We start from the raw sequence: 71,579 nt of genomic DNA, 5'->3' as shown, positions 1-71,579 counted from the left end.
GGAAGGTGTGGAGCCTTCATCCTAGAGCAACAAGTATAATCATATCTCAAGCATAGTTGCCTAGCATACCAATTCAATATATGAATTTGATTCCATAATAGTTTCCCTTTTTGTGTCAAGCGGTAATCCCTAAAGTATTCACGTTGATCCAACATTACTCCCATTACATAATTCAATGGGGTTTTCTCAGGATTATTAAAGTAGTACATAATATCTTTCACATAACTAGCATCGAGGGTTTTAGGAGGTTCCCCATCTCCATGAGCAGAAAGTACACCTAATTTTTTTGGTATTTCGTGTTCCATATCCATAACTAAAGATAAAGAACAACTAAGAACAGCAAATAAAAATTACTTAGTAATAAAGCAAACAAGAACACACGAGAATATTCACCCCATGCTATTGCTCCCCGGCAACAGCGCCCGAAAAAGGTCTTGATAACCCACAAGTATAGGGGATCGCAACAGTTTTCGATAAGTAAGAGTGTCAAACCCAATGAGGAGCTAAAGGCAGAACAAATATTCCCTCAAGTTCTATCGACCACCGATACAACTCTACGCACGCTTGATGTTCGCTTTACCTAGAACAAGTATGAAACTAGAAGTACTTTGTAGGTATTTTTGGATAGCTTTGCAAGATAAGAATGGCTATGGCTCCCACCCCCTCCCTCCCTCGGGAGACTCCAAGGGCGACTCCGAGGACCCCTGCGGCGATCCATGGCATCTCATCCGCGTAAGCTCCTCCAGCCATCATGGCGCCCCCTCTCCTAGATCTCTCATCAGGGGTGGGTTTTGCAGATCAGGTCAGAGCCAGATTCTCCACTCATGTTCATTGCCTCGATCCTCAACTTGCTTTTCATCTAGTTGTCTCATTTAGTCATTCGACCTTCCCTCTCTCTATTGAGAATGTTAGCCACGCCCTTCAATCTTGTCTAGGTGGTTTACCATCTGGACTTCATGTCACCCTCATTCGTGGGAGAGTTTTCAAGTTTTCTGTCATCTCTAAGGTTGCGGGATTTATGATCTACCGCCTTAGATCTTTTAGATGCCCACATTTCTTCTGCCATTTTCACCTATGGGGATTCGGCAGACCGGCATGGATCAGAGAATTTAATCAATGGCTCTATGAGCATGATCAAGAATGGACTATGGTGACCAAAAAACCCCGTCGTACCCTCACCAGTGCAAATTCCATCCCCGTCGGCCGCCGGAACCCACCTCCTACTACGACGGCCAGTTCAGCCTTCCATGCAAACCAACGTGCGCCTTTCTCGGATCACGGGCCATCTTCGGGCGCAATCGTTTCCATTCAAATTTCAAGTCCCATCACCACCCCCACGGCCCACTCATCCAACCTCCAGCCCGCTGACCCACCCCCAACCTCTTTTGCTCATGCTGATCCATCCCGGCAGGCCTCGGCCCATCCTACCCCCACCATCCCAAATTCCCCAAACCATCTTTCGCAGCCCAACATTATCCCACTAAAACAACACGATCTCAATCCTAACCTCCCTGGAATTATTTTCTGCGGTAAATGCTTATCATATGGTCATCTTCGTGCGGATTGCACTAATCAGTTCAGATGTCGTGGTTGTTATAGATACGGCCATATATCTCGTTTTTGTTACAACTCCAAAAAATATGCTCCCATATATCGGGTAAAAACCCACCCACCCTCCAGCCCTACACCCATGCCCAACAACCCGTGTGATGACTCGTCTCCCCCAAAACCCCCCTTCCCCCCCCCCCCCCGTCCAGCCAACTCGCCCTGCCATTTGCCCTGCTCTGCCTCGAAACCCTGCTCTGCTCCTTCATCTTTCTCCATCTCCACCGCTCCTCCTCTCAACAACGAAGCCATGGCCACCTACCCCTGTGACCCATTACCACTTCTCCCACCAGGCACTGCCATTATGGATGCTCATGGCAACCGACGTCGGCGCACCTACCACTACCTCGGCGGCGAACCTCTGGTCCAGTCAGGTGATTGGGCCATCGTCTCCCTTGCCCCACCGCCGGACCCCAATCAATTTGATACTGATGCCATGCTCATCAACCACTTCCTCGACCACAAGCACGGCTTTCGCATAGCTGAGATCTCTCGCTGCGGGATGGGAGCTGCACTCGTCCATTTTCGCCATGCTTGCGACATCGACACTGCCATCGCCAACAGCCCCTACTTCGTCGGTGACTCTGTGCTGCGCATCATCCACCATGACCGAGGTATCAACCACAGAGATTGCACTTTTACTCATGATGCTTGGATTATGATGGTGAACTTCCCACTTGAGGCATGGAGACTAGATAAAGTTAGAGAATCAGTTAGTGGTTTTGCCAAACTCCTAGTATGGAATAGAGACATGTCCAACAGAGCACGTATCCTTGTTAAAGTCAGAGTGCATGATCTGCTTGAAATACCTGTTAGCCATGTGATTTGTGAAAGTCTAGAAGATTATGGTCATGGTCAGTCTTGGACATGTGTCATTTACATTTTGCATGTTGAATTGCTCGGTGCCATGGTGGGGACGAGGACCCAATCCCACCTGACGGTGTTATGCACCCCATGCCATTTTCCCCATTTGGTGGTATTTGGCATGATGCTGATAACAACAATGATCAGAACCCAATTGCTGCACCTGCTGCTCACCATGCGCCAGAGGATGGCAATGAGGCTGAACCTATGGTCCAGACTCCACCTCAGAGCCCAAAAGAGGGTCATGACATGCCCTTCCAGCTTGCCATGGAAGCTGCTGATTCTTTTATGGATCTACATGACATGATGTCAAAAATTATGGCAGCAGCACCTGCATTACTTGAAAATCTTGCAGACACCAAAGTGATCAGTACCAAATGCCAGCTAGTTAATGTGCAAGATGAACATGGCACCGTCAAGAAGTGTCTGCTCACCATCACTACAGAGCACCCATATGATCCTGTGGCTACCTCTGTCCAAATTGAGGAGCTATCTGACCAATCTGAACTTTGCAACACCCAAGCTGAAGAACAAGTCCAGTCACCTGCTATGCTTGATTTCATTGCCAGCACCCATAACTCACCAGCAGATGTGGAACCACAAGCTCCTGAGAATATGATACCCACTGCTCAAACCAACCCTGCTGTTAACAACAAGAGAAAGAAGATCAATGCTCCTCTGGATGTTAATGATCTTCGCCGCAGTCGTCGACTGGCGGGACTTAGTGTGGGATTTAAGAATGAAGCTGCTGCTGTCAAGGCCAAGGAGATGGCTCATTGCAAGAAGAACTTGTCCTCTGAATTTGAACATGAAGTCTACAACCCTGAAGCAGGTCCACCACCTGAGCTGCCACTCGAGACTATCCAAGCAATCTTTGTCCAACAGTGTCTGATCCCTCCCGAGGAGGTGTCTGGGGAGAAGTTGATGGCACCAGTTATCCATGAATAAGTGTCATTTTATCTGCTTAGGGCCTTGCTATACCAAGACCTACTATGGCCTTATGCCTCCCTTAGTTTTATTTTCGCTCAGGACATTTACTTTTGCTCTATCTATGAACTTGGTTTGTAAGGAGTTAAACTCCATTATTTTCTTATGTTGCTGGGATCTTATGATACACTTATTTTGTTATCCAAGAAGTCTGAATGGTTTGCTTGGTTATGGTCAGTATTGTTTCTATGTGATAGCAAGTATATGTTATTGGCATGACCTGTCTGCATCCACCAATGTGATGAGATCTGTTATTTATAAATGATTAGGTCATTTTTATATAGAACCTCTTCCCCCAGTTTTTTCAATGAATAGAAAATGGAGTATATTAAATTGGAATGTCAGAGGTATAAACTCCCAAACCAGATGGGATGATTTAAGGGACAAAATTGATGAAAGCAATTGTGGTATTATTTGCGTACAAGAAACAAAAAAGATGAATTTGACCAATATTATCTCAGAAATTTCTCTCATAGGAGATTTAATCAATATGCATATACCCCTTCAGTGGGACTATCTGGTGGGTTGATAACTATATGGAATGGCAGCCTTTTCAGTGGTACAATTATTAGCCAATCCTCATTTCAGATCACGGTCAAGCTTTTATGCAATCTATCAGGCCACATTTTTTATGTCAGCAATATTTATGGACCCTGCCAAAATGAGAACAGATCAGATTTCTTTGACTGGTTGGACAATATGGATGCCTCACAAATGGATCATTGGATACTTATTGGAGATTTTAACTTAATCAGGAGTCCACATGACAGAAATAGACCTGGGGGAGATACAAACAATATGCTTAGATTCAACAGTCTTCTGCAACAACTTGATTTGGTGGAAATTCCACTCAAAGGAAGAAACTATACATGGAGTAGCATGCAAGACTTACCACTTCTGGAAAAACTAGACTGGATATTTACCTCAACTAATTGGACTATAACTTTCCCAAATACTCTGGCACATCCTCTTGATAGAGTATCATCTGATCATATTCCAATTCATATTCAAATTGGCAGTGATATTCCAAAAGCTTCTATATTCAGGTTTGAAAAATACTAGCTTGAGTTTGATGGATTTTATGAAACAATATTACAATGCTGGAACAGAAACCAACAGAGGTCAAATTCTACAAACGATATTACTGCTAGATTCAAATGCCTCAGATTAGGACTCAAGAAATGGAGCAAAAACCTATCCAAACTCAATACTAATATCTCTGCTTGTAATTATATCTTATCTATGATGGATGGTATTGAAGACCAAAGAGCCCTGAGTACTATGGAAGCAAATTTCAGGGACATTCTGAAGCAACACATCCTCAAATTATTGGAAGTTAAAAGGATCTACTGGAAATCTAGATTTAAAATGAGAAGTGTGAGACTGGATGATGAAAATAGTAATTTTTTTCATGCCATGGCCACCCAAAGCTATAGGAAAAATTATATTACCTCTATTGTTGGAGAGGATGGAAACACTTACTAAAATCATGATCATAAAGCTGCAATTATTTGGAAATCTTACAAAGACAGATTGGGCACATCCATTGATCCTTCCATGCTATTCAATCTTGAGGAACTTATCCAACGACAAGACCTGTCAGACCTTGAGGCACAATTTACAATGGAGGAAATTGACCAAGTTATCAAGGAATTCCTTACTGACAGAGCACCTGGACCTGATGGTTTTAATGGCATTTTTTAAAAAAAATATTGGGATATTATTAAACAAGATTTCTATACCATGATCTGGGATTTCTTTGAAGGAAACTGTGATATTCATAGTATTAATACTGCTTTCATTACTCTCATCCCAAAGATTACTAATCCAGAGAATATGAATGATTTCAGGCCAATCTCATTGGTCAGTCTACCACTCAAAGTTATTACTAAACTTTTGGCCAACAGAGCTCAAAAGATCATCACTTCTATTATTCACCAGAACCAGTATGGATTTATTAAAGGCAGAAATATTTAAGATTGTCTGGGATATGCATTTGAATATATCCATTTATGCCATCAGTCAAAAAACCCATCATCATATTGAAACTAGATTTTGAAAAGGCATTTGACAAGATTGAATATAAGACCATTATTGCTATGTTGAAGGCTAAAGGATTTGGACCTAGATGGATAAATTGGGTAACAAACATTCTTTAATCTGCATCAACTTCTGTTCTGCTTAATGGAGTGGCTGGAAAAAGGATTATTTGCAAGAGAGGAGTCAGACAAGGTGATCCACATTGATGCAGACATAGCTATCATAAAAACGTCTGTGAATATTTCACGGCAAATAAAAGACCAGGTACTTTTGTTCCTCGGTGCATGTGATTTAACTAATAAGAAGTTGATACTGCCTTCATGTTATGATCTGCTTGTACTCAGGAACAAAGGTGTTGAAGAGAGGACAAGAGAAGATTACAAGGATTTAGATGCATGCACACAATCAACCGAGGCATACATATTGCATGCTACGTGCTCAATGTCCAAATACAAGACAAGAGAAAGAGGACCAGGCTTAATGGACTAGAGCCACGTACACACCAGCCCATCTCAGCCCATCTCATTAATTAATAATGAAGGGATTCGGTCACCTTGTGGGCTGGCTGGTGATTCCTTCGACCGTACGTACCTGTCCATATTGGGCACGACTGCGCGCAGTACCGACCGTCAACGGCGGCGCCATCTACAATAAATACTTAGCCTTTGTTAGGGTTTAGACTCGGGTTTTGTTTAGAGAAGTTTAGCTATATTGCTACTTTTATTTGTCTTCGCTCGTAGCGGCTAGTGCGACCGTCAAGACATCCTATCGGAACCCCATCTTGTGAGATTAATCCCATTTAGCATATTCGCAATTTTGAGATTGCTTGGCTATTATTTTCTTGCATGTTCTTCGATTTGCTTGCAGGAAAAATCCTTCGTGGATAGGTCGATCGCGCTGTTGGCTCGGTCGATAACGCCGTGGAGTTGGTTCAGCGATTGCCGTGGTTATCAGTCGTGTACGGTTCTCCCTGTACGGTTGTTAGCCGGATCGTGAGGGTCAAATCCCACCCAAAATCGTAGTTATCTTCCTCTCATCGAAAGATCGGGTTCCCGGTGCACATCAAGTGGAGCTGATTTTGAACTTGTTGGGAGTGCACCATTGTTCGAGATATGTGGTGTTGCCTCGGTAGTGGGTGGGATAGTGGGATAGTGTGTCCATGGTGAGTGACGACCTGCAGAAAAGTTACCTCGTCCCTTGTTGTGTCGTCCCTGTACTTCTCTTTCAGCTTTACAAGCAAAATGAAACAAACGAGTAATAGAATTGTACTCCTTATAGTCCAATATATCCTGAATATCACGATTCAAACCACCTAAAAATCTAGCCATCATAGCATCTTCGGTTTCAACTAATCCACATCGCACTAAACCAGTTTGCAATTCTTGATAATAATCCTCTACAGAGCTACTACCTTGTTTCAAATGTTGCAATTCATTGAGTTTATCACGAGCATAATATGAAGGAACATAATGCTGTCGCATAGCTCGTTTTAAAGCATCCCAAGTAGTAGGTATATTATTCACATTAGTACGACAATATTCACTCCACCACATGGAAGCAAAGTTTGTAAATTCACTAGTGGCAGCCCTAACTCTTTGGTTCTCAGGAATATCATGACATGCAAATTTTTGTTCAACTGAAAGTTCCCAATCTAGATAAACGTCTGGATTATATTTACCATTGAAAGCAGGCATAGTAAATTTAATTTTAGCACTAGAGTGGTCGTAATCTCGAACATCATACCTGTGTGGACCTCGTGCCATACCTTGACGGTTGAAACGCAGTTGTCGATGAGCACGGTCATTGTGGTGGTTGACCATTTGGTCGTCTTCGGTGTCACCAGAATAATCCTCGTAGTTGTCCCCATGTCGCTCGTGGACGCGAGGAGGAATTTGTGGGTGCTGGTCTATGGTGGCAGCATCGGTGGCAGTAGCGGGGTGCTCTGGATGACCCATGGGCACATGTCGAGCTCGCGAAGTAGCGGCAACACCCGTGGAATTGTGAGGAACATCGTTATTGTTGACGGGGGGTGTAGTCCGCAGCTCGTCCAAACGTAACAAGATGTCCTGTAATTGTGTGTTGGCAACACCTTGTGCATCCGCAATGGCCTTGAGCCTCTCTTCTGCCACAATCTGAGCACCCTCAAGTTGGGCGAGACGCTCGCTGGTGACTTTCACATCCGCGGTGAGGCCCTCAAGTGTGGGTTGATCCTGTGCCATTGTTAGCGAAAGAGAAAAAACACACAGTGTATAATCCCTATCAACTAGTAGGACGTGGTGGAGAAAAATCGCTCACACTCAAGCTTAGTATCAAATTCTTACTTGTTCTTACCAATGCAACAGGTGGTGATCGGCTTGTTGGTGTTGGCTTCAAACTACCGATGAAGATTGGATGGAGTGATAACCAGGAATCAGTAGAGCCGGAACCTGTACTTATTGGTAGAAAAAGTGTAGCTTGGCAAAGGCTTCTCAACTCACAATATCAGTGGCACAATTTAGCAAAAAGCAATGCAAGTTGAATAATTGCTCAAACTCCTAACTAGTGCTGGCAGTCGACTAGTAAGAGATAAAACAATCTAAACCCAGATACTGAATCAAGGAAGTGGAAACCGAATGAAAATATGTGACAGCTCTAAGTAGCTAGATATAAGTGAAGTACAGACGAGTGTATGACAAAGCTCGAAATATATAATAGATGGAGCGGCGATCGCAGCAAAATAATGTCCTGTGTAGCTAAACAGTCCCAAAAAATATGCTAGCCGGCCAGATTTTTTTTCTCTCAACTTTTTTTTTGCTCTTTTTTTGTCTCTCTCTCTCTTTTTTATTCTGTTTTTTTTGCTCTTTTTTTTACTTTTTTTATCAAGCCGGTTAGTGAATATACACAAGTTGGCTACCAGGGGAAAAAATTTGCTGCAATGTACGGGTGCTATGGAAGCTAGGCAGGAAAGCACACCTAGGAAAGCTAGCTAGATCTGATTGCACGGGTGCTAGGATACGGTGTAGCACCGAACTACGGCAGACACAGCGGCGCTGGCTAGTAGATACAGATGGGCAGAGCAGGCGCAGGATGTGTATGCGGCAGAGCAGTAGGCGTGCGGCCCGCTGAAAAAAACATGTATGCGCGTGAGGCAAACAGGCGATGGATGGCAGGCGCGATAAAGCGGCGGACAGGACGGACTTGACTGATGGGACCTCGGATTGCACGCACAAATCGGCAAAACTAGAAACAATCTGACGGAATCTCTGTTTCCTTTTTCAAAATACAGATAAGCTTGCGGCAGAAGATATGATGGACAAAAAAAAAGGTTCGATCAAGTAGACAAATTTTTTCCCAAACGAATCTAAACGAGCACTAGTATTAGATGAATGCAACCAAAAATTCAACTACACAAATACTAGATGCAAAAATTGCTAAAGGCTAAAAAGATAGGTGCAGCGGATAAGCTAATCTAATTTTTTTTGGCTTTTTGTGGGTTGTAGGACTAAAATCAATCTAATCTAATAAAACTGTAAATCTCTCATCGATGAACCTGAAAACTGATATCACTTGATGTGCACTGGGATCCCGATCTTTCGATGAGAGGAAGATAATTACGATTTTGGGTGGGATTTGACACTCACGATCCAGCTACCAACCGTACAGGGAGAACCGTATACGACTGATAACCACGGCAATCGCTGAACCAACTCCACGACGTTATCGACCGAGCCAACAGCGCGATCGACCTATCCACGAAGGATTTTTCCTGCAAGCAAATCAAAGAACATGCAAGAAAATAATAGCCAAGCAATCTCAAAATTGCGAATATGCTAGATGGGATTAATCTCACAAGATGGGGTTCCGATAGGATGTCTTAACGGTCGCACTAGCCGCTACGAGCGAAGACAAATAAAAGTAGCAATATAGCTAAACTTCTCTAAATAAAACCCGAGTCTAAACCCTAACAAAGGCTAAATATTTATTGTAGATGGCGCCGCCGTTGACGGTCGGTACTGCGCGCAGTCGTGCCCAATATGGATAGGTACGTACGGTCGAAGGAATCACCAGCCAGCCCACAAGGTAACCGAATCCCTTCATTATTAATTAATGAGATGGGCTGAGATGGCTGGTGTGTACGTGGCTCTAGTCCATTAAGCCTGGTCCTCTTTCTCTTGTCTTGTATTTGGACATTGAGCACGTAGCATGCAATATGTATGCCTCGGTTGATTGTGTGCATGCATCTAAATCCTTGTAATCTTCTCTTGTCCTCTCTTCAACACCTTTGTTCCTGAGTACAAGCAGATCATAACATGAAGGCAGTATCAACTTCTTATTAGTTAAATCACATGCACCGAGGAACAAAAGTACCTGGTCTTTTATTTGCCGTGAAATATTCACAGACGTTTTTATGATAGCTATGTCCGCATCACACATTCCCTTTTACTTTATATCATCACTGCGGATCTCTTACAATCTGTGGTTAATGCTGCTTGGGCCAATGGAGAAATCTCTCTACCTATCAACCATGCTTATGGACAGGACTACCCTATTATCCAATATGCAGATGACACCCTAATGATCATGCCAGCTAATGAAGACCAGATTATGCACCTCAAATATTTGCTCAACATATTCAGTCTCTCCACTGGTCTGTTTGTCAACTAAAGCAAATCATCCATGATTCCCATCAACATTGATCAACAATCGGTTACTATACTTGCAAATTCATTCGGATGTAAGGTGGAAAGTCTGCCATTCACTTATCTGGGCTTACCCATGGGCACCACCAAACCCTCTGTTATGGATCTCATCCCTGTCATATCCAAAATTGACAAAAGACTATCTAGAGTGACTAGATTCATGAATTACTCTGGCGGACTCACATATGTTAACTCTATTGTTGCCTCCATGCCCATTTTCTCAATGTGCTCTCTAAAAGTTCATTATACCATATTGGATCATGTGGACAAATCCAGCAGAAACTTTCTCTGGTATGGAAAAGAGATCAATAGAAAAGGCAAATGCCTTGCCAGCTGGGATATGATTTGCAAACCAAAAAATCAAGGAGGACTTGGAGTATTAAACTTGAGAATGCAGAACAAAGCCCTGCTTATCAAACATCTCTACAAATTTTACAATAAGATGGATATTCCCTGGGTTAAACTACTTTGGGATGCACACTATCAGAATAATGAAGCTCCACACACAAACCCCAACAAAGGATCCTTTTGGTGGAAAGATTGCATGAAAATGTCTGATCTATTTAAAGAGATGACAACATGTGAGATAAAAGCTGTAAACTCTTGCAAACTTTGGGATGATAGCTGGAATGGAGAAGTCATGAAATTAAAATACCCTAAACTTCATTCTTTTTGCCTTCAGGAAAATATCTCAATTTGTAGAGCCAAAGATACTGGAAACCTCTACAACTTATTCCAGGTACCATTGTCCATTACTGCACACCAACAATTTCATCTTCTAGCAGAGCAATTACATAACATCAGATTCAACAATGAACATGATATATGGAGTTTCCAGTGGGGTAATAGTATAAATATGACCAAGAAAATTTATAACTTCTTATTGAGGAATGAAGATGCTGAAGTAACATTCAAATGGATATGGAAATCATGCTGCCTGACAAAGCATAAATTCTTTTGTTGGCTTCTACTTCATGATAGAATAAACACATGTGACCTCCTGACCAGGAAAAACATGCATCTTGACTCCACTCAATGTGTATTATGTGATGATGAAGATAATGAAAATAGAACGCATCTACTATTCTCATGTCCATTCAGCCAGGGTTTTTGGTGGAACATTGGTATTGAATGGAACACAGACCTGAATATTCATGATATGATTATTGAAGCTCATCAAAGATATCGCCAACACCATTTCATGGAAATTATGATTGTTGGATGCTGGAGTATATGGGATCAAAGAAATGGACTGATATTTGAAGGAATCCCATGCTCTATCGATGATTGCAGATATGAATTTATCAAAACTTTCAAGTTGACTATGCTTAGAGCCAAACCTAGTCTAAAGGAGGGCATGTCATCCTAGATTGACAACATTTAATAATTTTATTTCACTCTTTTGTACTTCTCAATAATCTGCCCTGGTTGTCTCCCCAACAATCATTGTAAAGACTATGTTTACTCCTTATTTATATGAAAAAGATCTACAGTGAGGCTTTTGCCTTACTGTTTTATGGTCAAAAAAGGTTTGCAAGATAATAAAGAGCATGTAAATAAAAAGTAGGGGCTGTTTAGATAAAGACACAACTAAGTTAGGTTTAGTAGAGAGCTTTTTGTTATGAGAAAGTTATTTGTCCCTAGGCAATCGATAACTAGACCGGTAATCATTATTGCAATTTTATTTGAGGGAGAGGCATAAGCTAACATACTTTCTCTACTTGGATCATATGCACTTATGATTGGAACTCTAGCAAGCATCCGCAACTACTAAAGATCATTAAGGTAAAACCCAACCATAGCATTAAAGTATCAAGTCCTCTTTATCCCATACGCAAACAACCTACTTACTTGGGTATATGCTTCTGTCACTCACGCCACCCACCATAAGCAAATCATGAACATATTGCAAACCCTACAGCGGGAATCCCTCACGCTTGCGCGACACAGAGAGCACCATAGGACAGCACCAATAATAAAACATGCAACTCAAACCAATCACGATCATCAAATAACCCATAGGACAAAACGGATCTACTCAAACATCATAGAATAGCCATACATCATTGGGAAATAATATATAGCATTGAGCACCATGTTTAAGTAGAGATTATAGCGGGTAAAAGAGGGGTTACACCACTGCATAGAGGGGGGAAGAGTTGGTGATGATGGCGGTGAAGTTGTTGGTGAAGATTGCGGTGATGATGATGGCCCCGGTGGCACTCCGGTGCCACCGGAAGCAAGGGGGGAGAGCCCCCCTCCTTCTTCTTCTTCCTTGACCTCCTCTCTAGATGGGAGAAGGGTTTCCCCTCTGGTCCTTGGTCTCCATGGCATGGGAGGGGCGAGAGCCCCTCCGAGATTGGATCTGTCTCTCTGTCTCTCTCTCTATTTCTGCGTTCCCATATTCTTCCCTTTCACCGTTTCTTATATTCTCGGAGATCCATAACTCCGATTGGGCTGAAATTTTAACACGGTCTCTATCCGAATATTAGCTTTCTTGTGGCTAAAGAAGGGCATCAACCACCTTACGGGGTGGCCACGAGGGCCCTGGGCGCGCCCCCTTGCCTCGTGGCCCCCTCGGGCATCGTCTCGTGTTGATTTTTCTTCCCAAAAATCACATATATTCCAAAAAAATCTTCGTCAGTTTTTATCCCGCTTGGACTCCGTTTGATATGGATTTACTGCGAAACAAAAAACATGCAACAAACAGGAACTGGCACTGGGCACTGGATCAATATATTAGTCCCAAAATAGTATAAAAAGTTGCCAAAAGTATATGAAAGTTGTAGAATATTGGCATGGAACAATCAAAAATTGTAGATACGACGGAGACGTATCAGTCACCTAGCGGTGCTTCAAGGACATATGCTTTCTTGGAAGCTACGAGGATGATCCTCAAGTTACGGGCCGAGTCCGTATAGTTGCTTCCATCATCTTGCAGCTTGGTTTTCTCTAGGAACGTGTTGAAGTTGAGGGCAACCTTAGCGTGGGCCATTGGATCTACAATGTTGATTGTAAAGACAATTTTTAGACTAAGTTCATGATAATCAAGTTCATCTAATCAAATTATTTAATGAACTCCCACTCAAATAGACATCCCTCTGGTCATCTAAGTGATACATGATCCAAATCGACTAGTCCGTGTCCGATCATCACGTGAGATGGACTAGTCATCAATGGTGAACATCTCCATGTTGATCGCATCTACTATACGACTCATGTTCGACCTTTCGGTCTCTCGTGTTCCGAGGCCATGTCTGTACATGCTAGGCTCATCAAGTCAACCTAAGTGTTTCACATGTGTAAATCTGGCTTACACCCATTGTATGCGAACGTTAGAATCTATCACATCCGATCATCACATGGTGCTTCGAAACAAGGAACCTTCGCAATGGTGCACACTTTAGGGGGAACACATTTCTTGATATTTTAGTGAGGGGTCATCTTATTTATGCTACCTTCATTCTAAGCAAATAAGATGTAAACATGATAAACATCACATGCAAATCATAAAGTGACATGATATGGCCAATATCATCTTACGCCTTTGATCTCAATCTTCAAGGCACAGCATGATCACCATGGTCACGGGCATGACACCATGATCTCCATCATCGTGTCTTCATGAAGTTGTCTCGCCAAACATTTCTTCTACTACTATGGCTAACGATTTAGCAATAAAGTAAAGTAATTACATGGCGTTTATATTGACTCACGGGTCATACAATAAATTAAGACAACTCCTATGGCTCCTGCCGGTTGTCATACTCATCGACATGCAAGTCGTGATTCCTATTAAGAAACAGTATAATGGAGCGAGTTACCAGCCACCACAGCGTTTCGAGCTCCCTAACCGTCCGATCATACCTACGAATGCGCTGGATTTGCTCGGTCCTTACGCATGTAAGAAACACCATTTTGCGGGCCGCTGCTCCGCAGAATTAGTTGCGGTTCCCGTCGATAATCGGGCCATAAGATACAAGCCCATGTCTAGCCTAACTTGCAAATCATATCATTCGTCCAGGTCCAGGTCTCTTCATCTATTCTTCTGAAAGAAAGAAAAAGTCTCTTCGTCTATCTCCGAGTGGCGGCGCTATCCCCATCCCCGAGATCTTATGTTCGTCGACGTTGTACAGTCGCCGTACCCGCGGCGAGCTTCAGCACTAGGTCTGCTTCAGCGTCGGCCCGTCCACTACCCATCTATTATTCCTCAACAGGGCCCATGGTGGCTCTCTTCTTTACTTTTTTTCTTAATGTCGTCTCCTGCAGCGCTCTGCCTTGGCGGCTGCGGCGGCTGCACGTGGTGTCGGCGTCCATCGCCGGCTGTCTTCCTCCTGCGCCCGCCTCCATGCCCTTGCATCTGTAATGCACGTCTCTCCCAATTCCGTACCTGAGACGCCTCTTCGTTCGAGCCTCCCTTCCCCTCAGGCGGCGGCTGTGGTAACGGGATGACAGTGAAGGAGATTCGACAGAGCGAAGGAGAGAGAACTCGTAGTGAGTCGCCAACACCTCATCCTCCTATATTCCGCAGGATCAGCGTCCCCTCTTCTTTTGTGCCTGACCAACAAGGTACGCGAACAATGTGTCCCTGCCAACAGGCTTTACAAATTAGATTCGGATCTACAACATCTGATTTTATGGTTGATTTAATTATACTTTTAGTTGGCTTCATAATCTCCAAGTAGGATGATGTTGTTGATTTGTTGTGCTGTTGCGTGATGGGCATCTCGGAAGGATGTAATTGGAACAGTAGGTGTACTATTTTGTAGGTATGACAGATTCCTTGACTTTGTTTCTCAATCCTGAAAAGCGGGCTTTCAGTAATTGGATCAGATGACAAGCTTAACTTGGAACATTGGAATTCATGTATTATGCATAGTTTTTGTCAAAGCGTATTATGTACATGTAGTTGTATACATGCATTAGCTTTATTGGTTATATATGAATTTACTAACAGATTATTCGGGACAATTTTCATTTTTAAAGTGTTCTTTGAATAACTTTGATACTTTAGCTCCATGTGACTATTATAGTTCAGTGTGGTGCTACTTTTTGTTAGTTATTTGATCAAATGCTCATGTACTTTAAAAATTTACCGTACGTCTGCATTTCTGTTCTGGTGCATTGCATGTTTTAGTACACTTAAATTCTTGATATGCTTGACGGCGAGGCCATGGACAACACATTTTAGAGGCCATTAATTAGGTGGTGCAAGCCATTTTATGAGGTCGTCGTTGACAACAATGTTATGCTCAACTCTGAGAGGCAATCTTCTTTTATCCGTATTCAACTCTTGTCGGTCATGTATTCATCTCTTGTTAGCCACGCTTATGCGCTGATGTTAAAGTTTGTGGGATTTTCATGTTTGTGCTTTGGAGAAGTTCCTTGATGGTGGCATTACCTTGGAAGTTGTTGCTTTTCAAAGAACTCTAGGAAACATATCTTTGACAAGGCACATATAATTATACAGAAGAATAGTAACCGTTAGTGGTGCTAAGATGCTTTATATTCAATTATTTTTCTTCTTCCAAACTATTTTCGATTTAATTCAGTAAATTTCCCCAAAGGTACTATAGAAAATAATCATCTTCATATTCGAGGCGTTGTAGTTTCGAACACACTTCTTAGATATACTGGTACCATCTAAATTATTGACAGATATTTCTATCAGTTTTATTAAAATGGACGAGCGCGACAACGCGCGCCTTCATGTTCTAGTTACAAGAACATGATCAATCCCATACATCACATATATAATTCATCACATCCTTTTGGCCATATCACATCACATAGTATACCCTGCAAAAACAAGTTAGACGTCCTCTAATTGTTGTTGCACGTTTTACGTGGCTGCTATGGGTTTCTAGCAAGAACGTTTCTTACCTGCGCAAATGCCACAATGGTGATATGCCAATTGCTATTTACCCTTCATAAGGACCCTCTTCATCGAATCCGATCCGACTAAAGTGGGAGAGATAGACACCCCCTAGCCACCTTATGCAACAAGTGCATGTCAGTCGGTGGAACCTGTCTCACGTAAGCGTACATGTAAGGTCGGTCTGGGCCGCTTCATCCCACATTGCCATCGAATCAAGATAGGAATAGTAACGGTAAGCAAATTGACCAAATCATCGCCCACAACTACTTGTGTTCTACTCGTGCATAGAATCTACGCATAGACCTAGCTCATGATGTCACTGTTGGGGAACGTAGTAATAATTCGAAATTTTCCTACGTGTCACCAAGATCAATCTAGGAGATGCTAGCAAAGAGAGAGGCAGCGTGCATCTTCATACCCTTGAAGATCGCTAAGCGGAAGCGTTGCAAGGAACGCGGTTGATGGAGTCATACTCGCGGCGATTCAAATCGCGGAAGACCCGATCTAGCGCCGAACGGACGATGCCTCCGCGTTCAACACGCGTACAGCCCGGGGACGTCTCCTCCTTCTTGATCCAGCAAGGGGAGAGGAGAAGTTGAGAGAGAACTCCGGCAGCACGACAGCGTGGTGGTGGAGCTCGTGGTTCTTCGACAAAGCTTCGCCAAGCTCAACGGAGGAGGAGGTGTAGGAGGGGGAAGGGCTGCGCCAGGGGTTGAGGTGCGGCTGCCCTCCCACCCCCACTATTTATAGGGTGAAGGGGAGAGGGGGCCGGCCCCCCTAGATGCATCTAGAGACGGGGGCGGCCAAGGGGGTGCTTGCCCCCCAAGTTGGTGGGGGGCGCCCCCACCCCTAGGGTTTTAACCCTAGGCACCTTGGGCCCCTTGGGGGGTGCACCAGCCCACTAGGGGGGCTGGTTCCCACACATGTTCAGCCCATTTGGTCCCCTAGGCAGGTGTCCCCACCCGGTGGACCCCCTGACACCTTTCAGTGGTCCCGGTACAATACCGATAATCTCCAAAACTTTCCGACGACTGAAATTGGACTTTCCATATATAAATCTTCACCTCTGGACCATTCCGGAACTCCTTGTTACATTCGGGATCTCATTCGGGACTCCGAACGACTTTTGGTAACCACATACAATTCCCATTACAACTCTAGCGTCACCGAACCTTAAGTGTGTAGACCCTACGGGTTCGGGAACCATGCAGACATGACCGAGACACCTCTCCGGCCAATAACCAATAGCGGGATCTGGATACCCATATTGGCTCCCACATGTTCCATGATGATCTCATCGGATGAACCATGATGTCGAGGATTCAATCAATCCCGTATACAATTCTCTTTTTCCATCGGTATGTTACTTGCCCGAGATTCGACCGTGGGTATCCCCATACCTCGTTCAATCTCGTTACCGGCAAGTCTCTTTACTCATTCCCTAACACATGATCCCGTGGCTAACTCCTTAGTCACATTGAGCTCATTATGATGATGCATTACCGAGTGGGTCCAGAGATACCTCTTCGTCATACGGAGTGACAAATATCAGTCTCGATTCGTGCCAACCCAACAGACACTTTCAGAGATACCTGTAGTGCACCTTTATAGTCACCCAGTTACGTTGTGACGTTTGATACACCCAAAGCATTCTTCCGGTATCCGGGAGTTGCACAATCTCATGGTCTAAAAAAATGATACTTGACATTAGAAAAGCTCTAGCAAACGAACTACACGATCTTGTGCTATGCTTAGGATTGGGTCTTGTCCATCACATCATTCTCCTAATGATGTGATCCCGTTATCAACGACATCCAATGTCCATGGTCAGGAAACCACAACCATCTATTGATCAATGAGCTAGTCAACTAGAGGCTCACTAGGGACATGTTGTGATCTACTCCCTCTGTTCCCAAATATTTGTCTTTCTAGGCATTTCAAATGGACTACAACATACGGATGTATGTAGACATATTTTAGAGTGTAGATTCACTCATTTTGCTTTGTATGTAGTCACTTGTTGAAATTTCTAAAAAGACAATATTTGGGAACGGAGGGAATATGTATTCACACATGTATTATGGTTTCCGGTTAATACGATTATAGCATGAACAATAGACAGTTATCATAAACAAGGAAATATAATAATTACCAATTTATTATTGCCTCTAGGGCATATTTCCAACACCCTCTATCCTTCACACAATACTTCCCTAGGAACTGCCAAGGAGGAGTCCCCCACCACTTGTCAAGCTCTTTGCTCTGATCTTCTTCCCCTATGTTCATGCTGACCCGCCACCACCATCAACGGGGTTGGGGGGGAGCCGTCACCGCCTATGACACCCCCGAGCCAAAGAAGGCAGGTCCGATGTCTCTAGATCCATTGCCACATTGTAACATACAGTTGAATGTCATGCATTACCACAAAAAATACGATGTCTATTGTTGGGCATGAAACTGATACATCACTGTGTTCATTATTAACACTTGAAGCAACCAACCAATGAATTTACCCTTGTATCCCAACTAAAAAATTGTACAACTTGATAAAAAAATATGAATCGCTTGCCCATGCAATTTGCTAATTTGATGCCCCATCTATAATGAAATGCAATTTGCTATATTTTCTAAAGTAGGAGAATTATTCCGCTCAGACGATCGTAATTGAACAGACCAACCCCAATCCCATCCCGCTCACTCTCAACCATCATTCATCACAAAAATCATCCAATTCGTGTTCTAACCAAGCTAGCGATCGCCACCGCCCTGGCAGGCCAATAGTAAGGGACAAGGGAAACAACTGCCTTCAGATGTTAACCGGGGGGGGGGGGGGTCGTGGGGCACCTCTTGGGCTGGCCAACTAAGATCCCACGTGATATAACCAGCAATATTAGCCCAGTAGTTATTCAGGTCGCTCACAATGTTTCCCCTATGAAAGTTACACTGAGAAACAGTAAAACGGGGCGAGCTACGACGTTCTCACAGCGATTTGACGTTTTCGACCGTTGGATCGCAATATTGGACGTTCCAGATCCATCTACCGCGCGTCGACTAGCTTCTACCTGTTTTTCATGTCCTTACTCGCGCGGCCCGCCCGGCTCAGGGCCGCTGCTCTGCAGGCTGACCTAGGTGTCCTCTCATTAATCGGGCCAAACCAACCGTGTTAGCTGAAATACAAGCCCATATGGTATCTGGCCCGTACTTTGCATCCCCTGCCTCTCTTTCATGAAGTTGCGTCTGTCGTGCCTTCCTCACCGCCGCCGCCACCGCCACCGCCATAGCCTCCTCAAGTGCCATTGTCGTTCCTTCCTCAAGCGCCCTAGCCTCTCTATCTCTCCTACTTGCTGCTTCCTATGTCATTTAGGAGCGGGGAGAGCGCCTTGGATTGATACAAAGAGAAGCAAAGCGGTTAGCTCACGTCGTTATGTCCACTTGACTTTCCTCCCATCTTTTTTCTTCCCTGCTGCTTGCTACTCATTGAGCTTTTTCCTTTGTTATCTCAGTCTCCTCATCGATCTTCAAATGTGCATTTCAGCAGGTTTCAGGAGACGCTCATAATATAATTTTCTCTGCAAATATGGTATTTTGTTTACATCGTCTATTTTCTATTTTTCTTTTACACATTCTTACTTACAGGATGGGATAATGAAACAAGGAAGGGAATCAAAAGTTTGTCTTCCTGTTTCTTGAATGAGTTGCAACTGTGAATGAAAAAAGGCATTCAAGGGACACAATCGTATGCATTTCTGTATTACCTGTATTTAAACTAGAACCAGATAATTAGTTATAATTAATTTAAGTTGTAATTTACATTTTCTTATCTTTGAAAAACATAAAGATGGTTCCATCATTATTTTTGATTTTGCTTGCTCTAGAATTTGTTGTTTCTGTCATTATTTGCGCAATTACTTTGTTTCCATACGAACATGATCATACCATCAAGAAACTACAAACGGAATGTCTGTAAACTATAGCGAATACCTTTTATTGCCATAGTATAATGTTTTATCTCTTTCTGAATTGGGATGTTTAATTATTACTTAAATAATGAAAATTCATGGTGCAATTTCAGAGTTTAGGTGAGGATGCGAGTTGATCTTGTGGGAGGGTTTGGGGGTCTGGTGGATTCCACGCAGTAGTGTAAGCTCTTTGTCCTTGTAACATAATATATCATGTTTCTAGTAAACTACAAGTTATTACAAGAATTTGAACTATTTTGATTATTGAACATTTGAGGATTACGCTGGTGAAGAGGGATCTGGTACTGATTTACTAGATTGAGTTAAAAAGGTACAACGACCGCCTCTTTAAGTGCTCTCTTTTTAGTAAAAAAAACTCCGATGGAAGATCGGTACACGTCTAAGGGTCCTGATTTTGAATACCATCTGTGCCTGCTGCAACATGCCCATTTTATTTGGGAAGATAGCCAATTCTATGGGGATATTCCACCAAAGTACTTCTCTTGGACAGTTGAATCATGTTCAAAAATCAGACAAGGCTAGCCTCCAGAAGATAGAATGTTGTACATTTTTTTGTTATGTCTATTTCTCATTCATTTCTTTGGATGAATTTGATATAGGAAAAAAGTAAACCACAAAGGATTTATGCCATTAGTGGATTGATTCTAACTAATGGTTGACAATTATGCCGCACTACTTATATCGACACGCTTTTAATTTGAATCGTTCAATTTTTATCAAATGTTTCCAAAGTCTAATAAGTTTCATTAACATGTCTATATATTTGTTTTAGGATGGATGGGCGTGGCAACGCACGCCTTTACGGTCTAGTAATGGGTGAAGGTGCCTTGACAAATGACTTATGCTAATGTTACGTGGCAAGCCACTAGGATGACCCAATCTTCGTGAAATTGAATTTTGTGAAGTCTTTGGAGAGGTGATCGCTACAATTCTTCATCAACAACCATGGCAGCAAGATCGAAGGCTAATTTTGGAGATTTGACAGAAGGAGTAGCACCTTTGATTGGGGTTCTGGGTTTTTGTGACTCCCAAAACTCTATCATAGATATGGGGTGTTACATCCCCATCAATATCAACATCTTGGCCGCCTTCAACATTTACGACATTGGGTGGCGATGATACCCTAACTCTTCAGGAATGACCATTTCTGTGTCACCGGTACGACGAGATTCTTCAAGGAATGTTGCATAAGAAACAATGTCTCGTGTGGCATTCTCTGAATAATTAGTCTAGACAGCTGGTGTAGTTGTTTGGGGAGTCACGGAGACATGTGCACCGACCTTTGGTGCCAAACTTCTTTTTTTTCTTGCATCCATATGATAGAGATGCACTCACGTAACAAAGAGGAAAGGAGAAAGTTGATCGTGCATGCATTACCTTGGGAGATGTGCATGTACGTGCATGCAAGAAAATGCTCATACGCACTTTTGATCAGAGCAGACAGAGATTAGAAGGAGTACGTGTATACATGAGGCAGGAGTTTTGGTCGCTGCTAACAGCCAGAGAAGAGTCCCAGTCGACTACTACTTTCATCAGGCACGGCCACCCGAGAAAGAAGCATGTTCGTCGATGTTTCGAGGGATCAAACAGCTCACGTTAAAGGAAACCGGATAGGGCCCACCATCAGCTTATTTTGTGAAGATGACACACATGTACCGTGTCATGGTTTTCTTAGGAAATAAAAACAGCCGAGTTGTAAAAGGCAATTTTCTTAAGAGTCCTATAGTTATGTTTAGGCAAAGTCGTGAAGTTGTTTTATTTAATTTTTAGCCGGGAGAGTAGAGATATGATTTTCCTTGGTTTTCAAGTTTCTTTAGATGGTCCGGCTGGTATAAAAGCCTAGGTGCGGCCATGTAATAGGCAGGTTATATTAAGATGAATTAGGCACAATTATGTGTTTCGGCCGTCGGCCATTATCGAGATTAGAGAATCTTGTCAACAATCTTTACTGGCATGTGAGTTCCTTCGACGCGACGTGTAGGAAAATTACAAGCTGAGCCGATACAGTTCGTCCACGTTATTCCTTCGGATCGAGGGGTTGGCGTGTTGTTTCCGCGGGATTTGCGAGCATCTTTGTAAACATGCGACGAGTTCTTGCTGCGATGGATTTTTGTGTCGTGAAAGATCGGGCCAACAACGGACCGACCCTCATCTCGAGGTTCGCCCCTCATCACCACGGGCCGGCGGTGGTGGTCGAAGCCATGGCCAAGGAGGAGGGGGAGAGAGGGATTGGACTGTGCTGATCTATCCTTGTCGTCGACGACAACGTTGAATCGGTGGCGACAACAACGTTGAACCAAGGGGTGAGGGAAAGGGGGCGGAGCGCGGCGGGGGGGGGGGGGGGGGGGGGGGGGGGGGGGGGGGGGGGGGTTCTTCTTCTTGTTGGAACGTTCTTTTTTCGCTTACTGATGGCAACAGGGTACACTTAGGGGGAGGGGGGTCGAGGGAGAGGGAATTCGATGTACCACGATACAACTCATCAACTGCCTTTAGTAGAGATTTGTCTTTACAAATTGATTAGAGATTGCCTGTGATTTATTCTTGCCCAGATGTTATCAAATATACAAAAAAATTGATTTGATTACAAATTAATAGTAGAGATTTGGTCTTTAGAAATTGATTAGAGATTGACCATGATTTATTCCTTACCAAACATACCAAACATTTGATCTGATTTAGCAGATAAAACCGGTTTAAATAGACCGTTGGCTAAAATCTGGTTAAATATATTGGTGAAATAAAAAAAGGTGGAGGCGGATTAACCGGAATGGAGGCGATGTAATCAAACATTGATTCCTTTCAGTAAAAGTTGCTCAGTGTTATCAAACATTGATTCCTTTTCATAGATTTTGTCTTTAAAGATTGATTAGAGATTAACCGTGATTGATTCTTTTCATAACAACATTACTATATTTGGGTAGATAAAAACTGTATTAAGTACTTCCTCCGTCCCATAATATAAGAACGTTTTTGACACTAGTGTAGTGTTAAAAACGTTCTTATATTTTAGGACAGAGGGAGTAGATCACTGGGCTAAAAACCAATTTAAATAAATTGTTGGGATAGAGGGTGGTTTAATCAGAATGGAAGTGACATTACCAACTTACCATGGTGTATAGGCCTGTGTGTAGATTGTTATAGTATGCCAAGCACAAAAAAAATAGATTGGTCATAGAAAAATGAAACAGAAAAAAACAAAAAACAAAACATTTCTAAAAATAAAAACACGCACACGCATCAAGTGGGCTGGCCAACTTAGATTATAGTTGATGTTTTTGAAAGATTTGGTTTGATTTATGTATGAATAGTGGAAGGCAAGGAAAGTGTGAATTTAGTTGAGATTTTCTCAAGATTTGATTCGAATGAGTTAATACATGACATTGTTTTGGGAGAGTGCTGATTTGATTGAGTTAATGCACACGTCAAATGGGCCGGTTAAATTGGCTGCGCTTGAGCGAAAGGACGTGTCTTATAAAATGCTCGTAGGCGAAACATAAGAGTGCTGGGATGTGAGACGAGACTACCAAGTACCTTTAAAATAGAGATAATAGTGACATTGTATTTAAAAACTGGAGGGAGTATAAACTTTTTGCATTAATTATTTGATTTTTCAACACCGTTTACCTTTGTATTCTCTGATTAACAATCACAAGGCGTAACACATAATATGTGCCAGCGATTTCATGACCAAGATAATTAATTTAAGAGACAATACGTTGTACTAATATTTCTGAGAAATAATAGTACTGTGTCTGAATTTCCTGAAATTTGTTTATGTTGTACTACCACTTTGGTCTTACATTTTGACAATTCAGTATACCTGATAATTCCTGCGTGTCTTGGCGATCACTCTTTTTAACGGCAGAATCTTGGCGGTCACGTTTCTTGTTTCTTTCGTCTTTTTTGACGCCCCATAAATATTCGGAGGTTGAATTCATCAATTTTTGTACTCCTATACGGTATGCTTGTTTTTGAGTTTTGATCTGATTCAAGCACGTCCACTGGATCACCGTCCCTTTTCCCTCTTGCTCTAGGGTTTTCCACTACCATGGCTACTCCCGCCGCCGCCGCCGCCGCCGTGACGCTCGCGGGCAAGGGCGCCGTCCTCACCTCCGCCGCCGTCTACGCGCTCTCCGCCGGCGTCGCCGGTCCCGTCATCGACGCCTCCGCGCTCCAGAGGCTCTCCAGCCGCGCCCCCTCCCCGCAGGAGACCCCTGGGTCGCTCCGGGACCTGGATTTGGCGCCGCACGAGTCCCGCGCGGCCGCGGCGGTGCTTCTCAACAAGCTCCTCCTCACGGCGAATGACTCCTCCTCGGCCCTCGTCACCGCCGCGACGGCCAACGCCCTCGCCGGGTCGCTCGAGCTCGCCGCGGCGCTGCCCCCCGCCACTCGCGACGAGGCCGCCGTCGCCGCGGCGTCCGCGCCGGTGGTCGTCGCCTTCGCTGCCTTGATCGACTGCTGCGCCACCCCTCTTGCCCGCGTCGCCGACGCCATCGCGGCGCTGTCATGTGAGGCCGCGCGTGGGGACCCCACGGCGTTCGACGTGCCCGCGTCCGGCGATGGCCTCTCCGACAAGGACGAGGCTGATGTTGGCGCTGATATCAAGATGCTTTTATTGGGGTCCAAGCTAGTGGGCAACGGTGGAGGCGCCTCTGCGGCCATGTTTGCCAAGGTGCCTGCTGTCAACGGAGCTCTCCGCGAGTCCGTGCGTGCACTGCACAAGAAGGTGCGGGTCGAGCTCAATGCTCCAGTGAAGCTGGGGAAGAGGGATGCTAGTGGAACGGGTGAGGGGAAGGAGGAGGCTTTGGTGGTACTGGCAACACAGCTTGCTAGGTCGCTGAATGCAATGTGCAAACAGAGCGTCGCTCGCGCAAGGTTCTGTGCAGGGAGCATTGCTGAGGCCGAGCTCCGGGAGAAGCTTGCCGGTGGCGTTAATGTTGATGATTTGAAGGGGATGCTCGATAAAGTTATGGTTGATTCAGATGCGGTGTCAGTATTGAGGGGGGTGTACAACTACTTGCTCAAGTTTAGGGACTTCCTTGCATGGGAGGCAGCTGTGGCGATGGCTGTGATTGAAATGGACAGTTCAATTGAGAAGCCTCAAGCTGGTGGGAAGAATGAAGCTGGCAGTTCAGCGGAGAAGGCACAATCTGGTGGGGAGAAAGTGAAGGGTGACAGGAAAAGCAAGAAGAAAACGTTGGGGAAGGGAAGTTCTGCTGTTCTCGCTCTGCTTAGGGAGCATGCTGCAGATGGAAAAGCCGTCCCTTGTGTGAATTCCGCGTTGATTGCAGATTGGGGAATTGAGCTGTCTCTGTTGTTTGATCCTAAGTGCCCCAAATTGGAGTCCCTTGTGGAGAAAATCAAGGAGATTGTTGAGAGCAATGAAGTGGGAAGATTGCCTAAAATTCCCAAGGTAATTATCATTTTGTTTGCACATGTGGATGCTACATTTATGTTGTCTTTCTGCTTCAATTGTTTCTGTTGAGTTGATTTGAGAAACATCCTAAATAACCAGTCAATTTTTTACTATTTCTCTATCTAAATGCTTATCCTTACTCTCGCTAGGGAACACGTGACTTTGGGAGAGAGCAAATGGCCATAAGGGAGCGTGCGTTTTCAATAATTACAAGTGTATTTAAGATGCACGGTGGTGTTGCACTTGATACCCCTGTATTCGAGTTGAGAGAAACCTTGATGGGCAAATATGGTGAAGACTCGAAGTTGGTATATGACCTTGCTGATCAGGTAAAGTTTTTATGTCTTTTTGTACTTAACGTTAGTAGGAGTGTGTAGCACACTGGGATACCAGAACTTGTTTAGTTATCATGTGCTGGTTTGTTATATAAATTATTCAAACAAGGTTAAGGGGGAATTGTTAGTATTCAACAATTTGGTCAGTCCTTTGTCGCTGTATATTCCTTATATTACACACTTAGTAATATTTTAAATGAAGTCTTACCATCAAATAACCTGCAGGGTGGTGAGCTTTGTTCGTTGCGCTATGATCTGACTGTTCCATTTGCCCGTTATGTTGCCATGAATAACATAAGTGCCATCAAGAGATACCAGATAGCCAAAGTATACAGGAGAGACAACCCATCAAAGGGAAGATATCGAGAATTCTACCAGTGTGACTTCGACATTGCCGGAGTATATGAGCCTATGGAACCAGATTTCGAGGTTGTCAAAGTTTTGACTGAATTACTGGATAAGTTGGATATTGGCGTCTATGAGATAAAGTTAAATCACAGAAAGTTACTTGATGGAATGTTGGAGATCTGTGGCGTGCCTGCTGAGAAATTCAGAACAGTTTGCTCAAGTATTGACAAGCTAGACAAACTAACCTTTGAAGAGGTGAAAAAAGAACTGGTGAGCATCCAAACTTTTTTTTTTTGCTTTTATCTGTTGATGTAATCTTGATGTTGATATATTTGGCAGTCCTAATTGTTCTTACGCTGACTTAGGTGGAAGAGAAAGGTGTATCAAATGAAACAGCTGAAAATATTGGCAGTTTAGTGAAGACAAAAGGACCTCCACTAGAAGTTTTGCTAGAGTTGCGAAAGGAGGGCAGCAAGTTCATGGAGAACAAGGGATCTGTTGTTGCATTAAATGAGCTTGAGATATTATTCAAAGCTCTAGAAAAAGCGAATGCCCTTGACAGGATAAGTTTTGATTTAAGCCTTGCTAGAGGCCTTGATTACTACACTGGTGTGATATATGAAGCTGTGTTCAAGGGCGTTACACAGGTTTGGAATCTTCATTCACATCTGCGCCTCACTTGTTACCTGTGTTCTCACTTCGTCGTTTGTTTGCAATCATATTTCTATATACTAGGCATTGTTTTGTATTGCCAGTGTTTTCTATTAATCACCATTTGAAGATTCGTTACTTGATATACTGGTTTCTGACATGTACCATCTTATTTATCATCTGAAAGCATATTCTACATTACCTTTTGTCTGCTGTAACACTACAATTGGTTTACTGTACATTGATTTATATCTGAAAACTTTAATTATGCTTTGGGCTTTGTTTTATATTTCCTGTGCTTTCAATCAGTCACCTTTTTAAGACCCATTGCTTGATCCATTTCATTCAGAGATCTCAAAGCATATTTTACATTTCCTTTTTCTCATGTACTTCCTCTGCCCCAAAATAAGTGTCTCAACTTTGAGACACTTATTTTGGGACGGAGGGAGTACATTTTATTTGGCTTACTGTACAATGATCTATATCTGAATTTTCTTCATCGTGTTTAAGCATGGCAAGTACCTTTCCTAACTAAGCGAACAATCTTTTGCTGATTCCTGTGCTCACAATGTTTCTCTATAGGTTGGCTCTATTGCTGCTGGTGGCAGGTACGACAAGCTTGTCGGCATGTTCAGCAACAAGCAAGTCCCTGCTGTTGGCGTCAGCCTTGGAATAGAAAGAGTTTTCGCAATCATGGAGCAACAGGAGAAAGAAAAGAACCAGGTATTTCTTAATGCCCCTGTCGTTACGTTGCTGTTGCAGCAATGTAGCAAAACTGATCTTGGATCTTGAATCACAGGTGATCCGGGCCACTGAGACAGAGGTTTTGGTGTCGATTCTGGGCAAGGACCTCATATTGGCCGCCGAGCTTGTGAACGAGCTGTGGAGTGCTGGGATAAAGGCAGAGTTCAAGCTCACTACCAGGGTGCAGAACCACATAAAGTATGCGACGCAGACATGCATCCCGTGGATGGTGCTGGTCGGCGAGTCCGAGTTGAGGGACGGGAAGGTGAAACTGAAGGACATTAGGGCTAACCAGGAAGAGGAGGTTCCAAGGAAAGATTTCGTTGAGGTGCTGAAGCAGAGATTATCTAACCCTTAGAGATGAAATCTTTGGAAGATGTAGAATGTGTGACTGGGCGATACATCGTTGTTGGTTTTGCTGTGCATCCATTTTGCTGATGCTGAGATGTGTACACAAGACGGTGCGGCTCCTTGATTTAATACTGATGATCACAAATTGTTTGAACAGTTGCCTTATATGTTGAGTGCTTGGTGGAATAAAATCCCTGAATTCCAAACTTACAGTACAGATAGCTTCGGATCTACTCCCTCCATACCAAAATATTAGACTGCAAATTAGATGTTTTTGCAGCTGCAAAAGCTGCAAAAACGTCTTAGAACATCTCCAACAGAGGTGCTATATAAACCGTGCGCTGGAAAAGATGTCTATATAGCAAGCACGTGACCAAGAAAAACGCTCCAGCAAAGCACGCGGGCTGCGGGGTTGCAAATTTGGGGTGCCGGCTTGTGCGCACGGGTTGCTGCATGTGGGGCCGTCGAGTTGTTTTTGTGCATATGGTAAACCTCCCGCGCGCAAAAACACTATTTCAGCGCTGCAAAAAAAAAATTTAGCGCACCGTGCTGCCGCACAACTGTTGGAGATGCTCTTATATTTTGGTACAGAGGCAGTAGTAGTGTTTGCATTTAAAATTGAACTGAAAAAGCGTCTTATATTTTGGTACAGTGGGGATAGGCTACAGGTAAATTGATTGAAAATTGTTTTAGGGCCGGTCAATTCATTTGGGACATCGGATACAGATCCAACGGTCAGCAGCCCTTCTTCAACCTACACCCCACCTTCTTTTTCCCCAGCCGAACATACCGCCGGCCAGGCGGCCACCACCGCCAAATCGCCTTATCCACGTGCGGTGCCTTGTGCCCGTGCAAGGGGTTAATCAGCTCCCGTGGTTTCTTCAGGCTTCAGTGTGTGGTTGCTGAGCAGAGAGGTGCTCAGAGGCCACATCTACTCTATCTCGAACGCACCTGGATTTGCTTCGTCCCTGCCTCGCCAGCGGCGACTGCGTATGTAGGGTAGAGCGCCAGCCAAAGCAGGGTTTTAGTTTGCCAAAAAAGGGACACCCCAACTGGTGAGCGACAGAGCGTCGAAATAGCGCAAGACATGACAAAATGGGGAACCGATTTTAGTCTAGGCACCCAGTTACAACATCATCCCCACATTACCAAATCACGCAGCAAATCAGTTGACTATACCCCTCTTGGCGCCGTCCACCGTGTTCTTCAGCAACATCGCCACGGTCATCGGCCCGACGCCTCCGGGGACCGGAGTCAGGTGACCCGCGACCTTGCTTGCCTCCGAGAAATCCACATCGCCAACGAGTCTGTACCCAGACTTCCTGGTTGGGTCGTCGATGGAGTTTGTCCCGACGTCGATGACCGCTGCGCCTGGTTTGATCCAGTCTCCCTTGATCTAACAGCCAAGAGAACACAGCAGTCAGAATTAAGGCAACGCCATAAAATAGGGTGGGCTTATCGCTGCAGAATAATGTACCATCATGGCCTGGCCAGCTGCTGCAATGACAATGTCTGCTTGACGGACAATTGTTTCGGGATTTGGGGTCCGTGAATGCACGATCGACACGGTAGCGTCCGCTTTCAGAAGGAGAAGGGATACTGGTAAACCCACGATGTTGCTACGCCCAACCACAACTGCGTGTTTTCCTTTTACAGTGACGCCACTTCGTGACAGGAGCTCCATGCATCCCTTCATATAAGTGAACAAAGACACGAAGGCAAAGATGTTACAAATGAAAACTGCAGTCAAACCAGTGTTGAGAAATGCCGTGCTTAAGTGCTGCAATCGATACCTTTGGCGTGCAAGGTACGAACAGTGGATCTCTGCCTTTCATTGCAAGCTTGCCAATGTTCAAAGGATGAAAGCCGTCGACATCTTTCTCAATGGAGATCTGGTTTAAGATATTTTCTTCGTTGATATGCTTGGGCAATGGAAGCTGAACAAGAATTCCTGGTGCAAAAGGAAATACTCAATAGGTATACAAGCTTTGCTACATGTAGGAATAAGAATTCCAAATATCAGACTGTAGAAGCGTAGAGCCCAGAGCTAGCAAAGCAACATTCTAGCAACGAAGTAAATCATATCAAAATAGTACTTAACTGAAAATTTAAGACCACATTTCAAAAAGAAAACCTGATCGACTAAAGCTCCATTTTGTGCCCTATAGCTTCATATTTGCTCTCTAAGGAAACTGATGGCTTGTGCCAGAAGCTAGAGATGGTGATCGAAGTCAGGTAACAAATCTCCTATGGCCCAAGAGCATGAGAACAAAACTAACTAGGCACTAACATGAATGCATGATTTACAAGCATACGCCCAACAGAAAATTCCAACCATCAGCGAAGCAATAATTCCCCCAAATAGTAGTCATTGTGCTGATGTGAACTAGGGCATGTCATTCTCTTCACAGGTGACTTGAAATAACTAAAGTCCATGCCTAATCCAGTGAAGCGACCACTTAAAATTACATTCCCAATCAAAGTTAATCCCTCAGAAACTGGGGAATAGAACACACAAGATGATGAGTACTGATGCTATTCTGGGCCAAAATTTTGGGCTCCGGCACGCCTGAAACAACTTAAGAACAACCAAAGTGTATCACCCCGTGAAACAATGTTCCAGTTCAGAATTATATTCCCAATCAAGCAAATCTCTCAGAAATTGGGAACGAAAACACACATAATGGTGAAAACTGATGCCATTCCGGGCTAAAATTTGGGATCCAGGACGCCTGAAAACAGAGTGTCGCCCAGTAAACAACGTTCCAGTGCAAAGGATTGAACTGTACATGAATAAACAGGATCAGACTTCTCTACTCTTTCACACTAACTCAACTGTAGAGCAAATCCGGGCCAGGGAATCCCAAGCAGTAAACGAATGGCATCACCTCCACAAAGGCTCACCATCTCGAGCGCAACTAGGACCGAATTTAACCGTCTCCAAATTCATCTGAACGAACCAGGTAGGAATGACTGCATCTACGGCACAAGCAGTCTGACACAGGAGAGACTCACAGTGCCAAACACAGCATTCATGTTCTCCCAGTACCACGAAAGGAAGACTACTGTATATCCGATTCGACTGCGGAGGGGATACCGTGGACGGCGGGATCGGCGTTGAGGCGGTGGACCTCGGCGACGAGCGTGGCCTCGGCGATGTCCTCGGGGAGGTCGATGTCGAAGGAGCGGATGCCGACCTCGGCGCAGGCCTTGCGCTTCATCTGCACGTACGTCTGCGAGTCCTTCCTGTTCCCCACGATCACCACCGCCAGCCCCGGCACCTGCGACAGAAGGAAAAAGTCAGCGTCACGGACATTATCCCAATCCACAGCTGGTCGATTGGTCGAGCGGCGGCGTCGGGCGAGATAGGGGCTCACGATGCTGTGGGCGGACGAGAGCACGGCGACCTCGGCGCCGATCTCGCGCCTGATTTCGGCGGCGATGGCCTTGCCGTCGATGATTTGCGCCATTGGGGTACCACTAGATTCTCTCCCCCCTCTCTCTCTCTCCTTGCAGCGACGACGACTGAGACTCGAGTGCTGTTTTCTGTTGTTTTTAGGCTAATAATAATACTCGAGTGCTGGTGTGGGTTAGATAATTCTGAGCCTGCTACCTACGTGGGCTGTTTCTGATTGGGCTTTCTGCGTAAATAGGCCCTGGGCCCTGCTTCTGTACTGTGTTTCATATAAAATAAAATAAAATAACTAGAGAACCTAATGCTAAAGCAAATGTAAAGTGCTCTCGATTTGTAATTCAAAAAAACATATGAAGCATGTGACAGAATATTGTACCATATAAAGACAATAACTTCTGGCCTCTGGGTTGAAGTTAACAGAATGCTATACTTCAAAAATAATATGAAGTGAATTCCGTAGGTTTGCTCCGAGCATCCAACGCATATACATCCCATAACTACACAAAAAAAATGAATTACTTTAGGAAAATGCTTTCTTTTAGACTGATTGATTCTCACGTATCATCTGTCGCCTTCCCCTTGCTCCATGTGTCTATGTGGGACAAACACATCGCTTATGCCCTTTCTATCTTATCTCCTCGGCCCAACTAAGCCTTTCGCCTCTTTCCTTTCGATCCCCTCCGCTCTTCTCTCCCCAAGCGGCCCTTCCCATCTGGGAGTGTTGCCTCTTTCTCCCCGAAGCGCCATCCTCTTCAGTGAGCCGGTGCTTTGAAGAATAACCAGTGATGCTTGGGGGCAATACAAGCCTGTTGCTAGTATTGCAACCGGGATCTCGTCGAAGTCGCACACGCGTTTGTCAGTGCCGCTTGGGTGCTCATCGATGCACGATGGTTGCAGAGGTCGTTGGGCGTTGCAACATTGCTTATTTTGCGGTGGCAACGTGCCTTGACCACGTGTGAGCGGTGTTTTGCAGGGGAGGGGGGACGTGTTTTGAAATGTCTTGCAAACTAGAGGTGACCGCAACATGGTCCATGTTGCAATGGGTGACAAAAGTCACACGTATTTTGCAACGTCATGCAAATTGGAGGTGACCGCAACATGGTCCATGTTGCAATGGGTGACCAAAGGCCCACGGGTTTTGCGACGTTATGCAAACTGAAGGTGACCGCAACATGATCTATGTTGCAATGGCTGACCGCAACATGGTCCATGTTGTGATGGGTGATCCAAGACCCACGTGTTCCTACAGTCGGGGCTCGTATGTCGGAATCCAATAGCTTTGAGTTTTTTCTTTTGAGTATGTTGAGCTCCAAATTTTGTTATTTTGTTTGACACACAACTTCAGTATTTCTTCTAATGCTCTATACACCTTCAAGGTAAATGCACATTTGCGCATTCATTTTTGTGTATTTACTCTTTATCTGGATGTTTCAGGATTTTTTTGGTCATGAAACTGTATTTTTGTTATTAACCTCCCACCACGAGTAGATTGCTCTGTTTTTTTCTTCTTCTGAAAATGTATTGTGTTTGTTGAGTTCATATGTTTTTGTCTGTGCCAACATTGTTGGATTTTTACATCTTCGACTCTGCCTTCTTATACTACACGTATATCTTTGCTTGGTTGGAGGGAATTAGTGGCACAAAATGAGAATTTGAGGGGTACGGGACGTAATCCATTGTCTCATTGGAGGTTGGGGAGTTGAGAAGGCTGATTGTTACTCCCTCTGTTTTTATTTACTATGCACATTAGAGTTGACAAAGTCAAACTTTGTAAAATTTGATCAAGTTTATAGAAAAAAATATTTATCATAAAAAATCTATATGATGTGAAAGTGCATTCGGTAATAAATCTAATGGTATTGATTTGTTATTGTATATGTTAATATTTTTGTTTCTAAACTTTGTTAAAGTTTATAAAGCTTGACTTTGACCAAAACTAATACGCGGACTAAATAAAAATGGAGGGAGTACATATCTCTTCCGTGCTCTCTCCGTATTAATTCAGGTGGGATGTTAAATTCCTCCTACTAATTCCCAACATACAATAAACATGGGTTTGAGACTAAGAACCAACTTCCCATGCCTAATGTCCTGATAAATTCCACCTCTAAACTTCCATTCCCTATTCTCCATTGTAGCCAAACAAGCTGCTAGGATTTGCAAATGCAGTGTTGCCTGCCAAATGCGTATGCAGTAGAGTCAAGAAAAAGATCTTACATTATGAGACCGAGGGAGTACTATTTTGACACCGTATGAAAAACTGAACGCTTAGCACAAGCTGAACCAGATCAGTAACATTATAACATACAGTACTTGATAATTCCATTCTTCTTGTCACTAACATCTTGTTTAATTCTTCGAACTTGCAAACTACTCCCTCGTGCAGTGTCAAAAACGCTCTTATGTTATGAGACGGAGGGAGTAGCTACTGCCACGGCGCCGTCAGTAGGTAGTGAAGCAAGGGTACCAATGGCGTCCTGTGTTTACCCCATTCAAGTCGGTGTTTGCTGGGTCTGTAATGTTGTTGCCTAACACGTAACCCCCAGTTACTAGCATCAACGAAGAAAAAGAAAAGCAAGGAGCAGAGCAAAAGGACCCATCACCATCAATTCAGATTTCAGAAATAATGTAATGCGGTCTATTTAAGTTCAGTATGCAAAAAGAAATAGTCTGCGCTTTGGATCTCGACGTGATCACTTGCAGGTAGGGACGAGGACGTGGCCGGCGAACACGATCACCCCTGACCGCTCCTCCATGATGAACGTGAACGGATGTTCAGCGATGAACTCCACATGGTCCGGCATTGGTCCGCCGCCACGCAAGGCCGTCATGACCGCAGCCGCCTCGGTCCCTTCCTCATTCACCTTGATGATCGCCTTGTGCGCAATCTTGGTCAGGAAGGTCGGCGGCCCGTCGTCCTGCTTGTACATGCCTCGCAGGTCGTCCACCTTCCGCGAGAAGGGCAGCGTGAGGCCCAGCCGACGGAGGTCACTCCCAAGGTCCCAGTCCAATGACACCTCGAACTTGGGGAGCTTGATTTGGACTAGCTTGGTTTCCGTGGACAGGACGCTGTAGAGGTACCCAGGTGCCGCGGTGATCACGTCCACCATGGTGGCCATGCCGTCGCGCTCGTCCGGGAGGAAGACAAACATGGAGAACTGGGTGGCGTCGTCGCCCAGAGGCGTCTTGACAGAGGTGGCCCGCGGGCCACGGTAAATCTTGTAGGGAAGCCCCTCTGGCGCCGGTTCATATTCCCCATCCGGGCCGTAGGGGAGCTTGAGTACCTTGAAGCCGTCCATGCACGAGATGGACATGGTCTTTGAGCTCGTACGTGAACGCTGCCTCGACGTGGCTGCCGTCGAGCCGGTGGAACTTGCCCAATGACGTGTGGCAAACGTTGAAGGGATTGAGCCAGCTGCCCTTGAAGTAGACCGCATTGGCGAGCACGAGGTCGGTGTCGGCGGTGATGTCGCTGCGTGAGATCATGGAGTCGATGAGGTTGTTGGTGGCCTTCTTCACCCAGCGGTTGATCGTCTCCACTGCTTCCTCCGGCTGAACATACAATAACCAACGATATGATTTCAGTTTATATCAAATGCGCAGAAGTTAACATAAAACTGTAGACACACGTTTCTTTCACCCAATGGCCAGCTGATTCACATTAATTAGAACACGTACTCAAAGAAAAATTAAGTTTAGAAGATTGTTTCTAATGATTTGATTAAGGTTAATTCGAAGATGTTCTCAAAAGGAAAATAAATAAGATAGAAGATTGTTGCCTTGTTTGTTAGGATTTGTCCTGTTGAGAAAAATGTTCAAGGGTTTGTGTAGGACACATCTAGATGTGACATAGTTATGTCACATCTGTTTGTGGTATGTTTTTTTGTCCTAATTTTTTCGTTTCTTTTTGCTGCATTATATATTTGTGGAAGCTTAAATGTGAAATCCTTAAAAAACATCTAGATGTGAATTAGACAAACTGAATGTTCAACGACATCTCGTTCATGATTGTCCACAGATCCATATTAATTCTACTACAGGTTTGCCTCGAGTACGTATTGATCCATATTAACTATACTACTTCCTCTGTCCCAGAATATAAGAATGTTTTTGACACTATGCTAGTGTTAAAAACGTTCTTATATTTTGAGACGGAGGGAGTACATATTTGCCTCGAATATTGATCCATATAATTCTACTACAGAATTGGCTCGGGTAGGAGGTTAGGGTTCCAGAGCACAAACAATCGCCTCTACTAACCTTATCGGTGAAGCTGACGGTGCGGGTCTCGGACTTGTAGGACTTGGCGGCGACCTCCTTGAACGCCTCCTTGAGCCCGTTGCGCGAGGCGTCGATCCAGACGCCGCCGCCGAAGAGCACATGCGGCCCGCCGGAGCCCGCCTTGTTGGCCAGGACGCGATCGGCGACGAGGCGACCAAAGGCAGCGAGGCCGTCCGCTGTCGGCGCGCCGAGGAAGTTGAGCAGCTGGGCCCGCATGGCGCCGCCCGCACCCGTGGCCACCAACGCGAGGCCAGCGTGGATGGAGACGGGCGAGAACGCGACGTTCTTAGCGGCGACGTCCGCGTCGGCGGCCGTGAGGTGGTTGGTGAGGCGGAGCGCGAGGGCCGTCTGCCCGTCGCGGACTGGGTCGGCGGCGGCCATCGGGAGCAGGTACGTGCCACGGCGCAAAGTGGACGAACTGTACGTACTGTAGGTTAGGTGTATATCAATCTTTTCTTTAGTGTAGAAGGACAAGTATGGGCTGTGCAATCGTAATACATTGATCGGAGCACCAGGCACGTATATATGAGTACAGAGGGGGCCACAACCTCAACTATACAGAGGAAGCAGGAGGTGGGCCCTATACACAATATACACGTACATCATATACTCAACACCCCCCCCCCCCCCCCCCCCCCGCGCAGTTGAAGCGGCGCCAGTGACGCAGAGACTGGAATGAAACTCCTCGAAGGTGGAAGTCGGCAGTCCCTTCGTCATCACATCGGTGAACTGTTGTGTAGTCGGAACATGAAGAACCCGAACACGTCCAAGGGCCACCTGCTCGCGCACAAAGTGAATGTCCATATCAATGTGCTTAGTCTGGCGATGATGGACAGGGTTGGCGGAGAGGTACACCGCAGAGACGTTGTCGCAGTAGACAACTGTAGCCTGGGAGACGTCGTGATGCAACTCCTAAAGTAACTGTCGTAGCCAGGTGCACTCGGCAACAGCGTTGGCCACCGCTCGGTACTCAGCCTCCGCACTAGAGCGCGAAACCATGGGTTGTCGCTTGGACGACCACGAGACGAGTGAAGGGCCGAGGTAAACGCAGTAGCCAGAGGTGGACCGGCGTGTGTCGGGGCAACCAGCCCAGTCCGCGTCGGAGTAGGCCATCATATCCAGAGAAGTGGACACCGTGAGGGTGAGCCCAAGAGTCATCGTGTCGCGAATGTAACGGAGGATCCGCTTCACGAGAGTCCAATGAGAGTCACGAGGGGCGTGCATGTGGAGACACACCTGCTGAACAGCACACTGGAAATGCGGTCTGATGAGAGTCAGATACTGAAGAGTACCAACTATAGACCGATAGAAGGGAGCATCCGACGCTGGCGAGCCCTCAAGAGTAGAAACCTTGGCCTTCGTATCAACAGGAGTAGCAACATGGTGACAGTTGAGCATGCCAGCATGCTCAAGGAGCTCGTGCGCCTACTTCTGCTGATGAAGGAAGCCGTCCGGTTGCCGAACAACCTCAATGCCAAGGAAATAATGTAGAGCACCCAAGTCCTTGATGGCAAACTCGTCACGCAGCCGAAGAGTAATCTGCTGAAGAAGAGCTGTGGAGGAGGCCGTCAGGATAATGTCGTCGACGTAGAGAAGCAAATATGCAGTCGTGTCACCGTGGTGATAGACAAACAGTGAGGCATCCGAGCGACTGACGCTGAAGCCTAGTGTCAGAAGAAACCCGGCAATCCGCTGGTACCAGGCGCGGGGTGCTTGCTTGAGCCCGTAGAGAGACCGAGACAACAAACACACATGGCCAGGAAGAGATGCGTCGACGAAACCGGTGGGCTGCTCAAAATAAACCTGCTCCTCAAGATGGCCGTGGAGGAAGGCGTTGGAGACATCCATCTGATGAACTGGCCAACCTCGGGACACCGCAAGCCGGAGGACGGTGCGGATCGTGCCCGGTTTAACAACTGGGGCAAACGTCTTAGTGAAGTCAACTCCAGCGTGCTGTCTAAAACCACGCACCACCCAACGAGCCTTGTAGCACTCAAGTGTACCATCCGAGCGGGTCTTGTGGTGAAAGACCCACTTGCCGGTGATGACATTGGAGCGAGGAGGCCGGGGAACCAGTGTCCAGGTGCGGTTCCGCTGGAGAGCGTCGAACTCTTCATGCATCGCCGCAGGCCAATGAGGATCATGGAGGGCTGCGCGAGCAGACGCATGAAGAGAAGACGACTCTGCGGTGGAGGCGGCGAGGAGGTACTCGTCGCTCGAGTACCGCAGGCTCGGACGGTGAACACCGGTTCTAGCCCGTGTGACAGGGCCAGATGGCAACACGGGAGCGACCGGCGAGGCGGCTGGCGACGGGGCCGGCGTAACAGCCGGTGAGGCGGCGTCCGAGGCGACTGGCGTGACGGCCGGCGAGGCGGCCGAGCCGGCGGTGCCCGAGCCTGCGGCGCCCGAGTTGGGGGCGGCGGGTGAAGGGGGGGGGGCGCCGGCCGAGGGGGCGTGGTCGGTCGAGGAGGCCAAGAGGGCAGGCGCCGGCGTGGGGGCGCAAGACGCAACTCGTCCCACGATGCGAGGACCGCCAAAGCCCGGAGGCGGTCCGAGAGGCGAGCGAGGCCGTCCACCTGACGGAGTCGCCGAAGGGCTGGCGGCAGCCGGCGGCGACGGGGCGACGAGAGGTACCTGGTGCTGAAACGGAAACACCTTCTCATCAAGGTAAACATGTCGGGAGGTGAAAACACGATGGGAGACATGATCGTAGCAGCGGTAGCCCTTAGTGCTAGGTGGGTAGCCGAGAAAGATGCAGGCGACGGAGCGGGGTGCAAGCTTATGAGGCGCAGTGGCGGCGATGCTAGGGTAGCAGAGACAGCCGAAGATGCAGAGCTCGTCATAAGAGGGCGGTGAGGGAGTCGTGGACTAAGGGGTCCTCGGGCGTCCTGCCTGTTAGCCATGGGCCGGATTGATGGGCTGTGAAGATACGAAGACCGAAGTCTGCACCCGTGTCCGGATGGGACTATCCTTGGCGTGGAAGGCAAGCTTGGCGATCAAATATGTAGATTCCTTTCTTTGTAATCGACCTTGTGTAACCCTAGATCCTCTCGGTGTCTATATAAACCGCAGGATTTAGTCCGGAGGACGGACATTACCATAACCATACAAGCTAGGCCGCTAGGGTTTAGCCATTACGATCTAGTGGTAGATCAACTCTTGTAATACTCATATTCATCAAGATCAATCAAGCAGGACGTAGGGTATTACCTCCATAGAGAGGGCCTAAACCTGGGTAAAACATTGTGTCCCCTGTCTCCCGTTACCATCAACCTTAGACGCACAGTTCGGGACCCCCTACCCGAGATCCGCCGGTTTTGACACCGACATTGGTGCTTTCATTGAGAGTTCCATTGTGCTGTCATCAAGAGGTTCGATGGCTCCTTCAACCATCTACAACGATGCTGCCCAAGGGGGAGTTTTCCTCCCCGGACAGATCTTCGTGTTTGGCGGCTTAGCTCTGCGGGCCAACTCGCTTGGCCATCTGGAGCAGATCGAAAGCTACACCCCTGGCCATCAGGTCAGATTTGGGAGCTTGAACTACGTTGCGGACATTCGTGGGGACTTGATCTTAGCCGGATTCGAGACCGCGGCTACCACTCCTGGCCACCCCGAGGGACATGACCTAAATCTGTTATCGGACTGCATCCAGGAGACAGCTCCCATAACTGCTCTGGCCTTAGATCCGGAGCAGACTGCGCCATCCAAGGACGGGAAGCTCAACCCCGTCACGGAGGCCATAGATTCCCCGGTGTTGGAGCCGCACATAGACTTGATCTCACACGATACCTATGCCACCGGAACTCCGGACTTGTCTCCGGCCATAAGTTTTGAACCATGTGAGCCCGCGGACGCCGAACTTGATCGTTTATCAATCTTCGAATTCAGCGCCGCAGACATCTTCCAGCACTCGCCTTTGGGCGACATGCTAAACTCACTGAAAAACCTGTCCTTGGCGGGGGACTCACAGTCGAACTATGTTCGGTTCGAACTAGGGGCTGATGATGGAGAATCTTGCTTCCCACCCGCCACCCACTCCATAGCCACTGTCGAGGACTTAGCCGACATGCTCGATTACGGCTCCGAAGACTTTGACGGTATAGACGGCGATACCGAAGAAGAGCAGGGCCGAAACCCACCACTCACCGGACGCGGGACGGTCACTTCTTCATACGATGTATACATGGTGGATACACCTAAATAAACTAACGACAATGACAAAGAAGATCCAATTGAGGATAAACCTCCTGAGACACAGCCCAGATGTCGGCATCAGCGGCGCCGCTCTAAGTCACATCGCGCAAAAGACAGTAATACCGACACCGGAGAAAACAACACCCCAGACGATGCCGACGACAATGAAGCCCCTGTTGGGGCAACATCCGAACAGGATGAACTGGAAGACGGGCATGATAGCCCGCATGAACAGGCCATACACGAAGACTCGGAGGACAGTAATTATCTTCCGCTCTCCGAGGATGAGGAGAGCCTCGGCGACGAGGATTTCATCGTGCCTGAGGAACCTCTTGAGCAGGAGCGCTTTAAACGCCGGCTATTAGCCACGGCAAGGAACCTGAAAAAGAAACAGCAGCAGCTTCAAGCTGACCAAGACCTTCTCAAGGATAGATGGATAGACATCCTAGTGGCCGAAGAATATGGCCCCAAGCACACAACCAAGGGTTGCCCAAAGCACAGATTGCTACCTTAGTTCGATGACGAGGCGCCAGCACTTGTACCAGGCGGTCAGGAAAATGCGGCTAACCGACCACTATGCAGTCGGGATAAAGCGGCAGCTCAAGCCGAACAGCAGCCCGCCTCACCCCAAAGAAAAAATAGAGACAAAACAGCTCGGGGTCATACATACGACCCTCGGCAGAACCTGGATAGTAGAGCACGACACAACAGGTCGATCTATGGATCGCGAGGACGTGCCTCGACACGCGACGTCGGCTACCTATTCGGACGTGACAAGTCTAGTTATGCCCGGGCCGAAAACTGCAGACGGACTCCATCTAAGCTACGTCGTGACGTGGCCCAATATAGAGGTGTCGCACACCCACTCTGCTTCACTGATGAAGTGATGAAGCATGAATTCCTAGAGAGGTTTAGACCCGTGAATATCGAATCATATGATGGAACAACCGATCCCGCGGTATGGATCGAGGATTTTCTTCTCCATATTCACATGGCTCGCGGAGACGACCTTCATGCCACCAAATACCTCCCACTAAAACTCAGAGGACCAGCAAGGTGCTGGTTAAACAGTCTGCCTGAAAACTCTATCGGCAGCTGGGAGGACCTGAAGACGCTTTCCGCGACGACTTCCAAGGTACATATGTCCGGCCACCAGATGCCGATGACTTAAGTCACATCATCCAACAGCCCGGAGAGTCAGCCAGAAGGCTCTGGACTAGGTTCTTAGTTAAAAAGAACCAAATCGTAGACTGTCCGGACGCGGAAGCCCTAGCGGCCTTTAAACACAGTGTTCGGGACGAGTGGCTCGCCCACCACCTCGGTCAAGAAAAACCAAAATCCATGTCATCCCTTACCGCTCTGATGACCCACTTTTGCGCAGGAGAAGACAGCTGGCTCGCTCGTAGAAGCAACAGTGCCAGTGACCCGGGCACTTCCGAAGTTCGAGACGACAACGGGAAACCACCACGCAATAAGCACAAACGTGGCAATAGTAATGAGGGAGCGCACGACATAGCAGTCAACGCCAGATTCAGCGGCCCCGAACCCGGTCAACGGAAGAAGCCATTCAAGGCAAACAAAGACGGACTATCCAATTTGGATAAGATATTGGATAGGCCCTGCCAGATTCATGGCCACCCAATAAACCAGCTAACCACACCAACATAAGCTGTTGGGTCTTCAAACAGGCAGGCAAGTTAAACGCCAAATACAAGGGGAAGAAGTTGCCCGGCGACGGCGATGACGACGAAACTCGCCAACCAAACACCGGGGATCAGAAGCATTTTCCCCCGAAGTAAAGACAATGAACATGATACACATGGCACCGTCCCCTACAGGGGAACGCATGGAGCGCTCACTCTGTGCAGAGGATCACACTACGGCTATCTCAGCCGAACTACACAGCGGGGGCATTACACCGCATACCTCGTCGTCCATTAAGCCACCGGCCTCCATTCAACATGACCGTTCAAATCCAATACAGGACTAGCAGTTCGGCTTCCGCCGTCCACCGCATATACCTAGAAAATCTGTAACACGCACACATAACTACACACTTAAAATACCCTGGGCACCGGCGGAAGCACAATACGGACGGACCTGAAAGTACTCCCACAACCTTCCTTTTTTAACTATTTTTTCTTCTTCCTTTTTCTTGTTTCCCTCCAGAGGTGGCTCAATGGATGGCCTCGGACTCTATCGGAGTTCAGGTTCGTACACTCACTCAAGGGCTATTTCCGTCAAGGAGTCCCTTCACCAAGGACAGGCGGCGCACACGTGCGACAGGAGGTCCAAAATAACTCTTTGTAGACCGCACTCTCTATTTCGAGCCTGTAAAGTGCCTTTTTCCTCCGCCTTCGACCCCTGGCATACCAAATAGCCGGGGTTGCGGCTTTGTTATCTATATACACGATTGACACATCACTCAGATCCCAGTAAAAATAATCCATTCTTTTCTAAAGAACCGAGTTCTGCCCCTACGGTTGTTTCAAACATACACCTCGGCATAACTTGCCAGGGTCTCGGTATGGGAACAAACAAGTTCCCGATAAGTCCGAACAACTCTATAGCGTACTTCGGCGTCGTGAGTTTGGCCTTATATGCATCAGCTCCGAATCATGTCTTGGGTCAATAGTTGGGTTGTCCGGCTCCTGTGCTTGCTATCCTACGTTCCGCTCTATCGGCTAGGGTAGTAAAGGGAGAACTACTGCGATTGGGCTTCCGGTTCACCTGGTTAAGCACCTCAGTAGAGAAAGCCGAAAACTAACTGTCATGGTGCGGCGAGAGCTGGTCAACCACTCGATGACTTATTGAAATCTTTTGTGATTCCCTCCATGTCACACGAAGGACCTCTTTCCGGTCAAATATGTAAACGCATCGTATGAATAAGCCACATACATACCAGGGGCTATGTCGTAGACCCACCATAAAAATCCTATGGCTAAGTGAAAGTGTTAACGCCCTATAGTCTGGTTGCCTGGTTCGCCGCATTGACACCTCCTTCACGGACCAAGACGTTGGGTAAAGAGTGATCAGATGCTTTTTCAAACACCCCCGTACTTCCTACGAGGGGGCTGAAGCCGACGACTGGAAAACTTTCAGATCATATACAAACGGCCGCATAGGAGGAACAAAAGCCTTTAGGCACAATCAAAATATAGACTGATTATAACAATTGTCTTTTACAATTCATAAAGAGTTCACTCGAATATTATGCCTTTCGAACATTGACCCTCTATCAAGCGGGCAGCCTCTAAGACGTCCTCAAAGTAATGCTCTGGTGCGTGATGGTCCTTGCCCTTGGGTGGACCCTGCGCTGCAACATCGACGGCCTTCATCTTCCCCCAGTATGTCTTGACTCGGGCAAGGGCCATCCGTGCACCTTCAATGCACGCCGACCGCATCAACAAGCCGCCGCACCAAGCCGAAATAGCTATTCGGAATCGGCTCAGTCGGCCACAGCTGAAGTATGACATTCTTCATGATAGCACCGGACATCCTATGAAGCTCAGCCCATTGGGACATCTATTCATTCAACAGCAGAGGGTGTTTTGATGCGCCGAACTGTGACCAGAAAAGCTTCTCTGTTGTATATCCCTCTTGCGCTTGGTAAAACTGCGCCGCATTGGATGAACTCTTCGGCAGGTCCAAAAACACGTCTTGAGAACTCCACATTTGGTTAAGCTGAGCATAATTCGGATCGCCGAACTTAGTCTGTAATAAAAAGGGCTTACCAGCCGCAATCTCCCCAGCTTGCCGGATCTCCTCATGAGCCACTCTAGATTCGGACCGCGCTTCTTTCGCCTCTCGCATGGCCTTGTCAAGCTCAGCCGGTTTGGCTTTATTCTCCTTCTCTAGGTATTCACAGCGGCTAGTAGCATTTTTCAGTTCGAGCGCCATCGAGGATATTTTCTCCTCGTCTCGGTGCCGAGCAGCTTGTTCGGCCTTTAACTCAGCCGATGCCTTTTCGGCAGCCGCATTACTAAACCGGGCCTGCTCCTTGGCCCGGGCCAGCTCCGCCCAAAGAATCTCAACGACGGCGGCACCACCTGCAGCCATGCATATTCCAGTATGCAACTTTCAGCGTCACGCTTATATTACAAACATGTATATGTAAGGATTGCTCCGAATACGTACCTTGCGACTCGTCAAGACGCCTATTGATAAGCGCGATATCAGTATCTGCCTCATCAATCTTGTGTTGCAAATCTGCAATCTCTACAGTCTGGACAGTTTCCAGGGAGGTCACCGCCTGTGTTCCAATTAATCATATTACTTCCTGGGCATATATTTTGATCCTCTGATCGCCTCCCTCGGGAAGCCAATCAGAGTCTTAGGGGCTACTATCTATACACAGGTGTATTCTTGAATAAAACACAATCAAACATATTACGGTACAAACCTCGAAGCCTCTTAGCAGGCCCACGAAGGCCTCATTCAATCCGTTTTCGCGGCCAGGACCTTTTCGACCACTGTGCCCATCAAGGTACGATGTTCCTCTGAGACGGACGCCTATCGCAGCATGTTCGTCAATATATACGGTGCCTCTGGGTCTCCGAAGACTGCTGTAGGAGTACGGCCTCCCTTTGAAGGGATCCGTTTATTCGTATCCGGCTATAGACCAAAATGTTCGGGGCCTTTATTGTTGGTCCCCGGACCCTGGGCCACCGAAGTATCACCTTCGGGTTGTATCTTCATCATCTCTCACACCACTTGTTGATCGGGAGAGACCCTCCGCGACGACACCTCGAAATCGTCCGCCCTGTTGGGCGAGGATATTGGTGGAGGCGTCTCGCTTTCCATCATCTCCGGGAGAAGATCCCCCAAGGAAGAGGATTGTTAAAGAAGACCGCGTGCCGAACTGCAAAAAAAAACATATATTCTAGATGTTACAAGAAAGGGGCGGGACGTGTTTAAAACACCCTTGTTCACTTATGATTTGGCCTGAGGCTTGTCCTTGTCATGGGACTGCGCGATGATGTTGTCCTCCAAGCCCGAGTGATACGTCTCCAACGTATCTATAATTTTTGATTGCTCCATGCTATATTATCTACTGTTTTGGACATTATTGGGCTTTATTATCCACTTTTGTATTATTTTTGGGACTAACCTATTAACCGGAGGCCCAGCCCAAAATTGTTGTTTTTTTGCCTATTTTAGGGTTTCGAAGAAAAGGAATATCAAACGGAGTCCAAACGGAATGAAACCTTCGGGAACATGATTTTCTCAACGAAGAAGACCCGAGAGACTTGGACCATACGTCAAGAAAGAAAAGAGGAGGCCACGAGGTAGGGGGCGCGCCTACCCCCCCAGGCGCGCTCTCCACCCTCGTGGGCCCCCTGTTGCTCCACCGACGTACTCCTTCCTCCTATATATACCTACGTACCCCCAAACGATCAGAAACGGAGCCAAAACCCTAATTCCACCGTCGTAACTTTCTGTATCCACGAGATCCCATCTTGGGGCCTGTTCCGGAGCTCTGCCCGAGGGGGCATCGATCACGGAGGGCTTCTACATCAACACCATAGCCCCTCCGATGAAGTGTGAGTAGTTTACCTCAGACCTACGGGTCCATAGTTAGTAGCTAGATGGCTTCTTCTCTCTTTTTGGATCTCAATACAATGTTCTCCCCCTCTCTTGTGGAGATCTATTCGATGTAATCTTCTTTTTGCGGTGTGTTTGTTGAGACCGATGAATTGTGGGTTTATGATCAAGTCTATCTATGAATAATATTTGAATCCTCTCCGAATTCTTTTATGTATGATTGGTTATCTTTGCAAGTCTCTTTAAATTATCAGTTTGGTTTGGCCTACTAGATTGATCTTTCTTGCAATGGGAGAAGTGCTTAGCTTTGGGTTCAATCTTGCGGTGTCCTTTCCCAGTGATAGTAGGGGCAGCAAGGCACGTATTGTATTGTTTCCATCGAGGATAACAAGGTGGGTTTTTCATCATATGGCATGAGTCTATCCCTGTACATCATGTCATCTTGCTTAAGGTGTTACTCTGTTTTAACTTAATACTCTAGATGTATGCTAGATAGCAGTCGATGAGTGGAGTAATAGTAGTAGATGCAGGCAGGAGTCGGTCTACTTGTCTCGGACGTGATGCCTATATACATGATCATACCTAGATATTCTCATAACTATGCTCAATTCTGTCAATTGCTCAACAATAATTTGTTCACCCACCGTAGAATACTTATGCTCTCGAGAGAAGCCACTAGTGAAACCAATGGCCCCCGGGGCTATCTTCATCATATTAATCTCCTACTACTTAGTTATTTCCTTTGCTATTTACTTTGCCTTTATTTTACTTTGCATCTTTATCACAAAAATACCAAAAATATTATCTTATCATATCTATGAGATCTCACTCTCGTAAGTGGCCTTATAGGGATTGACAACCCCTATTTGCGTTGGTTGCGAGGATTTATTTGTTTTGTGCAGGTACGAGGGACTCGCGCGTAGCCTCCTACTGGATTGATACCTTGGTTCTCAAAAACCGAGGGAAATACTTACGCTACTTTGCTGCATCATCCCTTCCTCTTCGGGGAAAACCAACGCAATGCTCAAGAGGTAGCAAGAAGGATTTCTAGCGCCATTGCTGGGGAGGTCTACGCAAAAGTCAACATACCAAGTACCCATCACATACCCTTATCTCCCGCATTACATTATTTGCCATTTGCCTCTCGTTTTCCTCTCCCCCACTTCACCCTTGCCGTTTTATTCGCCCTCTCTCTCTCTCTATCCTCCCTCTCTTTCTCTATTTGCCTCTTTTTGCCCGCTTGCTTTTTGTTTGCTTGTGTGTTAGTTTGTTTGCTTGTCGTTATGGCGAGTCCCTTATCTTCTCCGTTGACCCCTGAGTTCGAAATCTTTCACTTTAAACAAAGACTAGGAGAAAACTTAAAAGATGCCTGGAGAATAATGGAGTCTTATCGTAATTATACCTCTGAAATAAACCTGAGAATTTTTCTTTGCAATTTTTATGTTGGATTGAATATGTCTCATAGACAACTCCTTGGATTGCGTTGCCAAAGGCAATTTTATTGAAATCGATCCCCATATTGCGCTTGAAATTATAGAAGGTATAGTGGGAACACTACCTCAACAAAAGGGGCCTCATCCTACCCAGGAAGAGACACAAGTTTTTGAAAAAAATTGTGAAGTTACTAAAAGCTTGCAGAAATCTCTTGAACCTCTTAAGAACATTAGTGGAAATATTCACCGCATGAATATGTTGATTACCCTTTGCAATAAGCGGTTGGATTCATTAGATCTAAAAATTTCAGAATATGAAGGGAAACATAAAGAACCTCCCGGATTCGAGCTTGATTCCGCTAAAAAGTTGAAAACCAAAGATGGCAATACCTAGATCTATTCTTGCTTGTTATGCCTAGCTAGGGGTGTTAAACGATAGCGCTTGTTGGGAGGCAACCCAATTTTATTTTTATTCCTTGCTTTTTGCTCCTGTTTAGTAATAAATAATTTATCTAGCCTCTGTTTTGGTTGTTTTTTTGTGTTTAATTAGTGTTTGTGCCAAGTAGAACCGTTGGGAAGACTTGGGGAAAGTCTTGTTGAACTTACTGTAAAAAACAGAAACTTTAGCGCTCACGAGAACTGCTGTCATTTTTATTTGGAAAGTGCTATTTAGTTAATTATTTTTGAAGATGATTAATAGATAAATTCCTAACGTCCAGCAATTTATTTTAGAATTTTTGAGGTTCCAGATCTTGCACTAGCTACAGATTACTACAGACTGTTCTGTTTTTGACAGATTATGTTTTTCGTGTGTTGATTGCTTATTTTGATGAATCTATGGCTAGTAAAATAGTTTATAAACCATAGAAAAGTTGGAATACAGTAGGTATAACACCAATATAAATAAAGAATGAGTTCATTACAGTACCTTGAAGTGGTCTTTTATTTTCTTTCGCTAACGGAGCTCACGAGATTTTCTACTTTAAGTTTTGTGTTGTGAAGTTTTCAAGTTTTGGGTAAAGATTTGATGGATTATGGAACAAGGAGTGTCAAGAGCCTAAGCATGGGGATTTCCGTGGCACCCCCAAGATAATATAAGGACACCTAAAAGCCAAAGCTTGGGGATGCCCCGGAAGGCATCCCCTCTTTCGTCTACTTCTATCGGTAACTTTACTTGAAGCTATATCTTTATTCGCCACATGATATGTGTTTTGCTTGGAGCGTCTTGTATGATTTGAGTCTTTGCTTTTTAGTTTACCACAATTATCCTTGCTGTACACACCTTTTGAGAGAGACTCATATAATGTTCTCCCCCTCTCTTGTGGAAGTCTTGTAGAGAAGTCTTTTTGGATCTCAATACAATGTTCTCCCCCTCTCTTGTGGAGATCTATTCGATGTAATTTTCTTTTTGCGGTGTGTTTGTTGAGACCGATGAATTGTGGGTTTATGATCAAGTCTATCTATGAACAATATTTGAATTTTCTCTGAATTCTTTTATGTATGATTGGTTATCTTTGCAAGTCTCTTCGAATTATCAGTTTGGTTTGGCCTACTAGATTGATCTTTCTTGCAATGGGAGAAGTGCTTAGCTTTGGGTTCAATCTTGCGGTGTCCTTTCCCAGTGATAGTAGGGGCAGCAAGGCACGTATTGTATTGTTGCCATCAAGGATAACAATATGGGGTTTTTACCATATTGCATGAGTTTATCCCTCTACATCATGTCATCTTGCTTAAGGCGTTACTATGTTTTCATGAACTTAATACTCTAGATGCATGCTGGATAGCGGTCGATGAGTGGAGTAATAGTAGTAGATGCAGGCAGGAGTCGGTCTACTTGTCTCGGACGTGATGCCTATATACATGATCATACCTAGATATTCTCATAACTATGCTCAATTCTGTCAATTGCTCAATAGTAATTCGTTCACCCATCGTAGAATACCTATGCTCTTGAGAGAAGCCACTAGTGAAACCTATGGCCCCGGGTCTATCTTCATCATATTAATCTTACAATACTTAGTTATTTCATTTTATTTTTACTTTGCTTTTATTTTACTTTGCATCTTTATCATAAAAATACCAAAAATATTATCTTATCATATCTATCAGATCTCACTCTCGTAAGTGGCCGTGTAGGGATTGACAACCCCTTATCGCGTTGGTTGCGAGGATTTATTTGTTTTGTGCAGGTACGAGGGACTCGCGCGTAACCTCCTACTGGATTGATACATTGGTTCTAAAAAACTGAGGGAAATACTTACGCTACTTTGCTGCATCATCCCTTCCTCTTCGGGGAAAACCAACGCAGTGCTCAAGAGGTAGCACCGAGCCACCCGGCGAAGGCATCTTGCCTCGCTTAGGAGCCTTTTCCTCCCAATCTTCGAAGGCGGCCCTTTTCTTCCCATGGGGGGAAAGAGACATTGACTTCCCCGTCATTTTTGTCTTCAGACGATGGAATCTTGCCTGGCGCACCTTCGGGATGGGGGCCATCTTTGGTCCTCTCTGTCTTGCCCTCCTTCACATGCATCTAGTACGGTGCTGGGGCTAGCATCCTTGTTAATACAGGATCCGCCGAACCTTCGGGAAGGGGGGCTGGACACCTAATCAGCTCCGCTTTCTTTATCCAGCCCTGGAAGGAGATAGTTTGCTCAGTAATGTATTACGGCATACTTAAAAAAGGGTGTTAGGAAGTCAAGTGCTTACCGGGGTATCCGAACGGTTACAGTTGAGGCCTGTGTCCTCAGTAGTGTCCGGCCAATGTTTTCGTTTTTCGAAAAACAACTTCCACACCCCTTTGTGCGTAATGCCGAAGAAGTGTTGGAGGGTTCATGGTCCTTCTGGATTGAACTCCCACATACGGAGAGGCCTACGCTGGCATGGTAGGATTCGGCGAATCAGCATTACTTGAATCACGCTGACGAGATCGATGTCCCTCTCGTGGAGGGTTCGGATGCGGCTTTGAAGAGCCCGCACTTCATCAACTGATCCCCAATCCAGCCCCTTGTTGGCCCATGATGCAAGCTGTAACAGTGGGCCAGGGCAAAACGTGGGTGCAGCTACCCACTTGGTGCTGCCGAGCTCCGTAACGTAAAACCACTCTCGCTACCATTGATTGGAAGTTTCGGTAAAAGAGCCTTTTGGCCAAGGAGTGTTGGTGAGTTGGCTGACTACAACACCGCCGCACTCCACCTGTTCCCCGTCGACTACCTTTGGTTTCACACTGAAGGTCTTGAGCCATAAGCCGAAGTGTGGGGGGATTCGGAGGAAGGCCTTGCACGTAATGATGAACGCCGAGACGTGGAGGAAAGACTCTGGGGCTAGATCATGAAAATCTAGTCCATAATAGAACATTAGCCCCTAGACGAAGGGGTGAAGAGCGAGCCCTAGCCCTCGAAGGAAATGTGATATGAATAAGACCCTCTTGCTTGATCTGGGGGTCGGGATAACCTGCCCTTGAGCAGGAAGCCTGTGGTGGATTTCCGCGGTCAGGTATCTGGCCGCTCGAAGCTTCGCAATATCCTCCTTTGTAACGGAGGAAGCCACCCATTGGCCTTGAGGGCTGGGTCCGGACATAATGGGGAAGCTCGGAGCAACGAAGTCGAAACCTTGGGTGCTAGAACTCAAGGTTGGGGAGGCTGAGGAGACGTTTGGCGTCAAAAAGGACAGCCCTTGGTTCCTTTATAAAGGCAGCAGGAATTAAACGCCTCCTCCTGAGCCTGAAAAGTCTGCCTATTCCTAAGGGATCTTTCCAACAAAACGGTTGGGTTATCCACGCTCGTGTTAATGAGAATCCCGCAATAAGGGGACACGATCTCTGTTTCGACAGAGCGTGCCAATAGCAACTGCGCCTCGAAACATGGAACAACAGGACAGGAAACGGTTTGAAAAATCGGGCGAGCATGACATCGCGTTATAGAAGTTGTCATCAGATTGGACTCGTGGAATATTGTATTTTCTCAGCGGTTGTGTGTGGTGTTGTGTTACAGGTCCGGACACGTTCCAATACGTCCGAAGACTATCTTGGAGTTCGGAGGGAGGAACCCGCCTTGCAATGTCGAAGACAGATCTACGTGCCGGATACGTTGTCATTGAAGCCAGGTTCAGGGGCTACTGAGGGAGTCCTAGACTAAGGGGTCCTCGGGCATCTGGACTGTTAGCCATGGGCCGGATTGATGGGCTGTGAAGATACGAAGACCGAAGTCTGCACCCGTGTCCGGATGGGACTCTCCTTGGCGTGGAAGGCAAGCTTGGCGACCAAATATGTAGATTCATTTCTTTGTAACCGACCTTGTGTAACCCTAGATCCTCCCGGTGTCTATATAAACTGGAGGACTTAGCCCGGAGGACGAACATTACCATAACCATACAAACTAGGCCTCTAGGGTTTAGCCATTACGATCTCGTGGTAGATCAACTCTTGTAATACTCATATTCATCAAGATCAATCAAGCAGGACGTAGGGTATTACCTCCATAGAGAGGGCCCGAACCTGGGTAGAACATTGTGTCTCCTGTCTCCTGTTACCATCAACCTTAGACGCACAGTTCGGTACCCCCTACCCGAGATCCGCCGGTTTTGACACCGACAGGCGGTGCACCGAAGAGAAGGTGATGAGGTGCAAAGTTCCCGTGAGTGCGACATGGACGAATGTTAATAAGGAGTGAAGCGGTGGCGAGAGCGTCAGGCCAAAAGCACGGAGGCACATTGGCATGAAAGAGGAGAGTCCGAACGCAGTCGTTAAGAGTGCGAAAGATACGCTCAGCGCGACCGTTCTGCTACAGGTGTACGGGCAAGTGAGATGAAAAGTCGTGCCATGTGTGGTGAGGAGAGTACGGACAACTAGGTTGTCAAACTCCTTCCTGTTATTTGTCTGGAACGCAAGAATGGGACAACCAAACTGCGTGAGAACATAGGAGTAGAAGGCGGCGAGAGTGGATTTAACATCCGACTTGCGACGGGAAAGTCCACACATAATGCGAAAAATCATAAAGTATGACAAGATAATAAAGATAGCCCGTATTACTGGCAACAGGAGAGGTCCAAACATCACTGTGGATTAACTCAAACGGGTACGATGCAACATAAGAAGGAGCCCTAAACGGGGGACAAGCATGTTTGTCGAGGCGACATGCATGACACGAGTGATCCTCGTTCTTATTACACGTGAAAGAAAAACTCTGAAGTATATGACAAAGGGTGGCGGGATTGGGATGACCCAAGCGAGCGTACCAAAGATCCACTCCGGTGGCGAGAGCGACAGGGGCGGCAGAGGTGGTGGAGGTGTTGGTGTGAACTGGGTAGAGCTCGTCGGGGCTGTCACATCGGTGGAGTACCATCCGGGTGCGAGCGTCCTTAACAGAAAAACCACATTCGTCAAACTCAACGGTAACATGATTTTCACGTGTAAGAGAACGAACAGAAACAAGATTTTTAATAAGCTCAGGAGAAACAAAGACGTTAGACATGGATATTGGAGTGGAATTAGACGGAATGCATGTCCTATGTGAGTAATGGGAAGGGAGGAACCGTCATCGACGGTGATGCGAGCGGAAGTGTGGACGGGATAGGAGGTGTGGAGGTTACCGGGATAGGCAGCCATGTGCGCGGTAGCTCCAGTGTCCATATACCAGTCGCCGCCGCCGGTGTAGGTGGACGGTGAGGGGCGGTGTGAAGAGCCGCCAGAAGAGTCGGGTCCCACGGCGCCGGCGGGAGAGCATGCGGCTGCGGCGGTGTCGTCAGGGGCAGCAGCGGTAGCCCGCCTGGCTGTGACTGCTGGCCGTAGGAGAGGGGCCCGTAGGGTGCCGCATAGGACTGCGGCGCGGCCTAGAATGCCTGGTGAGACGGTGGCCGGGCGCCGAGAATACCCGAAGCAGGGGCACGGGGAACCGGCATGGAGTAGGCGTGCACAATGCCGGTCCAAGGGTTCTGGCTGGCATACCACGGGACATGCTGGTAGGACTGCTGGGGTGGGCGGGCGACTCCTCCCTGAGAACCTGCGCCCCGTGCTGCTTGCGGCCCCTGCAGAGGCCGCCGCGACGACCCCTAGTGGCGGTCGGCTGCTGGGCCGGCGGAAAGGGGCGGCCGGGAAGGGGGCCGAGTAGGCGGGCGCCGACTGCTGGGCCGGCATGGGGCATGGCGGTGGCGGCGCTTGGCCCCGCGGGTGCTGGCAACGAGGGCGGTGTGGGTCGCGCGAATCTGTGCCATCCGCATCCGACGCTCCTCCAACTTGAGATACGCCACCACCTTAGCGAAGGTAGGCTGCGGGATGAGGGTGAGGTTGGAGGCGGCGTTCCCAAAATCCTCGTTGAGGCCGACGGTGAGGGTGCTGATGAGGAGCTCGTCGCCAATCGTCTCCCCGAGATCGCGGAGCTCATCTGCAAGCTTCCTGAGGCACATGCAAAAGTCGTCGATGGACGAGTCAAGCTGCTGGCACCCATAAAACTCGCCGTGGAGAAGGACCTTGCGCTGCAGCTTGTTATCGGTGAAGAGGCCGTTGAGCTTGGTCCAGACGGTGTAGGCGTCGTCATCATCATCCACCACGGTGTGGAAAAGGTCGCTGGAGATGGTGAGGTAGAACCAACGGATGATGGTGGCGTCGAGGATCATCCACTCCTCGTCGTGGATCATGCGAGCCGAGTCCACAGTGCAGTCGATGTGACCATGAAGAAGGTACTCGCGGAACACCAATGAAAAATACCGCTTCCAAGCGGAGCAGGAGGCGGTGTTTTGATCAAGCTTCACCGGGACACGCTCATGGATGTTGAGGTCACGGACGAGGGTGACATCGGGGCAAGCGAAGGGGTTGGAGACGGTGGATGAGGAGGAGCTCATGGTGCGGGTGGGGGAGTTAGGGTTTGCGGTGGCTTGGAGGAGGGCAGCAGCTCGGACGTGGCTCGGGTCGAAGGGGAGCGGCGCGGGTAGGGGAGGGGATCGGGTGTAGGGAGAAGAGGGAGTTGGAGCAGAAGCGGGACAGCGGCGGCCGGTGGCGGGTGGCGGCGGCGCGGGAAGCGGGCGGCGGCGACCGAAGCGGGCGGCGGCTGCAGGGAGTCGGGTGGGGCGGCGGCAACCGGCGGCGGTGGCGGCAGCGCGGGAGTGCGCGGCGGCGACGGCGGCGGGTGGCGGCGGCGACGACGCGGGGGGCGCGCGGCGACGCCGGTGGCTAGGGTTAGGCGGCGGAAGAACCTGCGATAGTTACCATGTAGAAGGACAAGTATGAGCTGTGCAATTGCAATATATTGATTGATGCATCAGACATGTATATATAAGTACAGAGGAAGGGCACAACCTCAACTATACAGAGGAAATAAAAGATGGGACCTATACACAATATACACGTACATAATATACTCAACATTTAAAAATGGTTAGGTATATCAATTTGGTCGCCTCCAAGCACACGCTTGATTTTTCCTTTGTACATAGCATTTGCTACCGATCGAAATTGATACTAGCAGAATCGCGAAATTTTTCACTATGGTAGATTTCCTGAAGGCACTACTAGGGGTGCCGGTCGGCCGGCCGGCCCAGCAAACCATTTGATTCAGAAAGCTGCAGTCGTACTGCGTCTTCCTTCTCAGACGTGTGCATCATCCTTTCTCCTTTTCCACGCGCGTCGAGGAGAAACCGCCCCTCCCTCTTCTCCTGCATTAGTCGTTCTTCGTGTCCACCCTCCCACGAAGGTCGCCGCTCTTGCCGTGGGTCGGAGTTCATCGTCGACGGCGTTCGCAACCTCGCAGTGGTCGTTACACATCATCCCGGTCGTTCGCGGCCCCCGTCGCCGTTGGTTGGAACGGCCCCCTCCCACCGTAGCAGCCTCACTACTCACAACCTCGCCATTGTAGATTGCAACCTCGCCATCGTAGTCATTGATGGTTCCAGCATTCAAAATCGCCGGTTCCAACACCCTCACTCGCCGGTCGAAACTTTTTTCGTGTCTGCTTGCAGCTTTCGTCGACGTCCCAGCCACAGCTTCGCTGTCGTCCCCCTAGCTTTCCGTCGTCACTGATAGCCTTTTGAGAGGCGTTCAGACCACTTTCAGATGGGCTTTGTATGTATAGATCGCTCAAGTGCTCGGACACCAAAAGATCCAACAACGCTACGCCAAATCTTGTGATTAGAGTGATTTTGTGTGGAATGGCTTAGGATTTGTATCTCGCATAAGCGCCACGTTGGAGATGACCTAACTCGCTTCTAGTGAGCGTCTTGCTCACTTCGTCGACATGAGAGGTGTTGGGCCAAGCCCATGAAGAACGCCTCATCCTTACCGCCTACAGGTATATTTTGCTGGTTCTTTCCTCTTTGTTTTTTCATTCATCCTTTTTGTATATATTTCCAAAATGTACTACAAACTATATATTTGTAAAATACTTTTCTTTTTTTACAATGTATTAAAAATTGTCCATCTAGTACTAAAAAATGGTCATCCTGTACTAAGAAAATATTCATCGTGTATTTCATGAAAATAAATGTATTAGCGCATGTTAAAAATGTGAACGTGTGCATTCAAAAATATTCATCATAAAAATATTTGTCATGCATTAATTTTATTCAGCATGTATTTCAAAAATGTTTCTATAACTAAAAGAAGTGTCCACGCATTTTAAAAACCTTTATGTAATTTTTAATAGTGTTCATGCCTTTATAATAAATTTTCATGTATTATAATAGGTGTTCACACATTTAAATAATATTCATAATATTTTCATACAGAAAAGGGAAAAAGAAGTGTTCACACATTTAAAAAACTTGATTTGATGGAAAATAAATGTTCATGTATATTATAGAAATATTCATGTAATTTTTAAGAAGTGTTCACACATTTAAAAAACCTTGATTTGATGGAAAATAAATGTTCATGTGTATTATAAAAATATTCATGTAATTTTTAAGAAGTGTTCACACAGTTAAAATAATTCAAATTTTAAAGAAGTTTTTAACATTTTCTTTAAATCTTGTATTTTTTTGTTACAATAGAAAAATTAAAAATAAATGATAACAAAAAAGAGAGAGAAAACGCGAAAATAATAAATAAATGATGAACGGCCGGATGGATCGGAAAGAAAACCCGTACGAGTTGGCTTGCGGGTGACGAAGAGATTTGAAATGAACGCGACGCGTACGCAATCTGTCTGAATCCCGCGCCAGTTCGGAGACGCGTGCTGCCAGTGCCAGCCCATAAACAGCCTCGATGCTCCTCGTCCTCGATCCTTATCATCCTGATCCTCGATCCTTCCTCTGCTCCCGACGCACACGAATCCCCGCCCCTCTTGCTCTGATCTGCTCTCGCCGCGCGTTCTAAGCCCGGGTCATGTCGACGGCCATCCGCAAGCGCCCGGCGGAGGGACAAGAACCGCGCGTCCATGGCGGCAAGAAGCCCCGATACGCGTTTGGAAGCATCTCCGACTACAAGAAGCTTGAGGTGCTTGGAGAAGGCACCTACGGCGAGGTGTTCAAGGCGCGCGACCGCCGCACCGGCAAGAAAGTCGCCGTGAAGTGGGTCCGCGGCAACGGGGCCGGCGGGCACGGCCCGCCCGACATCCGCGCGATCACCCGCGAGGCCGGCTGCCTCGCGGCGTGCCGGGGTCACGAGTCGATTATCGAGATCTTGGATGTGGCGACTGACGCCAAGACAGGGGATGTGTTCCTCGTCATGGAGCTCGTCGCCGACGGCCGCACCCTCCGCGAGTCGCTCTGGAGGCCTGTATCCGAGGACGCGACCCGAGTGATGATGGAGCAACTCCTGGACGCGGCCAAGAAGATACATGAAGCCGGCGTCATCCATCGGGACTTCAAGCCGGAGAACGTCATGGTCGGCTTCTTCGGCGGGCTCAAGGTTGGTGACTTTGGGTCGGCGATGCGGGCGAAGCCGGCCGGAGTGCCCTATGAGGAGTGCTGTGTCGGCACCCTGATTTACACCTCGCCGGAGCAGCTGGAAGGCAACCGGTACTACGGCCAGGCCGTTGACACGTGGGCGCTTGGGTGCATCATGGCGGAGATGTTGACCGGCGCGACACTCTTCGTGGCGGAGACAGAGGAGGAGCTGCTCGCCGAGATCTACAAGCTGCGAGACCAGATCACTTCTACGGGGAAGCTGGATTTGGAGTTCTTGGAGGAGCTTTCAGAAGCCGGGCGTGAGGTCCTGACCGGCCTGCTATCCTTCAACCCCGACGAGAGGATCACGGCGGCGGAAGCGCTCGAGCACCGGTGGTTCAGCAAGCCCAAAGGAGCAGAGCACCCTGGCTTTGTGTCGCTGAGGAGTTAATTAGCTTGATGTAGCATCTGATAGGTGCAGTGCCACTAACACTGAGTTAGCTTAATTACCGTGTTAGTATGTACTGTAATTAGTTGCAGGGCCCAAACTTAGTTTATGGGTTCCTCGCCATGTAATCCTCTGAGCAATCAATGATTCGGTTACTGTAGCATGGAAATTACATGATGGAGCTAAAGGTTGAACGAACAATGTCTGAATCTGCTAAAGGCCATGTTTCTGAATCTAGTTGAATTTCTATGACCGGACTGAATCTGCTAATCTTGTTGAAAAAATTGATGTTGATGCATGGACTAAATAGATGTGAAGTCCAAGGAAGAAAAACAAATGCTGAATGTCTCAGACCTAAGAAGGATATTCTACTACTAGCAACTTGGATTTCATCGGTTCAGAGCAACGCACATGAAATCTGCACAACAGTAACAGATTTCACTGAAGAAAAGATGGCACTAACAGATAATTACAATGAAAAAGGGAACATCCGCATAAAAATCCTAAGCTTTCTTGGCCCAGCAGGTCTCTGCACAGGTGTCTCGGCTCTCATCATGCCTCAGCTTTACTTCCATTGCAATGCAAGTCACACAAACCGAAAGTTCCTCCTCCTAGTCCTAGATTAGGCTCGATCAATCCTCACCTCTTCTCCGCAGTTGCAAGTCTATATAAACCTCGTTTCATATCAGTTCATCTTCATTTCAGGCCTCCTCCTCAACTCAACAGATCTGAGCCGAGAGATGGCTCTTCCTCATCCCCTGCTTCTGTCCTGCATCTTGCTGCTGGCTCTCCCAGGTGACTCATCAGTGCGCATGTGAAATGTGGTGAAGGACTAGCTAGGTACTCGACTGCTGCGTTTGGACTGAACATGTGCAGCGTTTCATTTTGGTGCAGGACCGGCGGTGTTGATGGCAGGGGGCGTCACGTTCCACGTAACCAACAAGTGCCCGTTCCCGGTGTGGCCGGCGGTCGCGCCCAACGCCGGCCACCCCGTGCTCGCCGCGGGTGGCTTCTTCCTCCCTGCGGGCCAGTCGAAGCGCGTCGGGGCTCCGGCCACCTGGAACGGCCGCCTCTGGGGCCGCACCGGCTGCAACTTCGCGGGCACCGACGCCAACGCCGCCAGCTGCCTCACCGGCGACTGCGACGGACGCCTCGCCTGCAACGGGTCCGTGGGCGCCCCTCCCGCCACCCTCGTGGAGGTGAGCCTGCACGCGGACCAGAGCAAGGGGAGCTCCTACGACGTGAGCGTGGTGGACGGGTACAACCTGCCGGTGGCCGTGTGGACCAGGCCGGCGAACCGCAGCGGCGACTGCTTCATCGCCGGGTGCGCCAAGAACGTGAACGCGGTGTGCCCGCCGGAGCTGCAGGTCACGGCGAGCGGCGGCGCGGGCAAGAAGGCGACAGTGGTGGCGTGCAGGAGCGCGTGCCTGGCCTTCGGGCTGGACGCCTTCTGCTGCCGCGGCGCGTACGGCACCGCGGAGACGTGCCGGAGCAGCGTCTACTCGCGGCTCTTCAGGGATGCCTGCCCGGCCTACTACAGCTACGCGTACGACGTGGCCGCCGCCACGGCGCGCTGCTACGCGCAGGAGTACGTGGTCACCTTCTGTCCGTCCAGATGGGGTGATCCTGTGGCCCAGATTTGAGCAATGGGCAGCCCAGGACTGTGCTGCGTATGTATTTATATATTTTTTAGACTCCGTATATGTATTTATACCTGCTGTGTGTGTAATATTTTGTGTTGACATAATACATATACTATTTATAATGCAAAAAAATACATGTACTATTTTCCCGCAAAAAGATAATACATGTACTCCCTCCGTCCCAAAATATAAGAACGTTTTTAACACTAGCATAATATCAAAAACATTCTTATATTCTAAGACAGAGAAAGTACTATTTAGAGGCCAAGGTGCGCTTTGCCGCGCTGCTCTCTATTTGTGTGATCAACTCTTGTTTTCTTTGACAGGTTGCAGTTGATGCTTTTGGTTTGGTTTTATCTGTGTTGTCTTGAGTTTTCTTTTTTGATGAAAAAACAGCTAGGCACGGATTTTCAATGTAAAAGGTACAAATCAAACAAACACATATTCAAGATGGCATGGCGCTGGCAACCATGCCTAAGTACATAGCATGTTCCTCACATATTCAAGATGAATCTAAGAAGTTCCGATGATGTTTTTTCATTCATATATCGTGTTGCGATGTTGTTGGAGACAATATTTGTTCCGAGAGCAGTGTGGAGTTCTAACTAATCTAAATCTTGACTTGACTATACCAATTAAGGATTCAGTTAAACAAATTCCATTCATTTTAGTGTCCCTATTCAAGTTATGCTCAATGTTAATTGCCATAATGAGTACAACTCCAGGCTACTGCCAACAAATGGTATTGAACCAATTTTGAAAACCACGTCCTCAATCAATGAAACTAAAACGATAGCAAACGTTGCACATGCACCCAAATCATAAGAATCTCTTGGTGCGGTAATTCCCTGAGACTATGACCACAGTGGACAGGAGCACCAAAAGAAATACCGGCATTCCAGTTGATATCATAACTCCGAAACCTGTGAGAACTTAAATAATTTTTGAAAGAGATAATATGATAGATAAAACACTTACATCAAACTTTCTTGAGCGCGGGTGGGGAAAAAGGTAAAAAATAACTCCTACTCTTCAAAAACTACCTAATAAGTAACTACCAAAATAGATTTTTATTTCTAGAATCGACATCGACAAACAAATGGAGCTTGCGATCGGTACTACTCTGATACCAACTTGTAACGCCAAAAATGCGGTCCTAGCCTCAACAGAGACTTTGCGATCCTTGTCAAGCTAAAAGCGAATATTGATCGCCCATCATATGACTTCATAACATACACACACTTTCATATGCCGGTGAACAAAGATGTAATATCACAACAAGTACTACTAAACAAGATATAATATGGGTGAGCAATAGGGCAAACATGTGTCAATATGATAACATTGTTGTACACCAATCAGAGGTCACATGACCCAACACATTACAACATTCATGCAGCGGAAGAAACACGTGTCCGAGCACGGGCAAGAACCAAGGTTGCCTAGAAAGGCTAGAATATAAGCAAAACGTCCCATAACCAACGGGTTTCACATAACTAGTTAATGTTCCAATGGTGTAAAAGTTTCCAAAAATCATGAAAATGATATTGGAACAACACACACATAATATAAGATGGTCTAACTCTAACGGACCGATAGGAAAAATATGAGTGTATATGCGTGGGATGAAAGAAAACAAATAGTGGAGTATGTATTTATGTAGCACTGAGTTGAAATGATTGATTTTTCTGCCGAGGGTGCGTAAATGCATATTGTCACAATCGCCCGGTTGGATCATGTTATAACATTGGAGTGATATTCCATTATTTATTTCCTATTTTTTGATAACTTTAAAACCATAAAAAACTAAACAAGCTTTAACTAGTTATGTGGTAAGCTACCTAGGGCGACTCGGGCGGCCAGAAACCTAGCCGCCGCCTCCGCAAACTCCCTCCTCCTCTCCCTTCGCCGCCGCCGGGTTAAGCCCAGGGACTGACGGCGGTGGCGGGGGATCTCCTCTCTCGCGCATCTCCGGGGTGGGGCAGACCCCAAGGCGTGTGGTGGCGTGATTGATCTGGGATCTGCGGCGCGGCGGATGGCTGCAGGCGGCGGGAGGCCGGCCCGTCCTCGGACGGCGACGGCTTGGCGCGGCGGAGGCCAGGGCTGCAGGCGCTGTGGATGGCCCTTCGGGTGGCGGCGGCCGCTAGCTTGGCCGCGGTGGCGTGCATGCTGCCTTCAGATCGGCGACGGCGGCATGGAGGGCCTGGTGGTCTCGTCGGCGGCACCTCCGATCAGATCTGTTCTGACCGGTGCAGCCGGCGGTGGTGGTCATCTCTTCCGTCAGAGGTGGTCGGCCTGAGGCTGGGTGTTCGGATCTCGGGATCCGTCATCTAGCACCAGCTGCGAGTCGGGGAGACGTAGTTGCCGGTGAAAACCGAGCCGACGGCGGGCGATGGCGACGTTCCACGTCGTTACCTTGATGAAGGCATCGTCATGTGACTACCGTCGACCCACTTGTATTGCTCCCGGGGAAACCCTAGGATCTGGTGTTCCAGACCGGACGATGGCGGCACTGCGCTGTCGTTTCTCTTTGGGAGCATCGTTTTGTGGAGCAGCGCTGGAAGTCAGAGGCGGGAGGTGGAGCGGCTTCGTCTTGCACGGAGCTTCGGTGGAGATGTCAAGTCATGCCTGACCGACAGGTGCTACGCTTGGTCATGCCTGGTCGGCAGGTGCTACGCACGACATATCCCCCAAGGGCTTCAAGCTGTGTCGGCTGGTGGTACTTGGCAGCACGGCGCTGAGGTGTATCAGTGGTGACCGCGACATGTTCAGCTGTTTGCGCGCAGGGAGGAGGTGCCGTTGGGCGCCCTGGTGGCGTCGACGATAGCTGGACCGAGCAAGGTTGATGCATCAGTACAGTTCTGAAGATGGAGCGGTGGCAGTTGGCGGCGGCGGCCTCTGAGAGCACGCCGGACCAGTGTGTGCGCCAGACCCGGCAAGTGGCTAGGTTGGGGTCTCAGGTCTTAGATGTTAGGCTTGGTTGCAATGTTTGTTTGGTATTAGGCCCAGCCTATCTGCGCCCCTTCATCAACTGGATAGGTGTAGCGACAGTTTGTTGCTTAGACGGCGGCTTTAGTCTTACTGTTGTACAACTTTATAAGTTCTTGTGAGAATAATTAATAAAGTGGCTGTATGCATCGCCCAGATGCAGAGGCCGGGGGTTATCCTCCTTTTCTAAAAAAAAGCTATGATAGAGACAATTTTACAATATTTCTTCTATGAGTTGTTTGATTGTTTCACTTTCTTTGGGGGTGACGTTCAATTCAATCTAGATGAATCACTAAAGGCTTGCAGATTGTAGTAGTAGTTTTTACAGTGAAATCTAAGGTTTTTTTTATAGTGCAAATGTTACAAATTTACAGAGTATTGTAGTATAATAGCCATTTTTCTTGTTGAAATCACTGGCGGAGCTATGTACAACGTTGCAGGTGCCACTTCCCCAGTGTTGGCTAGTTTTGTGAAGAATCTTTTTTTGTTGGCTGAGATTGACTTTTTTTGGGTATTTTATCTTTGGAAATTGGGTGTCCCCCCCCCCCAATAATCACCGTCTAGCTCCGCCATTGGTTGAAATCATAGTGCTTTCTCTGTATTTGTTGATCTCTTGAGTCTGAACTTTCCGGTTAGCTCAGGGTTTTTGTTTTCTAACATTGTGGGTGATGTATGTCTTATACTCCGTACATGATTGTAGCTCTTTTCTACAGTGCTGCCTAAAGTTTCAGTTCTTTTTACTAAACCTGTCCGTCGGTTAACAATACATGCATGCACTATCCAAGTACGGGGCTAAGGCTCGGAACCCACTTCATCGACATCATCTACATTTGCGACCTCGAGCATGGCTCGGTCCCAGCGGTCGCTCCAGCGGAATCAACACCGAGAAGAGGACGAGCGCCGACAGCGCAAGCGGGAACACCAGTAGCGGCACCGAGACTCTTAACATTTTTCAGCTGACACCCTCAAGTTTTCAATTTCTTACAAACAAGGCCAAACATTTTGCAGCTGACATCCTTAGGTTTTTATTTTCCGATAAACAAGGCTAAATTTTTGACAAAGTCGGAAATTTTGTGATAAATTTAGGCAGCATGACGTGTTGGAAAGAATCACACATGTCCTCTTGTATTTTGTATTTCACATTTCACATGGAAACGAGGAGGGAAACTACCATTACAACTACTTTATTCATTTATTTGACACCGAACTGGAGAGAGAGAGAGAGAGAGAGAGGGGTAAATAATTTTCATTTCGTCCTACACAATGTTGAATATTCTCTTCTACACAAGAAAGAAGACAGAAATGCTGATAATCCATCCAGCACAAAACTCCGGAAATAAAGGCCACTTGCTTGCGTGAGTTGAGCCATCAAACCAAACATCATCTTGCTTTGAATTACTGCTATACTACCGTTGATTGACCCAAATAAATTCACCGCTTGATTATACTAGTTCATCTCTACTACTATTAAACGAGTAAACATTTTCTTCCTAACCCCACCCCGCATAACGTACACAGCACAAAACGAGGCAATTAGAGCCTCACGATCAGACCACTCATTTAGATATAACCATCTACATAACAACTGAACCTCTTGAGAAGTACGTTTAGCATTTTTATTGGGTGGACGAAACCTCTGCCACTTCCATCCGCACCTATAATCATAGATTTTTCCAGAAGAAAAGGTAAAAAAAAAGTTCCTACCATCATGGATTTTCAAAAAAAAAGATAAAAGAAAGTTCCTGTAATCACGCAACCGCCACCACTCTCGAACTGCCTGGGGACACTTTCATGGGCGCCCTCCCCGCCTTCCTCACGCTTCCTCCCTCCCCCCCTCCGCCGCCGCTCCCTCTTCTGCGGGTTGCCATGCTCCCTCTCTGTAGCCACGGCCACTCGCTCCACCAGACGCTCGATGCCCACGTGGCGCTGCTGTCGCATGCAGCGGCAAAGGGTTCCACGGCGGAGACATGGAAGAAGGATGACGGGGGTGGGGTCATTGCCATAGATGAGCGCAGCCCCGAGCAGATCCGATCAGGATCCTTCCCTCCATCTCACTCTCTGTGTGCCCTCTCCCCCCTCTGCTCTCCCGTCTCTCTCAATCTGCAGCAAGGCGTCGCGGCTGTGACGTTGGCGGCGTAAGGGCCTACGACGGCGGTAGAAACCACCACACCGTACCCTCTACATCCAATTTCTCTTTCTAACCTCTCTGTGCATCAGCAGGTTTTAGTAGACGATCCAGATCGAGAAGGTCACATGAGTTTGCCAGCAGCACCCCTCTATGTATGCTCAATTACCTATCAGTAAACATATACTTATCATTTGGTAGAATATGTAAGTAGACCTTCTGTGTATGCTTGATGACCTCTTGTATTGAATTTTCTGAAATTTTGGATCGATCAACATGTGATCAGTGGTCAGATGTAAGACTTAGCCTTACTATCAGGTTGCATGTAAGAGGTACAATCTACTTGATTATCAATGCGTACTTTTCAAAAGCTTCACTAACCAGTGCAAATATGTAGTCTGGAACCATCTGCTACCTCTTGAGCAAGCGTTGGTTTTCCCTTGAAGAGGAAAGGTTGATGCAGCAAAGTAGCGTAAGTATTTCCCTCAGTTTTTGAGAATCAAGGTATCAATCCAGTAGGAGACTACACGCAAGTCCCTCGTACCTGCACAAACAAATAAGAACCTTGCAACCAACGCGATAAAGGGGTTATCAATCCCTTCACGGCTACTTGCAAAAGTGAGATCTGATAAAGATAATAAGATAAATATTTTTGCTATTTTTGTTCTATAGATTGGAAAATAAAGATTGCAAAATAAAAGGCGACAGAAATAGCAAGTAGATAGGAAAATAATATGATGGAAGATAGACCCGGGGACCATAGGTTTCACTAGTGGCTTCTCTCAAGATAGCAAATTCTACGGTGGGTTAACAAATTACTGTCGAGCAATTGATAGAAAAGCACATAGTTATGAGAATATCTAGGCATGATCATGTATATAGGCATCACGTCCGCGACAAGTAGACCGAAACGATTCTGCGTCTACTATTATTACTCCACACATCGACCGCTATCCAGCATGCATCTAGAGTATTAAGTTTATAAGAACAGAGTAATGCATTAGGCAACATGACATGATGTAGAGGGATAAACTCAAGCAATATGATATAGACCCCATCTTTTTATCCTCGATGATAATAATACAATACGTGTCTTGCTGCCCCTGCTGTCATTGGGAAAGGACACTGCAAGATTGAACCCAAAGCTAAGTGATGAAGCTATGTACCTAGGGTAGGGTCATGGATTTGTCCAACATACCCTCCCCAAGGACATCTCTACAAAGAATCAGAAGCTGTCGAAGAGAAACCATCATCCACTCGACCATGAGGATGTGTTCACTCGACCACCTTGAAGACACTCGACCACCAGAAGATGAGAAGCCCTTCACTCCGCGACGGTCGGGGTTTAAACAATAGCTTTATGGGCATTTATAGCACTTTACTTCGGACGTTACCAGTAACGCTCCTCCTTTATGAACATTGAACCCTGTGTAACGGAGGGGAGCCGGGGTCCTGGCGCACTCTATATAAGCCACCCCCTCCTCTGGGACATGGGTTCGCACTTTCTGTAATACACACGCATATATCCAGTCGACCGCCTCCGGGCTCCGAGACGTAGGGCTGTTACTTCCTCAGAGAAGGGCCTGGACTCGTAAAACTGGCGTGTACAACTTCTCCATAGCTAGGATCTTGCCTCTACATTCCTATCCCCATATTCTATTGTCAGGCTTAGAACCATGGCAGTTGGCGCCCACCGTGGGGTAGGTGTCTTAGCGACTTGTTGGATAAGTTGCAATTTTTCCGATCCCCTTCATCATGGTTTTAGGCGGAGGTTTGGCTGAGGGCCGCGAGATCCGTCTCGGCGTGCTCGTGTTTGTCGTCGACGACTCCGCTTGGCTTCAGGAGGCTCCACTCGACGTCGACGCGCTCCCCGCCCGCGGGGCGACGCAATTTCGCGCGTGCGTCCGCGGCGTCCTCCTGCGGCAGCCGTCGACCCAGTATCAGTCGACTCCAGCAGCTTTCCCCCTCCCTATGGCCCGCCGGAGCAAACGCTCCGGTCGGTCGAGGCTTTGGCGGTGGGTAAGGCATGCGGTGGCCCGCCAGTCAGCCACCCCTCAAGTCGCGGCGATCAAGCCCGACGAAACCCTCTATGGCCTGTTCGATCTGTCGACTGGCTCCATAGAGACCACATTCGAGTGCAACAGCAGCGATCCAGCGGCTGAAGTTCTGATGGTCAATGGACCACGCAGCCCTCCTGGCTTCACCCGTGAAGATGGAGGCGATGGGAACGACGATCCGTCGCGCGTTCATGAAGAGTACCGCCCCGAACCCCTTTCTTCGCAGCAGAGAGAGGAACTTTGCCGCCGGAACATGGATGCACTGCATACTCCCATAGTTGGAGAAACCCCTGAGGCCCAGGCCTTGGAGCAGGCGCGCTTGGCCAACTTGGCTGAGCGCACTCGACTGGAGAACCTCCAGCGCGCACTCGACGATCGCGCTCGGTAGCGCGCTCCCGAATCTACTCGAAGCCAACTTTTTCCTCCTCTGACTCAGGTATACCGAACCCCGATCCAGAATCTAGCAGCTACCGCCCAGATAGCGGAGTCGATCCAACCCTCCCAGTCAGAAGCTGGCCGAGGTCTGGTGCAGATCCGAGCCTTGCTCCGGGCGGCGGGAGAACAGAATACGGTTGTATCTCAGTCGCGGAATAGGATCCATAGCAGATTCGTCGTTGCAGACACAGTTCAGTCGGCCCATAGCCCAAGATCTCCCCCGAGGCGTGAGGGACGTGGAGATCAACGAGATCAGTACAGAAACCGAGAGCAGTACGATCACCGAGTCGATCGCAATGATCGTCATCGAGTGCCCACGCCTCCCCCAAGGAGTGGGTCGTACGTGCCTCGGCAACATGAAGACAGACGCCCTCACAGTGTTGGGTGAGGTATTCCATTCGACCCCAGGGAGCCAGGCTTTGATGCGAGATCTATTCTCATTCAGGTCTTGGTCGACAGAAACAGAGCTCACCGAGAGGGCCATGACAGAGATCCGTAAACCAGCAACAGAGCGCATGTTTCAGGACCAGAGTGCTTCAACAGAGCTATCAGAGCTGCAGTGATTCCCCCCAACTTCAGGTTGGCGATTGGAGTCAATAAGTTCACTGGTGAGTCCAAGCCGGACACTTGGCTTGAAGACTACCGAGTGGCTGTCCAGATTGGTGGCGGCAATGATGAAGTGGCCATGAAACACCTTCCTCTGATGTTGGAGGGCTCGGCTAGAGCATGGCTGAATTAGTTGACGCCTAGCAGTATTTATACTTGGGAAGATCTCGCCCGAGTGTTTGTCAGAACATTCGAGGGCACTTGCAAACGGCCGGCAGGTTTGACAGAATTACAGTGTTGTTTTCAGAAACCGAATGAAACTTTGAGGGATTATATCCAGAGATGGATCACCCTACACCACACGGCAGAGGATGTGTCAGATCATCAGGCAATTTGTGCTTTTAAGGAAGGTGTCAGGTATCGGGAGTTGAATATGAAATTCGGCCGGACAGGAAATATGACTCTGGATCGGATGATGGAGATCGCTACCAAGTATGCCAACGGTGAAGAAGAAGAACGACTCCGGAGTGGCAAGCACAAAGCAGTCACCCACGAAGCCGGTGGAGGAAACTCCGGTCAGAAACAGAAGCGCAAGGCCGAGCCAGCTGCTCCTGGTGAAGCCTTGGCTGTGGTTCAAGGAAAGTTCAAGGGGAAGCCCAAAGGGCCATGGAACCCCAAGAAAGTAAAAGATCAAGATGGAAATGACGTGTTGGATCTGCCGTGCCACATCCACACCAAAAAAGATGAAGAGGGTAATTTCATTTACCCGAAGCACACCACTCGGCAGTGTCGGCTCCTAATCTAGCAATTCCGAGAGAAACAGCCCAAGGAAAAGGAGAAGGAAGCAGACAAGGCTGAGGATGAGGAAGGGGATGATGATGGTTATCCCCACGTGAATTCCACTCTGATGATTTTTGCTGACGTTGAGAGCAAAAGTCGATTGAAAGTCATCAATAGAGAAGTGAACATGGTCGCTCCGGTGACACCCAGTTATTTGAAGTGGTCACAGACTGTCATTACATTCGACCAGTCTGATCATCCAGCGCACATAGCCACCCCTGGGAGGCAAGCACTGGTGGTCGATCCGGTGATCGAAGGCACTCGACTGACAAAAGTCCTGATGGACGGTGGCAGTGGCCTGAACATACTGTATGCAGAGACGTTGAAAGGAATGGGCATTCCGATGTCCAGACTCAGCGAGAGCAATATGAGTTTCCATGGGGTCATTCCAGGCAAGAAGGCTGCATCACTCAGCCAGATTGCTCTCGACGTAGTTTTCGGTGATTCCAAGAATTACCGCAAAGAAAAGTTGACATTTGAAGTTGTGGATTTCCAGAGTGCTTATCATGCCATTCTGGGCAGGCCAGCTTATGCACATTTTATGGCTCGACCATGTTACGTGTATCTCAAATTGAAGATGCTTGGTGCCAAAGGGGTGATCACTATCTCTGGTAATCGGAAGAAGGCAGAAGAGTGCTTCCAGAAGGGCTCAAAGATCGCCGATGCTCAGATGGCCGTGGTAGAATTGCAAGAATACCAGAAAAATGCAGATCCGAGTGATTTGTTGCGAGCCAAGAACCAGCCACAGATTCAGCATTCCAGTCGTCCGGTGAAACAAAGTCGATTCACATTCACCCGACAGATCCCGATGCTGCTCTGACTCACATTTCAACCACACTCGACTCCAAATAGAAAGAAGCGCTCATCCAGTTCCTCTGTGAGAACTGGGACATCTTTGCATGGAAGCCTTCTGACATGCCGGGTGTTCCCAGGGGACTGGCTGAGCATCGTTTGCGAGTCGATCCAAAAGTGAAACCAGTCAAAGAACATCTTCGACGGTCCGCCGTATAGAAGAGAAAGGCAATCGGTGAAGAGGTGGCTCGGCTTTTGGCAGCTGAGTTTATCCGAGAGATTTACCATTCCGAGTGGTTAGCCAATGTTGTCATGGTCCCAAAGAAGGACGACTCACTTCGCATGTGCATTAATTTCAAGCATATTAATCGGGCCTGCCCGAAAGATCACTTTCCTCTCCCTCGCATCGACCAGATAGTCGACTCGACTGCAGGGAGCGAGCGTTTGTCCTTTTTGGACGCCTACTCTGGGTACCACCAGATCCGTCTGTACGGACCCGACGAGATAAAGACAGCTTTTATCACCCCGTTTGGGTGCTTCTGTGTCACAGCCCTAGCCTTAGCCTTTGCTTGACCTTGCATGATCATCATGTCATCATGTTTAAGTTTTATGAAACTCTGAAATGGGGATGATCAAGCCCTAGCACAAATGCAATTCAAATAGTTTCAAATAAAAATATTTTCAATGAACTCAAAATGCCTTTTAAAAATGTTCATCATCTCTGGTTTAAGGTGGAAGCATCTACCCAAGATGATTTGCATTTTTGCTGGGCACATTTAGGCTTTGAATTAAATCCCTAGGTATTTGAATTTGGGCATTTAATCAATATAAATATTTTAAATGCTCGAAAAATCCTGGAAACAATTTTGGGCAGTCGTAAATATTTCAAATAGAGCCCAAAATATATCCCAGGATTTATGGAAATGAGTTAGTATTATTACTAATTCCTAACATATCAAATAAATAGAAAACAGAAAACTAATAGAAGGACAGAGAGAGAGTTTCCTTACCTGGCGCCCACCTGGCGGCCCAGCTGGCCCAGCCAGCCCACCAGGGGCACGGGCGTCTTCTTCCCCACGCCAGCGCACGAAGCAGCTCACTAGAGCGCGCCGACGCCGCCCTGGCCAGCTCCAGCTTCCACCGCGACGCCCCGGCTCTTCTGAACGCGCCACGGAGACGCCCTCGACCCCCTGCGTCTCTCCCCTCTCGCTCTGTACCCCCTCCCCCTCCTCTGCTCTCTCTCATGCGCACGGCCGAGCGAGACCGTCGCCGCCGCTTGCCGTCATCGCGTCCACCGTGTTCCCCGAGCCTCCCCGAGCTATCCCCGAGCTCCGCCACCTCGTTCCCTACCTCCTCACCGAGCCAAGCTACCGGAAGGGCCCCGAAGCGCCACCCCCGCCGCTTTTCCCCTCCTCGGCCACCGAGGATCGCCGCCGTCGAATTGCCGCGGTCTCCGCCTCCCCGAGCTCGCTGAGACCGTCTCCGACCCCGCTGTGAGCTCCGCCATCTTCTTCCCTACTCCTCACGCTCGTACGCACCCTCTAGCCGCCTCCTCTACCGGAGCCGAGCCGCTCCGCCGCACGAGCTCGACGCCGGCGTCACTCCGGTGACCCTTTGGTCACCGCTAGTACCTAACGCACTCCCCGCACTTCGCAGTGCCTCGCTAGTGCCTCCGTTCGCCCGCTAGCACGCCGCAGTAGCAAAACGACCGACGCCCGAGCTCCGACCGCCGCCCAAACGCTCGCCGGCGTCATTCCCGGCCATCGCGCGCTCAACCACCTGCACCGTTGGACGCGGCACTCCTCCAGCTGGCCGTAGGACCAAGCCACGCGCCCATCTGACGCCTGTGGCGCCGTTCCGAGCACCTCCGCCGCTCTGTTTGGTCGCCGGCGACTAACCCCGGCGGCCGCTGACGTGGCACCATCATTAGGGCCTAAGCACCCTACTGATTACCCCCTGGAGTCAATGACAACTGGGCCCCACCGCCCAACTAACTGGCTAACCAAAAGAGATTAGGTTAGTGTAAATTACCTGTTTAGATTAGTGCTAACCCTGTGGACCCCACGTGTCAGCTTTGACTTTGGTCAAGTCAACGTTGGCCGGTCCCACTTGTCATCCACCCAACCCAGCTCTGTGAGACTGACCAGTGGGACCCACTGGTCAGGTTTGACCTAGACCTGGCGTGTTGACCTGCTGAGGTCAGCATGACGTAATGCTGATGCAATAATGTAATTTCTGGATTTATTTCTATTCAGGAAATTCCAGAAAATGTTATTAACTTCTAAAAATCATATAAAATCAACCGTAGCTCAGAATGAAATAAATTATATATGAAAAAATATTAGAAAAATTCAAGGAATCTATTTATGGAATTTTCATGCATGTTAGATCAACTTATGGCTGCTGTTTAGGCCAATTCATATAAATGGAATTTAAACTCTCACATATGGAGTTTGAATTTGAACCTAGGGTTCAAACCAACTCCATTTAACATGTTGCTAGTTGCATTAGCTCAAACCACAGCATATTGACATGTCATGATCATGCATCATATTGTGCATTGCATTGATTGTGTTTCTTTCTCTGTTGCCGGTATTTGTCCCCTCTCGATAGACGTGGTTTCGACGATGAGATCGATGACACCGATGAAGAACTATATTATCTTCAGGAGTGCCAGGCAAGCAAAAACCCCTTGTTCATTCCGATACAATCCCGCTCTCTCGCTCCTGCTCTCTTTTACTGCAATAGGACAACAACGATTCAACTGTTACATGCTGCGATAGTTGAACCCTTTTCCTCTGCATGACCTATCATTGCCACAGTAGATAGATGAAACCCACTAGCATGAGTAGGAGTTGTTTGAGCCCTGATGTGCCTACTCATTCATGTTTGTTTGTCATGCCTGCTACTGCTTAGAGTTGAGTCAGGTCTGATTCATCGGGGATGAATCGGAGGTGTGTAAACATGTCCTACTGTTGAGAGCTAAGTGTGTGAACACGATTTGGTAAAGGTAGCGGTGAGAGGCCATGTAGGAGTACATGGTGGGTTGTCTCATTGAAACCGTTCTTAGGAACTGAGTTCTGTGTTTGTGATCCATGAAACAGTTACTACCACGCATTGGGCCCGAAACCAATGGACCCTCTCGGCTTC

The 71,579-nt window shown here is 47.3% G+C and overlaps 4 protein-coding genes and 1 pseudogene across 4 annotated transcripts; 3 read left to right on the top strand and 2 right to left on the bottom strand.

The window, feature by feature from the left end:
• Window positions 1-24,009: 24,009 nt before the first annotated feature.
• Window positions 24,010-28,093, top strand: LOC125549674 (histidine--tRNA ligase, cytoplasmic). Its single transcript, XM_048712979.1, has 6 exons — window positions 24,010-25,446; window positions 25,599-25,778; window positions 26,010-26,402; window positions 26,498-26,779; window positions 27,366-27,506; window positions 27,583-28,093. Exons 1-6 carry the CDS (start codon window positions 24,082-24,084, stop codon window positions 27,883-27,885), a joined length of 2,664 nt encoding a protein of 887 aa, XP_048568936.1. The 5' UTR covers window positions 24,010-24,081; the 3' UTR covers window positions 27,886-28,093.
• Window positions 28,094-28,931: 838 nt separating this feature from the next.
• LOC125549690 (bifunctional protein FolD 2) lies at window positions 28,932-31,456 on the bottom strand. The gene is made up of 5 exons (XM_048712980.1): window positions 31,256-31,456; window positions 30,976-31,159; window positions 29,672-29,829; window positions 29,356-29,568; window positions 28,932-29,274 (listed from the first exon to the last, which is right to left on the bottom strand). The coding sequence occupies exons 1-5, from the start codon at window positions 31,346-31,348 to the stop codon at window positions 29,044-29,046; spliced, it is 879 nt and encodes a 292-aa protein (XP_048568937.1). The 5' UTR covers window positions 31,349-31,456; the 3' UTR covers window positions 28,932-29,043.
• A 2,530-nt stretch (window positions 31,457-33,986) lies between these two features.
• Window positions 33,987-36,025, bottom strand: LOC125532733 (annotated as a pseudogene).
• A 19,946-nt stretch (window positions 36,026-55,971) lies between these two features.
• LOC125511660 (putative cyclin-dependent kinase F-2) lies at window positions 55,972-57,175 on the top strand. The gene has a single exon (XM_048677123.1). The coding sequence runs from the start codon at window positions 56,053-56,055 to the stop codon at window positions 57,004-57,006; it is 954 nt and encodes a 317-aa protein (XP_048533080.1). The 5' UTR covers window positions 55,972-56,052; the 3' UTR covers window positions 57,007-57,175.
• A 477-nt stretch (window positions 57,176-57,652) lies between these two features.
• On the top strand, window positions 57,653-58,770 carry LOC125511785 (thaumatin-like protein). Its single transcript, XM_048677143.1, has 2 exons — window positions 57,653-57,798; window positions 57,898-58,770. Exons 1-2 carry the CDS (start codon window positions 57,744-57,746, stop codon window positions 58,644-58,646), a joined length of 804 nt encoding a protein of 267 aa, XP_048533100.1. The 5' UTR covers window positions 57,653-57,743; the 3' UTR covers window positions 58,647-58,770.
• The last annotated feature ends 12,809 nt before the right edge of the window (window positions 58,771-71,579 follow it).

Source organism: Triticum urartu, chromosome 1, assembly GCF_003073215.2.
Source record: "Triticum urartu cultivar G1812 chromosome 1, Tu2.1, whole genome shotgun sequence".
NCBI lineage: Eukaryota > Viridiplantae > Streptophyta > Magnoliopsida > Poales > Poaceae > Triticum > Triticum urartu.
The sequence above is the reverse complement of the archived record's forward strand: the minus strand, read 5'-3'. Positions and strand labels throughout refer to the sequence as shown.

Coding starts and splice junctions, on each gene's coding strand:
- LOC125549674 (XM_048712979.1), top strand. CDS start 24,082: ATGGCTACTCCCGCCGCCGCCGCCGCCGCCGTGACGCTCGCGGGCAAG. Junction 25,779..26,009: donor TATATGACCTTGCTGATCAG/GTAAAGTTTTTA, acceptor AATAACCTGCAG/GGTGGTGAGCTTTGTTCGTT. Junction 27,507..27,582: donor AGGAGAAAGAAAAGAACCAG/GTATTTCTTAAT, acceptor CTTGAATCACAG/GTGATCCGGGCCACTGAGAC.
- LOC125549690 (XM_048712980.1), bottom strand. CDS start 31,348: ATGGCGCAAATCATCGACGGCAAGGCCATCGCCGCCGAAATCAGGCGC. Junction 31,160..31,255: donor TCTCGTCCGCCCACAGCATC/GTGAGCCCCTAT, acceptor CTTCTGTCGCAG/GTGCCGGGGCTGGCGGTGGT. Junction 29,830..30,975: donor CGCCGATCCCGCCGTCCACG/GTATCCCCTCCG, acceptor CTTTTGCACCAG/GAATTCTTGTTCAGCTTCCA.
- LOC125511660 (XM_048677123.1), top strand. CDS start 56,053: ATGTCGACGGCCATCCGCAAGCGCCCGGCGGAGGGACAAGAACCGCGC.
- LOC125511785 (XM_048677143.1), top strand. CDS start 57,744: ATGGCTCTTCCTCATCCCCTGCTTCTGTCCTGCATCTTGCTGCTGGCT. Junction 57,799..57,897: donor CTTGCTGCTGGCTCTCCCAG/GTGACTCATCAG, acceptor ATTTTGGTGCAG/GACCGGCGGTGTTGATGGCA.